Source organism: Nomascus leucogenys, chromosome 12 (genome assembly GCF_006542625.1).
Source record: "Nomascus leucogenys isolate Asia chromosome 12, Asia_NLE_v1, whole genome shotgun sequence".
NCBI classification, from domain to species: Eukaryota; Metazoa; Chordata; class Mammalia; order Primates; family Hylobatidae; genus Nomascus; species Nomascus leucogenys.
Genome location: NC_044392.1, coordinates 33,302,190 through 33,374,278, shown reverse-complemented (window position 1 = coordinate 33,374,278; position 72,089 = coordinate 33,302,190). Strand labels below are relative to the sequence as shown.

Below are 72,089 nucleotides of genomic sequence, written 5' to 3'. Positions count from 1 at the left end.
TCAGATAGTCCAGAACAGTCTCCATATTTTAAGGTGAGTTAAAAGTTTCCATCTGCAACCTTAATCCCCTTTTGCCATGTAGCCTAATGTCACAGGTCCTGGAAATTAGGGAGTGGACATCTTTGGTAGGCGAGGCTTTATTCTGCTTATAACAGTCCTTGGTCACCATTATCCTGACCTGGATCACTGCAAAGCCTGAGCTCTGCAGGCATCATACAGCCAGCAAAGAGCAGAGCCAGAATGTGAATGCAAGAGTCAGGCTGCCTTTCTCAGACTCAGTCTCCTGTAAAAGGAGGACACTAATAGCACCTACCTCATGGGTTGTTATTATTGTGAGGATTAAATATATACCTGTCACACCAGGAGCACTGTGTTGGCAATTGTTATTATTGTTACTATTACTAGCTAGTCTCCTGGCCTCTACTCTCAACCCTCTCCACTCTATCCATACTGAAGCTAGAGTGATCTTTCTTAAACACAAGCTAATCATGTTCTTCCTTTTCATGTTATGAAAATCATTTATGCTATGGTCTTTGCTCTCCAACCTCTCTATATTGAGTCATATTAGGCTATTTGAAATCCATTGAATGGGGCAGATATTTCACGTCTCTGTGCCTTTGCACACAGCACTCCTTTTCCTGGACTTCCTTTCTCCCCTTGACTCTCTGTCCAACTTCATTCATACTTCAGAGCCAATTATCTGAAATCCTGGGCAGAGCTGATTACCATCTGAACTCTTCTGCACCAGCTATGTGTCTGTGCTCCACACCACTCACACCCGAGTGAGCCACACTGGCCGCGTAGCTTCTGCCTGGAGTCTGGCACATACTAGATACTCAAGAAAAGGGTGTTGAGAGCACCGTGCTGGGAATTTATTCTTTGCAATTTATTGGAGTGTTTTCCTCATGCATTTTTTTCGAGTGTCTCCCTTCCTATGCTGCCAGAAGCATCCATTTGCCTCAAGGAGGAATAGCGTTTCTGTAACAGGAATGCAAAATGAAAACTATCTAGCTTTTGGTGCCCAGAGTAGGAATTATTTTAAAACATCTTTTAGTTTTTTTTTTTTAATTTAATAGTTTTGTGAAACCAGGACTTGCCAATTAGAAAGGGCTTTTCCAAACTTCTTTGGTCTTTTTAGTGTATTAAAAGCCAGCTTAGTTGAACTAGGTCTTAGAGATTCTTCTGTAGCATAGAGGAGACACCGTTTTCTGCAGTTAACCTGGGCATGAAGTTTTGTTGCCCTGAGAAGAAAAAAGGCAAGTGGCAGAAGTGCATTGCAGAGAGGAAAAGAAATGAAAATCTCCCCGTTGGGTCCTGATGAATTTTGGGAAGGAGAGAAGACATGGGGTGGTGAGAATCTTGCATCATGCTTCTACCTGGTAGATGTGGGAAAGCCAGAGCAGAGGACATTTACATCTTCCTAGTTTCCTTTCGGGACTCTGGGAGGAAACTGCCTTGGAAGATATTCCTTGTGTCATATGGAACAGTCATGTTAGAGCAAAGCAAATAGCGAGCTATGGTTAAGCAGAGGGGGTATTTCAGCTCAGCTTCTAGAGGTCTTCCTCTGCTCTCAGATGGAATGAGAAGAATCCAGAAATTTCTTCCTGCCGTACTGCGTGATGTGCCCTACTCAGTGATCACTGATGAACAATCATCCATGAATTCCTGAAGCTGAATAACAGGAAACTGTACTTGTTTTTCAAACCACTTGGCTACTGTCAGAAGCTGCTGGTCACAAAATGCATGTCCAAAAAACCGCAGTCCTACTGGCAACCCTTGGTTTGAGAGTGCAGCAGGGATACTCACTGCTGGCAATCCTGCCATATTTACAGCTTGTGTAAAAATATCATTCTGGGAACTTAGTCTTCTGTCGTCTACTTTGATGAACTCCAAGTATGGTACTGCCTCACTTAAGATGGTGGGAGTTAGGAAGACATCTACTCCAGAGTTAAAAGCATTTGCAAAGTCATTAGCAATGAGGCGTCACACTTTTCTGTGCTTTGATGAAATAATTTTCCCAGTTTTCTTTTAATAAGAAAAAGTTTCCTGAGAGAATTCTTCCTCTCACCACATCATTGAACGCTTCTTGTCTGGTTGATGCATACATGGCTTCAACCATGGGTGGACACATTGAGTGGACACATCATTGTCACATCTGTGACTATATTGTAGCCCATCAAGTCTTGCCATATTTAATGCCACTCCTGATGTGCACAATACATGATAGCAGACAATTAAATAACTGGTGTGAGGAATGGATACTTCAATTACTTTGGCCCCTTCAGACTCAAAGAGGTCAGCAGCTTTGGACCAAAAAGACTGTACTTCACTTAATAATTCTGGCACAAGATATTCCTTTGGAATTTCTATACATAGTTTGCTCACATCTGCCAAACCAAATGAATGGTTTAATAGGGTCCTGTACTGTGGTACAATCATTGGTGTCATGTTCAGCCAGTACACTCAACACAATTGCTGCATCATCCACACATCTGGTTAAGATTCCTGGCACATCAATCAAATTCACCAGGGCAATGAGACCATGATGGGAAACTAAACCATAGCTTGGTTTGAAACCAACAAGCCTGCAGTGGGCAGCAGAATTTCTGGTCGATCCTCCTGTAGCTGATCCTAAAGCTGACATAGCAGCTGCACTCCCACCTGAGCTTCCTCCAGTTATCAGCCAGTCTGAATCTTCATTCTTGCTGTGGGGATTCTGCTTCCTCTTTTCTCTATATTATTTTGAATAACTCAGGGGTTTTTAACTGGTCCAAACACACTGTCTGTGCTTCCAGATCCCATAGCAAACTCATCTAAATTTGTTTTTCCCATTAGTAGAGCTCCCTGATCCAACAACTTCTGAACTACTCTAGCATTATAAGGTGGTACATAACCTTTCATATTTGATGCACATGTTGTCTCAATGCCAGATGTGCTAAAGTTGTCTTTTACTGCAATAGGAATTCCATCTAAATCCCCAAGTGACTGTTCATGCTTATATCTCTTTTCTGATTCTTCAGCTTGTTTTAAGGCCACCTCTCCTGATACAGTAATGTAGGCATGTAGAAACTTGGTCTTCTTGATAAGAGAGAGACATTTTTGACAGAGCTCTGTTGGTGTAATCTGGCCTTGTTTCATTCAGTGCTGCAGAAACTTCTCAGAGGGTCCGGCCCAGCATGGTCCTTGTGCGCAGCCAGCCACCACAGGGGCCAGGCAAGGAGGAGAAAGAGGTCACCAGTTGCTAGTGATATTACATGAGCGCAGCCATCTTTAATCGTCACTGTGGGATTCTAAAAATTTTAAAAGCCACCTAAAGAGTGTTCCCAGTTTGCAGCAGGGTTATAATTCAAAATGTCACTTGCAAGTTGGTTATTTGGAATTCACAAGGGATATCTCTACATAGAAATAGTGTACTTACTAGTGACCAGGTTCCTAGCCCAAGTATAACTCAAAATGCAGCTGAAATAGAGCATATTTGAAATAAATAGTTGAAGATCATAATGGTACAGTGCCAAAGTTTTTAAAAAAATAACAAAAAAGAAATTAAACTAAACCATGTTTATTTTGAATAGATTTTGAGGGAAAACACATTTAATTAAAAAGGGATAAGAGATATACGAAGATCCTAAAGAGAATGTCTCAGCGACTTTCAGGGTTTCACTGGCTCTTTGTAAATCTGATTTTCACTTGAATGTCTACAGATTCCCCTTTTCTTGTTATTGCTGTTTCTCAGGCATCGATCTTGTATATTGACTATGAAAATAGATTTCACATTTTTGGGTGGGAGGGGAGACTGGGGAGAATTCCTGTTATGTTCCAGGCCTGGAATCACTTGAGATACATCAAGGGACAAAACAAAGTTTCTGTTTCTGAGGAATTTTCTTTCTTCTGGAGATATTTGGAAACAAACTAATGAAAGACAGATATATCATAAAATATCAAGTAGTGATAAGTGCTTTGAAGAAAAAAATTGGTGTAAAAGATGAGATTTTAGATACACTAACCAAGGCAAATCTCTTTGAAGGAGCTGCTGACAGAGTTACTCAAAGAAGTAGGGAGTAATCAATGTGGCTCTGCAGGAGGAAGGATATTCTAAGCAGAGAGAAGTGAAGCTTAAAGCCCCATGCATGGGCAGGTTCCAGGAACAGCAGAAGATCAGTGTGAGTTGGGTGGTGTGGCAAGAAGACAGCATAAAATGTGGGGTCAGGGAGGTCGGACGGCCATGAAAGTACTCTGTGTCATACTCTAAGCGTGATTTTTTTTCTATGTGTGAAGTTGTAAGTTTTTCCACGAGAATCATGAAAGACTTGTGTACAAGAGAAAGAGGTAATGGTAAAAGATGGATGAAAGAGGGAGAAAGCAATTTTTGTCATATTTCTGAGTAAATAGAAAATTTGAGATGTATTTACTCAGGGATAAATAGAAGGGGTAGAGCAGGGAACTAGTGAAGGTGGCTGGGGTCAGATAATTTCCAGAGCTGACGGCTAGATGGTGCATTTAGCCCAGGACAGCTTGGTTACTGTCCAGAGCAAGCCTGGGGTGGGGAGGAACAGAGCAAAACCACAAATTTACTTAGACTAAGAAAGTCTATGCTTCAGTGTAAAAACTTGTCACTTGCTGAAATCATGGGAAATAATTATCCTAAGATAGAAGATAGTGAAAATTATGAGCAATTTACACAGCCTGTATTGTTTTGATAACACTAATGTTCCTCCCTGCTTCTACATCTTTTTATAGGAATGAAGAGGGAGCTAAGACTTCTAGGTGCTTTAGATAATACCACCCCACCCCAGAACAACCACATGATTTACAGGAGAAGTGGAAGGGGGACTGAAACTCTGTGTGCTCCTGCCAAGACTCCAGCCCTTTCTTCCTCAACATACACTGCCTCTCCACGACCACCAGACCACAAGGCCTGACATCATCTGGTTCTTGATCCCATTTTGCATGAGTTACCACAAGAATTCTGGGACTCTCAGGTCCTTCTCAGCCTTAGACTCTAACTCCCATAAGGGTCTCTGCAGGGTATGGCAATGGAGCTTCCCCATCCGCCTGCTCTGCTTTCTGATTCTCCATGGCACTTACAGCTCCTGCCATTTATATAGCTTATGTATGCTAGTGGGAGCTCTATGCAGGCAGAGGTTTGTGTCTGTTTTGTTTACTTCTGTATTCCCAGGGCATAGAACGGTGACAAACAGCATTTAATAAATATTTGTTGAAAGGTTAAATATTATTTACTTGGAAGAGCAAGGCCTGATCTAAGCAGGGACATGCATGCATGAGAAATGGAATACAGGATTTTCAAGAGCTTCTGCAGGCAAGGAGACTAAGTATTTCCTGCCACCTGCCAACGTTCTCTGTTTCCTTTGATCCCAAAGACCCTGTGGAGTTCTTATTGAAAGGATGGTTTAAATGACAACTTTCACATGATCTCTTAGAGCTGTGCAATAGTTGGCATTTACCTGCAGGCTCTCCACCAAGGGAGGCTTGTTAGCCTAGAATGGGGTTACCACAGGGGATTGTACAATCTAATTTTCTGAGTGTCTTGGGATGTTGCTCCTCTCCCCACTCAGACAAGGAAGTCATTATAACATGAGCCTTTGTATCATCTCTTTCACATCCTAATAATCAGTACAGGGAGTCCCCCTGCCCCTCAGGTGACATTCAAAGTGCTCAGTTTGCATAACTTGCATAATATCCATATGGCTGCTGCCCTCCCCACTACTCAGAGGCTACTTGAGAGGCTGCAGGGAAACACCCAGCTGTGGGAGTATGGCCTGCCCATGAACCCTTTAACATGTTCCTTCCCCTTAAGTTTAGCTGCTTTATAGACTGTGAGCACCTTGAGAGCAGGTCTGGGTCTTGACCATCTTTGTAGCCCCACGAACCAAGTTCAATCCCCCAAGCTCCCACTGACAACCCCAGGTAGTTTTGTTGGTATACAGCAAATGGTAAACTTGGCTGATATTGGCATGGTGATGACTTTCAGTTTTAATAGGGAGTGTCACATTTTGGCAGCAGGCATTGCAGTACCTAGGCCCCTGCCTGTGAGGACGTTCCTTCTGCCTCTTGACTTGCTCCATTTGCTTTGTGTTGTGTCTAATGCATTGTACTTAAGTCAGAACAGCTGGGTGGATCTCTATAGAATATTTTTTATTTAATGGTTTTTGAGAACTGGCAGGGAGAGTGCTGCTTGAAAGCACACAGGCCATGTCTATTTTCTTTCAACATCTACAACTTACAGAAAGAAGCTAGATCACAGGCACATGGAAACTAAACTCTTCCTTTTCTAATGTAAACAGGCCTTTTCATCTGCTTTCTCTCTTTATGAACAGAGAGATCTGTAAGTGACATGGGTGAGTGATGGCAACAGTTGGCTCCCTAGGTGGTCTGATGGTGACAGTGACTCTGCTGGCACCTCGTGATAATTTGGATACTCTTTTCCAGTTTGTGAACATCCTCTTTTCTCCCTCCTGCAACTTGACCATTTCACTGCAATTAGCACTTCTAGAAAGGGATAAACCAAGTAAGGGAGGTGGACAGCAAACGAGTCAATTGTGCTGCAAGTTGGACATTCCAAAAAGCATGTGCAACAAGAGGGAGAGGCTGAAATTAATGGCCAGGATAATGATTTGAGATTATTTATGGCACAGTGCTTCCCATTAAATTAGACTGAAGAATTCTTTTTTTTTCATTAACTCAGAGGGCCTTGTATGTATATCTGTCAGAACAACAGTTCATTGAAGTGGGAGAGGGATGTTGTTTCTATCACTGCAGGAATGATGACAACCTCGTACATATCCCCTTTCTTTTTATGTAATATCCTCCAAATTGGGGTACAAGCATTCCTTCTGTATGATAATTTACTGGAGCACAGGAGTAAAATATTAGAGTTTCTATTTATTTGTATCTAAAATAAGAAAGAAATTAAGCTCTAAAAATATATACTATATGGGTTGACAGTGACTTACATATAAAATTTATAAGTAAATATATTTTGGGGGCACATGCTCAAAAATTTTTGCTCATGGGATGGGTGATCAAAAAACTTTGGACACAATGATATAAATAACCATGAGGAGAAAAACCCGTTGGAATATTAGAAGTTTCTCTGAATCAGGTAGTATCCAAAAGAGGAAAGATACATTCATGTAAGTAATTATTATAACAACAAAATTTAAAATTGTAACTCAGGGATTCTCATCCCAGAAATATTACTGCATATTACCTTAAAGCTCATGTCAAGACAAGACGTCAAGACAGAAATTTAAACATGTCATGAAAAGGGCAAATAAAATTGACTCAAGTTGTGATTTGAATATGGAGAATGACAAGAGTTTCCGAGACACACTGTGGGGAAGGTGTAGCAAAATGGTCCCTAAGGGAGAAGTCTTAGTCTCATGTGCAGGCACCAGAGGTGTCTTGTGCAGGGAGCACTTGGTAAGTGAAGCATTGCTGTGCCATCCCTGCAATAGCGTGAGTGATAGCCAGTCAGGATGGCCGTGCAAGAGCTGAGCCCCCTTTTCTCCTGCCCTTTCTCTTGTCAATCTTTTCTTCTTCTTACTCTATTGAAAGGCACATTTGCTGTTACTTGTTGGGGTATCTGCTGAAAGGAGATATGCACCTGAGAGACTGGACCAAATATATCATGAGATTCTTAACAGACTGAGAGTTCAGTGGGAATATTAAACAGCAGGCAAGACACAAAGGCTGATTTTTCTATTACTGCCTTACTCCAAGACCATTCCATTCAGTTGAACTCTGCAAGTCAATGAATGCACAGTTTATCTCTCTGGCTGGAAAAGGGCTGCAGTTTCATCTTTTGGGCAATGCTAAAAAAAGTCTCACTCACTATTTTAATCTTAAGTTCTCCTAAGTAAGTGAAATAAGTCTTTGTTACAGATATTGAAGCTGGATGACTCCTCCCCACGGCCTGGTGTGGACTCCCTCTCTAGAAGGCATAACTATTGCTGGGTTAGCTGACTCAGAGGTTCATATACTCTCTGGCTATGGGTCATTCTCTCTTCTGCCCTTTGAAGGGTCCTTAAGTAGGGAAGAATCAGAGTGGGAAACTGCTGGGTAGTGCTCCATCAAGGCAGCTACAGGAATGTTTGAGCCAAAGGAAGGTGGCTGAAGACATGGAGGGCAGGGGGCCAGTGTACAGGGAAGACCTAGTGGGGTCAGGACTGGTGTCAAGGCCAAGGCCAGTTATTGCACCCAGTCATGTATTCCTCACTGATGTCTTTATACAAAATGACACTGCAGGGGAAGCCAGCCAGCATTAGGATACAGGGACTTATGCCCCCTTTTGTGTGTTCTACTAGTTTGCTAGACCTTCATCTTTATTTTTGATATTTTTCTCCTCAAATCACTGGAGAGACTTTGAAATATGCAAGAAGTATCTCTTTTTTCAAATTCCATCTCTTGCCATCAGCATGAGGACCACTTTTTGCATACGGACAGTCTGTAAGACATGTGGCATGTGTTAGTGACTTTCTTGTCCTTGCAAAGTCACAGGAATGTCACTGCCCGGATAGGCTTAGGAATCACAGCTCTGGCTTAATACCTGCCCTTTCTTTCCATCTATCTGGAGATGTTTGATGACTTTTCAGCGTAGAATGCAAACAAATTAAGATGTATCTAAGATGCCTTTGTTTAGCAACTGGCTGGCTATTTTATCATGGCTTTAAATTTAGCTTCTTACTAATGACTATGTGCATTTGGGAGGAAAGGCTGGCTTTGCAGATGAGAAAGCAGCTGTGTGTGTTTTGTTTAATGCCTTTATCATACTGCCCTCTACAACCAAACTTCTTTTTCATTAGCTACAGAAATGTTTGAAATTAAGCCTATATTCAGGGCACGACTGAGCACTTCAGAGGATTCAAAGAAGTAGGAGCCACAATTTCTTTTTCAGAAATTTCTTTTCCTTCCTTCCTTCCTTCCTTCCTTCCTTCCTTCCTTCCTTCCCTTCTTTCCTTCTTTTCTCTTTCTTTCTTTCTTTCTTTCTTTCTTTCTTTCTTTCTTTCTTTCTTTCTTTCTTTCTTTCTCTTTCTTTCCTTTCTTTCCTTCCTTCTTTCTTTCTTTCTTTCCTCTCTCCCTCCCTCCTTTTCTTTCTTTCTTTCTTTCTTTCTTTCTTTCTTTCTTTCTTTCTTTCTGTCTTTCTTTCTTCTTTCTTTCCTTCCTTTCTTTCTTTCCTTCTTTCTTTCTTTCTCTCTTCTCTTTATTTCTTCTAAAAAAAAAAAGATACATGTGCAGAATGTGCAGGCTTGTTACTTAGGTGTACATGTGCCATGGTGGTTTGCTGCACCTATTGACCCATCCTCTAAGTTCCCTCCCCTCATCCCCACCCTGAACAGGCCCTGGTGTGTGTTGTTTCCCTCTCTGTGTCCATATGTTCTCAATGTTCAACTCCCATTTATGAGTAAAAGCATGTGGTGTTTGGTTTTCTGTTCCTGTGTTAGTTTTCTGAGGATGATGGCTTCCAGCTTCATCCATGTTCCTGCAAAGGACAAGATCTCATTCCTTTTTAGGGCTGCATAGTATTCCATGGTCTATATGTACCACATTTTCTTTATCCAGTCTATCATTGATGGGCATTTTGGGTTGGTTCTGTGTCTTTACTATTGTAAATAGTGCTGCAATAAGCACACATGTGCATGTGTCTTTATAGTAGAATAATTTCTATTCATTTGAGTAGATACTCAGTAATAGGATTGCTGGGTCAAATGGTATTTCTGGTTCTAGATCCTTAAGGAATCACCATTCTGTCTTCCACAATGGTTGAACTAATTTACACTCCCACAAACAGTGTAAAAGTATTCCTATTTCTCCGAAGCCTCACCAGCATCTATTGTTTCCTGACTTTATTAATCACCATTCTGACTGGCGTAAGATGGTATCTCATTGTGGTTTTGACTCGCATTTCTTTAATAATCAGTGATGTTGAGCTTTTTTCATATGTTTGTTGGCCATGTAAATGTCTTCTTTTGATAGGTGTCTGTTCATATCCTTTGACCACTTTTTGATGAGGTTTTTTTTTCTTGTAAATATGTTTAGGTTCCTTGTAGATTCTGGATATTAGACCTTTGTCAGATGGGTAGATTGCAAAAATTTTCTCCCATTCTGTAGGTTGCCTATTCACTCTGATGATAGTTTTGTTTACTGTGCAGAAGCTCTTTAGTTTAATGAGATCCCATTTGTCAATTTTGCCTTTTGTTGCAATTGCTTTTGGTGTTTTTGTCATGAAGCCTTGCCCATGCCTTTGTCCTGAATGGTATTGCCTAGGTTTTCTTCTAGGGTTTTTATGATTTTGGGTTTTACATTTAAGTCTTTAATCCATCTTGAGTTAATTTTTGTATAAGGTGTAAGTAAGGGGTCCAGTTTCAGTTTTCTGCATACGGCTAGCCAGTTTTCCTGGAACCATTTTGCTGAATAGGAGATCCTTTCCCCATTGCTTGTTTTTGTCAGGTCTGTCAAAGATCAGATGGTTGTAGATGTGTGGTGTTATTTCTCGAATCTCTTTTCTGCTCCATTGGTCTACATGTCTGTTTTGGTACCAGTACCATGTTGTTTTGGTTACTGTAGCCTTGCAGTATAGTTTGAAGTCAGGTAACATAATGCCTCCAGCTTTGTTCTTTTTGCTTAGGATCGTCTTGGCTATACGGGGTCTCCTTTGATTCCATATGAAATTTAAAATAGTTTTTTTCTAAGTCTGTGAAGAATGTCAATGAGAGTTTGATGGGAATAGCATTGAATCTATACATTACTTTGGGCAGTATGGCCATTTTCACGATAATGATTCTTCCTATCCATGAGGATGGAATGTTTTTCCATTTGTTTGTGTCCTCTCTTATTTCCTTGAGCAATGGTTTGTAGTTCTCCTTGAAGAGGTCCTTCACTTCCCTTGTTAGCTGTATTCCTAGGTATTTTATTCTGTTTGTAACAATTGTGAGTGGGAGTTCATCTATGATTTGGCTCTCTGCTTGCATATTGTTGGTGTAAAGGAATGCTTGTGATTTTCGCACATTGATTTTGTATCCTGTGACTTTGCTGAAGTTGCTTATCAGTTCGAGAAGTTTTTGGGCCGAGATGATGGGGTTTTCTAAATATAAAATCATGTTGTCTGCAAACAGAGACAACTTGACTTCCTTTCTTCTTATTTGAATATCATTTATTTCTTTCTGTTGCTTGATTGCCCTGGCCAGAACCTCCAATACTATGTTGAACAGGAGTGGTTAGAGAGGGAATCCTTGTCTTGTACCAGTTTTCAAAGGGAATGCTTCCAGCTTTTGCCCATTCAATATGATATTGGCTGTGGGTTTGTCATAAATAGCTCTTATTATTTAGAGATATGTTCCATTACTACCTAGCTTATTGAGAGTTTTTAACATGAATGGATGTTGAATTTTATCAAAGGCCTTTTCTGCATCTATTGAGATAATTTTGTGGTTTCTGTCTTTGGTTCTGTTTATGTGATGGATTACATTTATTGATTTGCATATGTTGAACCAGCCTTGCATCCCAGGGATGAAACCAATTTGACAATGTTGGATAAGTTTTTTGATGTGCTGCTGGATTCTGTTTGCCAGTATTTTAATGAGGATTTCACCTCAAGGTTCATCAGGGATATTGGCCTGAAGATTTCTTTTTTTTGTTGTGCCTTTTCCTGGTTTTGGTATCAGGATAATGCTGGCTTCATAAAATAAGTTAGGGAGGTGTCCCTCCTTTTCAATTTTTTGGAATAGTTTCAAAAGGAACGGTACCAGCTCTTCTTTGTATTTCTGGTAGAATTCAGCTGTGAATCCATCTGGTCCTGGGCTTATTTTGGTTGGTAGGCTGTTAATTACTGCCTCAATTTCAGAGCTTGTTATTAGTCTATTCAGGGATTCAACTTCTTCTTGGTTTAGTTTTGGTAGGATGTATGTGTCCAGGAATTTATCCATTTCTTCTAGATTTTCTAGTTTATTTGCATAGAGATGTTTATAATATTCTCTGATGGTAGTTCGTATTTCTTTGAGGTCAGTGGTGATATCCCCTGTATCATTTTTTATTATGTCTATTTGACTCTTCTCTCTCTTCTTATTAGTCTAGCTAGAGGTCTATTTTGTTAATTTAAAAAAAAAAAAACACAGCTCCTGGATTTGTTGATTGTTTTTGGAGGGTTTTTCATGTCTCTATCTCCTTCAATTCTTCTCTGATCTTAGCTATTTATTGTTTTCTGCTAGCTTTTGGATTAGTTTGCTCTTGCCTCTCTAGCTCTTTTAATTGTGACGTTAGGGTGTCAATTTGAGATCTTTCTAGCTTTCTGATGTGGGCATTCAGTGCCATGAATTTCCCTCTAAGTACTGCTTTGCTGTGTCCCAGAGACTCTGGTATGTTGTCTCTTTGTTCTCATTGGTTTCTAAGAACTTATTGATTTCTGCCTCAATTTCATTATTTACCCAGGAGTCATACAGGAGCAGGTTGTTCAATTTCCATGAAATTCTGTGGTTTTGAGTGAGTTTCTTAATCCTGAATTCTCATTCTATTGCACTGTGGTCTGAGAGACTGTTTGTTATGATTTCCATTCTTTTACATTTGTTTAGGAGTGTTTTACTTCCAATTATGTGGTCGATTTTAGAATAAGTACCATGTAGCACTGAGAAAAATTTATATTCTGCTGATTTGTGGTAGAGAGTTCTGTAGATTTCTACTAGGTCCACTTGATCCAGAGCTAAGTTCAAGTCCTGAATATCCTTTTTAATTTTCTGTCTCATGGATCTGTCTAATACTGACAGTAGGGTGTTAAAGTCTCCCACTATTATTGTGTGGGAGTTTAAGCCTCTTTGTAGGTCTCTAAGAAATTGTTTTATGAAACTGGGTGCTCCTGGATTGGGTGCATATATATTCAGAATAGTTAGCTTTTCTTGTTGAATTGTTCACTTTACTATTGTGTAATGTCCTTCTTTGTCTTTTTTGATCTTTGTTGGTTTAAAGTCTGTTTTGATGGAGACTAAGATTACAACCCTTGCTTTTTTTTTGCTTTCCATTTGCTTGGTAAATTTTCCTCCATGCCTTTATTTTGAGCCTGTATGTGCCTTTGCATGTAAGATGGGTCTCCTGAATACAGCACACTGATGGGGCTTGACTCCTTATCCAATTTTCAGTCTATGTCTTTCAATTGAGGCATTCAGCCCATTTACATTTAAGGTTAATATTGTTATGTGTAAATTTGATCCTGTCATCATGATGCTATTTGGTTATTTTGCACATTAGTTGATTCAGTTTCTTTGTAGTGTCATTGGTCTTTACATTTTTGTGTGTTTTTGCAGTGGCTGGTACTGGTTTTTCCTCTCCATATTTAGTGCTTTTTTCAGGAGCTCTTGCAGGGCAGGCCTGGTGGTAATGAAATTCTTCAGCACTTGCTTGTCTGGAAAGTATTTTATTTCTCCTTCACTTATATGAAGCTTAGTTTGGCTGGATATAAAATTCTGGGTTGAAAATACTTTTTTTTTTAAGAATGTTGAATATTGGCCCCCAATCTCTTCTGACTTGTAGGGTTTCTGCTGAGAGGTCCACTGTTAGTCTGATGTGCTTCCCTTTGCAGGTGACCTGAACTTTCTCTCTGGCTGCCTTTAACAGGTTTTCCTTCATTTCTACCTTGGAGAATCTGATAATTACATTTCTTGGGGTTGATCTTCTCGTGGAGTATCTTAACAGTGTTATCTGTATTTCCTGAATTTGCATGTTGGCCTGTCTTGCTAGGTTGGGGAAGTTCTCCTGGAAAATATCCTGAAGTGTGTTTTCCAGCCTGTTTCCATTCACCTCATCTCCTTCTGGTACTCTAATTAATCATAGGTTTGGTCTTTTTATGAAGTCCCATATTTCTTGGAGGCTTTGTTCACATTTCATTCTTCATTCTTTTCATTCTTTTTTTTCTCCATTGTCTGCATGTCTTATTTCAGTAAGGTGGTCTTCAAACTCTTATATCCTTTCTTCTGCTTGATTGATTTGGCTGTTGATACTTGTGTATGGTTCACTCATGCTGTGTTTTCCAGCTCCATCAGGTCGTTTATGTTCCTCTCTAAACTGGTTATTCTAGTTAGCAATTTATCTAACCTTTTATCAAGGTTCTTAGCTTCTTTGCATTGGGTTAGAACATGGTAGGAGCCACAGTTTCTATCCTCAGTGTGCTTACAGTTGGGGAAATAAGACATTTTGGAGCAGGAGAAAGAGTGAGGGCTTTGAAGTTTGACAAACTTGAGTCTGTATTTTATAATCTGTAAGGTAGAAATAATAATCTGTACCTTGCAAAGTGATTTTGTGATAAAGAAATACTAGATGTAAATGTTTGAATACTATTAGACATTATCATTATTAAAAACAGATGATCTTGCAAGCATATCTGTGAAATGCTGACCAACAGCACAAAGAAAGATTACAATCAGAGGGAGGTGGAAGGTGGTTGGGAAAGGCTCCATAGAAGAAGATTTTTGTGTTGTAACTGATATTGTTAAGAGGAAGGACACTATGTGTGTCTTCATTCATTGTTTATCTCACACATTGCTGCTGTTGCTAATGGACAGGTTGGATCCTGCTGTCCTTGAGAAATGGACTATTTCCAGTACTCCATACATGTCCCCATGGGAGTTCAAGAGGAGGTTCACCTATGTAAGAGCAGGAGCAGAGCCACTCAGGCCTGTTGTAGGCATCACAGTTGGTAGAGAATAGAAAAGAGTCAGAGAAAGGGGGAAAGTGTGCAGAGAACTTCAGGTCTCTGAGACAACTGCCCAAGGGCAGGGGAGGAGGAAGAGGGGCCCAGGGGAGAGGGAGTGCAGTAGAGAGATGGCCTCTGCCACCTTCTCACCGGACCACCTTTGCTGTGTTTTTGGGCCAAGGGTCTTGCCTTCACCTTCCTTTTCCATCCTTCTATCCAGGAGGATTGGGAGAAAATCCTTGTTAAGAAAAGGTCTCTTGGCCGGGTGTGGTGGCTCACGCCTGTAAACCCAGCACTTTGGGAACCCAATGTGGGCGGATCATGAGGAGATCGAGACCACCTTGGCCAACATGGTGAACCCTGTCTCTAAAATACAAAAAATTAGCTGGGCATGGTGGTGTGTGTCTGTAGGCCCAGCTACTCGGGAGGCTGAGGCAGGGAAATCGCTTGAACCTGGGGGGTGGAGGTTTCAGTGAGCCAAGATTGTGCCACTGAAATCCACCCTGATGACAGAGTGACACTCTGTCTCAAAAAACAAAAGAAAGAAAGAAAGAAAAGAAAAGAAAAGAAAAGAAAAGAAAAGAAAAGAAAAGAAAAGGTCTGCTGAGGAACACTTTAGATAGCCCATATGCAGGAGGTAGTCCAGCATTCCTCATGCGTTGCCATTCTTTTTTCTTATATTTTCATCCACACATCCTTTCCTTTACCTCTTTCTACTCAGTTTTGTTCCTCTTCTCTCTCAGGGTCAAGGATAAGAGAGGAGAAAGAAGAGAAAGAGTGAAACCGAGGGAAGGCAGCATAAGTGTGGTTATATCTAGTTTCCCTCTTGGGTGCTGGGCTGCTGGGAAAACTGGCACTTCCAGTGAATTCCTTCAGGGTTATGGAGACTGAATATCTTATTTAAGTGAGGTTGCCTTTTTAAAAAGCCACTTGGATCCATTTTTATTGTGGTCTATAGTGCTTATTTCTTTGGTGTACAAATCTGATGGGAGAAGATCCATCAGAAGACAGGGGAGGGGATAGAGGAGGAAAGAATGAGAGATGGGGTGCTCTTCGTAGTGTGTCAGCCAAGCCCTGGCTGCCTGAGGTACTGATTTGCACCCCTCCACTCCCTCCTCTGCCATCCAGCCCAGGGACTCCCATGCATGCCATGTGCTTCTCAAGTCTGCCTCTGCTTTCTTTCCAGGAGCCTTATTTCAATGCCACAACTTAGAGTTATTTCCTTCTCCTGTATTACTTTATTCCATCTTGACTTTCTCCCACTGTAGCAATGATCCCACTGTAGTATATTAATTATCTTTTGGTTGCCTTTCCTGCTCAGTAGACCATAGTCTTGTTGGGTGGAGGGACTGTGCCTTTTTCGTGTTGCATGCATGTACTGGACACTCTAGTGATATTTGCTAAATGTTAAATGAGTGAGCAAATCCTGCCATATATAACCTGGCACTCATTTGCCTTCTTCCCCATCTCCTGAAACCTGGTTCATTTCCCATTTCACTAGCACAATCTTCTCTTGTGTCCAGTGTGAGAGTTGGTATAGAGTTCAGCTAGCACCTGCAGAGCCTTCCTGAGACTCCATTCTCAGAACAATCACACAATTTCGTCATAATGAGCCAATGTCTTTTCTTCTTTTAATAGTTTAAACTTTAATTTTACATTCAGGGGTCCCATGTGCAGATTCGTTGTATGGGTATTGTATTAGTCCGTTCTCATGCTGCTAATAAAGACATAACTGAGACTGGGTAATTTATAATTGAAAGAGGCTTAATTGACTCACAGTTCAGCATGGTTGAGGAGACCTCAGGAAACTTACAATCATGGCAGAAGGGGAAGCAAACACGTTCTTCTTCACATGGCGGCAGCAAGGAGAAGTGCTGAGAAAAAGGGGGAAAAGCCCCTTATAAGACCATCAGATCTCATGAGAATTCACTCACTATCATGAGAACAGCATGGAGGTAACTGCCCCCATGATTCAATTACCTCCCACCAGGTCCCTCCCATGACATGTGGAGATTATGGGAAATATAATTCAAGATGATATTTGGGTGGGTATATATATATCATATCAGGTATAGTGTGTGATGCTGAGGTTTGAGGTATGATTAATCCTGTCACTCAGACAAGTGAGCCAGAACCCAGTGGTTAGTTTTTCAAACCTTATTCCCCTTTCCTCTCCTCTCTAGTAGTCTCCAGTGTCTATTGTGGCCATCTTTATGTCCAATGTTTAGCTCTCACATGTAAGTGGGGACGTGTAGTATTTGGTTTTCTTTTCCTGAGTTAATTTGCTTAAGATAATGGCTTCCAGCCACATCCAAGTTGCTACAAAAGACATGGTGCATTTAGTGCTGCAATGAACATACAAGTACATGTGTCCTTTTGTCCTATTTATTTTCTTTTGGGTGTATACCCAGTAATGGAATTGCTGGGTTGAATGGTTAAGTTCTTTGAGAAATCTCCAAACTGCTTTCTACAATGGCTGAACTAATTTACATTCCCACCAACAGTATATAAGCATCACCTTCTCTCCACAGCCTTGACAGCATCTATGGTTTTTTGACTTTTCATGTAATGACCCATAGGCTCAAAGTAAAGGGTCAGAAAAAGACCTATCATGCAAATGAAAAACAAAAAAGAGCAGGGGTTGCTATTCTTATGTCAGATAAAACAGGCTTTAAACTAATAACAGTAAAAAAGGACAAAAAAGGGCATTACATAATGATAAATGTTCCAATTCAACAAGAAGACTTAGCTATCCTAAATATATATGCATCCAACATCGGAGCACCCAAACTCATAAAACAACTACTTCTAGACCTGCGAAAAGACTTAGACAGCTACACAATAATAGTGGGGCCTTCAACACCCCAATGACAGTGTTAGAAAGATCACTGGGCAGAAAACTAACAAAGAAATTCTGGACTTAAACTTGACACTTGACCAACTGGACCTAATAGATGCCTATAGAATACTTCATCCATCACCCACAGAAAATTCATTCTTCTCATCTTTACACAGACACAGAACATACTCCAAGATCAACCACATGCTTGGCCATAAAACACGTCTCAATAAATTAAAAAAAAATCAAAGTTATACTGACCATAATCTCAGACCACAGTGGAATAAAAACAAAAATCAATACCAAAAAGATCTCTTGAACTGTACAATTCATGAAAATTAAATAACTTGCTCCTAAATGACTTTTGGGTAAACAACAAAATTAATGCAGAAATCAAAAAATTCTTTGCAATAAATGAAAACAGAGGCACAACATACCAAAATCTCTGGGATGCAGCAAAAGCAGTGTTAAGAAGAAAGTTTACAGTGCTAAATGCATACTTCAAAAAGTTAGAAAGATCTCAAATTAAACATCTAACATCACACCGAGAGGAACTAGGAAAACAAGGCCAATGCCTTTACCTTGTAGCCCCAAAGAAGTCTGACCTCAAGAATTGGAATGTAGGATTTTTGAGGGAAATGGTGAGCCTGAAAGCAGTTAGGAAGTAACCTAATTCTCTAGCCACTCACAGAGGGTGCAAAATCTCAGACCAGAAAACAAGGCAGGGCAGAAAGGCACACACTATATATCAACAGGCCATGGATGGTCGCCACCATTCAGACTCTCCAATATTCCTTGTTAACAAGATAAAATCAGATGATCCTCATTTTCACTTGAGCCCAGGGTTATAATTTCTTGGAAAGTGCAAAGGGAGGCAAACTATAATGGGAAGGAAGAGCAAGTCAACATGAATTTGAGGAAGGGGAATTGCTTTTCATTCTGGTTTTTGAACAGCTGGTGGTCAGAGCTGACAGAGAGCCCAGGATATGTCAGCAGTCCCGGAAAAGAGATGTTCTTGTTGTAAATCTCGTGTTGATTCTTGCCCCTCCCTCTCCACCTCCCACACTTACACACGCTCATGCTTCTTAGTAAGTACACTGGAGCTACCTCCCCCATGCCCCACAGCACTTTGTACCTCTTCTAGCACAGGGATCACATTCTGACTTAGAGTGATTGTGGGTGTCTCTGTCTCTTTCTCTCAACACAAACATATTGGAGTTTCTCACTCGTCGACATTTCTGCACCAGTGCCTGCAGACAGCTTTCTCCACTGTGAGGACTCTAAATATTTCATTTACTGGAATTAAATTTACCCTTTTGGCTAAGGTGCCATATGGACAGGGGAATTACTAAGTCCAAGAGTAGTTTTGGCTTCCTGATGGGAAAGAGTTTTTGTATAACAGGAATCCTACCTAGGCCTCCTACTGCTCATTCCCAAGACAATTTCTTAGGCCCATCTTTGTCTTCCCAAATTGCCCTTATTTTTTGCCACTGCCAAGGCCCTATGGTCTCAGCTGGCTTCTCTCTCCTTTTAGGCCATTCTCTCTTGCTTTGTCCCTTGGTACGCTTTAAACTCAACAGTTCCCTAAGACTGGTTCCAGAGCAAGGTCCTGCTTCCCTGCTATGTCTCATAGAGAAGTGAAACCTCTCTTGCTGCTTTTCATAGCAGAGAGAGACTGGGTCAAAAACAAAACAGAGAATCATACAAAGCTGGTCTTTAATTCCTGATTCCCTTATAAGACAGACTAGAAACTCTGGTGAAGTCTGTGATTTGCTCTTATCCATGAGGTTGAGACTCTCTCAACTCCCTTCTTAAATACAGGTTGGAGGATAAAACTGAGGTCCTGCAGTTTGCATAATAGCTGACATCTATTGAGAATCTATTGACTACTAGGAACTATATAAGTTGTTTACATACTATTTTGTTTACTTTTTCAATTAACCACATGAGATAAATACTATTGTAGTTGCATTTTGTCAATACAGTAATTGAGCCTTAGAGAGATTAAATTACAGTTCAAAATCCCCTAGCCATGAAATGGTGGACTAGGGTTTATATCTTATTCAAAAAACAATAGTATTAACTAATGGTTACTCAAAAAGGATGTCTTTTAAATGCCAGTGAGAAGTTTGCATCTTTGAGAATGTTAGGATGGATAAACATCCATGTCACTGCTTCTCAATAAAAAGAACAATTATAGTATATTTTCTTATTGCTAGTCTAACCGGAAATAGTCTGGTTTATTACTTATAAACTAGTTCTTGGAACTAAGACAATAAACCTTGACTTGGTGCAGGAAATGGTGTGGTTTTACATGCTCAGGAAACAATGACCAGAGTAAAATATTTGACAAATTTTATGCTCTGATTGAGAATTGGAGGCCTGGGGGAATACCTGAATGACTTGCATGCTGCTAAATATTTTTCCACAATATGTTTTTTAATGGTTGCACGGTATTCCATTGTATGGTTGCAATACAATTTAGTCGCATGAAATCTGGGCAATAGGAGAGTTACCAAGAGCAGGAGAAATTTTAGAAAAGTGAAACTGAGTATTAGGTGTTCAGTAGCCAGCTTTTCCAGCTTTAGGAATTTTCTTGGGACTAGCTCTGTTGAGGGGGTAAGCTATACATGCTGTACACTTTTCCAGGCAGGAAGGGGAAAGACCCGTGCTTCTTGGTCTAGCTTCCTCCCAGAAACCTTTGCAAAGATCATCCAACTCCATCTTGTAGTCTTGAAGAAGGCCACAGATTCAGATTCCAGTTCTCTTAAACCAGCTACAGAAAACATAACTTTGGTAACTCATTAGGGTCAGGCTTATTTGTAACTTAGATTGGCTGAAGCCTTTATTAAGTGAAAAAAGATGGAAGCATAACAACATTCTTAAATGAATGCCATTCATGGAAAGAATGTCTGGAATGGAATCCTCTCTCTTGGCTAAATTTGAAAGAATAGCATGTTCTGAAAAGAAGCATGAAGGAGATTATCTGATCTTACCTACTGGCTAAGGATCAAAATGTTAAGAGAAGCACACGAGGTCGTCTTTCTGAAGCAGGAATGGTCTACGAATCAGACATACTGAATTAAGTCATGAACCAGTCATGTCCTAGAATTGTGTCCATGAACCTTGCCAAGGCATTTCCTATTCCATTTCAGGTCCAAGGTTCTCATAGTGCAGAGCTACTTTAGAAACATTTAATCACAGATCTTCTTTCAGACTGGACAGTGATCATGGCATCTTTCAGGCAGAAAGAGGAGGATTAACTTGGCTGAGAGAGGAGATAAGGAAATATCTAACCAGTCTTCTCACCACCAAAAAACAAAACAAAGCAAAACAATTCAAAACAAAACAAAACAAAAAACTATTAGCACCTGGCATAGCACCTGTCATATAGTAATAGAAGCTTAATACATATTTTGTGAATAAATATAAGAATTAGAGGTTGAAGTAGAACTGTGGACTGTCCATTACCATGCTTGGTACTTCAGCAGAATGTGTGCCAAAGAATACGGTCCCAGCTCCTCTCTGGGCTTAGGTCTGGTCTCTCCTCAGCTTCTCAGCTTTATAGGTCAGGAATTTCCCAAGCTATCATTTTACTTTGATCCTCTCAGGAACAGAAGTGAGAAAGAAGAGATGAGGTATAGCTAGAAATTTATGAGAAGGGATGGGAAGGAGAAAATAGTGCTGACTTGACTCTGTACTGACAGGGACACCTGCCCATCAGCAATGTTTTGAGCTGCAAGTAGAAGCTGGGGGGTCAGGGAGAGGCTATGTTGGTGGCTATAGAGTAACAGATGACCTGGTTGACCTTGATTATTGACCAACCTATTACAATGAAATGGTTGAGGGGTTACAAGAACAGACACAAATAATTTTATATATAATAACTAAATTAATACTTTATATGTTTTTTTTTCTGGGAAGATGGAAAGCTGTTTGTTAGAGAAAAGAATTCTAATAGTGACACATGTGTAATAAAAATCAGATTCATGACCATGACCTTCAGTTCCTGCTTTATGTTGGATTAGCCTTGGGCAAGTCAAATAAACTAGAGAAAAGAGTATTTCCATTTCCCTCTGTAAAATCAAGTTGGCCCAAATGTATATTCCTCCTTTTATATAATTAGTGTGAGCGTTCAAGCTGGGTGGAGGCAGGGAGTCTCTTTTGTAGTAAGTTGTCACCAGAAAGTCTCATTTTGTTGAGAAGAGAAACCCCTGCAATTGGTGGGACTTGGAACAAACTTTCTGGGACACTAAATGGCAGGAGACCCAGTGTTTTAAGAAGTCATTTCTGTCCTGGTTTGTTATTAAACTGTGGAGCTTCCTCTTCAAGATAGTAATATGTCATATAATACAAATTTATTCAAAAGGAGACTTAGGAGTTTACAGAATCCCAAGACAGACAAGCATCAAAAGTGCCTGCGGATCCTGCAGGAAGCCAATCCCCAGATGTTACTTTTGGCGAGGAAGGGTGAGGAGGAAGTGGTGACCTTGCTGTGACTTAATCTGCAGTGACAACCGTGGCGAGCATAAGTCACTCTGGGACTCATCTGAACCTTATCTTGGCATCTTGCTTGTGGAGAGGCAGTGCTGTATAATGGTTCAGAGCAGGCTTTGGAACAGACTGCCTGGACAAGCTACTTAATTGCTCTGTTCCTTAGTTTCCTCATCTGCAAAGTAGGGGGAAATAGCAGCACCTACCTCACTGGGTTGTTGTGAAGTTTAAATAAATTAATACATGTGAAGTACTTAGAACATTGCCTGGCATATTTGCTAGATGGTCAATAAATGTTGCATATTATTTTATATGGGCTATTTCTTCAGGTCAGTATTCTGAGTCTCTAATCTGAGAAACTTGGTGGCACAAATATTTCCTAGTTAGGCAAGCACTTTGTAATGTTTTTAATTTGTAATAGAAAACAAGGATAACATAGCAAATGAATACCCACAAGCAAACACTGCACTTCATTTTAACCAGACAATCCAATATCTTTCCCTAGCACACTTTTCTTCTGAGAGGGAAATCAAAGCGACTAGAGCTTTCTTTTTTTCTCTTAATGCTGCATGCCTTCCACTGTAGGTACCAACGGTCATTTAATAAAAGCTCTGCAGCAGAAGAGAAAACAGGCAGAACAAACAGCCCTAATAATTTACTTATTTTTGATTCACACATCCTAATAATAATGGTCAACATGGTTTAGAGTAATATTGAGTTCTTATTACTTGCCACTTGTGCTATAGTTAAAATGTCTTTTCTAACATTGTTACCCCCTTATTTCCCATTTCCTCCACGATAAGAATTGTTATCTATATTTTTACCCATTTCAGCAAACATTTGTGGAATATCTTTCATGTGCCAGGTAATGTGCTAGACTTAAATAGAATAATGTCCCTTCCTTCAAAAAGGAAGCGAAGGGGACAAATGAGAAAAGGCAATGATCAGTAAAAGCACTAAATGTGAATATTTGGGAAATAAATTATTTAAATCACCATTTATTCCCCCTTCGAATAAATGATGATTTCCTTTAGCAGTGCATGTTGATAAAATTTTCATGTGTTTTAGCCACCCCCCAAAAAAAATCCCAAGTGCATTCAAGGTGAAATGACTCAAGAACCAAGCCTCATTTCAAGGCTCTAAGCAGCTTTCATATAGAACTGAGTCAGTTACCAATATAAGACTGGCTTGGGAAGCTTAAAACAACAGGGACATGATGAAAATAAAATTTAAGCTTTGCGTGGCTGACTTAAAGCTTTTCAATTAATTTCACAACATAATTGACTTCAGACTCTGTATTTTGTCCTGCTTTGGAGTAAATTATGCATATCATTTCACCACTGAGTGATCTCTGATGAATGAGTTTTCCTTCCCACCATAAGGAGGATGGCTCTGGCTTTCTTTTTCTTTGGGAGTATTGTTTTTCCCTTTTCTTCTGGTCTCATGGAGTTTCAGGGTCTAACCACTAAGGCAGAGCAAAACTAGAACTAGTTGGAAATCCCACTGGTGAGTCAGAGCCCAGTGAATTAGTAACAGTGCTTGAGGCATTCCTCCTCCAGGGATCTTTTATGACAGCTTTAATTCATGCTCCATTTTCAGAGAGAACTGGCAGGTACAACTCTCAAGCCCTAAATTTTCCCCAGAACTTGGACCCTACATATATATATATGTGTGTGTGTATGTATGTGTGTGTGTGTGTGTATGTGTGTATATATAGATATATATGTGTATATATGTATATATATATATATATATATACACTACTGTCTGCTGGAGAGTCCACTCTAGATAACCAACAAACCCTCAAACTTAGTTCACTATGTTTACTCCCCAAATCTGCTTCCCTTCTCATGTAATGCCAGAAAAGATACTAACATTCATCCCCTTGCCAAGCCTGGGAACTTCAGAATCATCGTTTTCTCACTCATCACCACCATCCAATAGGTCACCAAGTTAGGTTGCATCTCTGAAGATCCCTTGAATCTGTCCCAGCCTCTTCATACAAAGTAACTGCCAATATCAAAGCCTGGTAGGAGGGGAACATTGCCAGAAACTAGGGTTGGGGAGGAAGGATCATCTCTTATTCTTGGAGCTGGCATTTCCATCCTCATTGTTTATTTGGATTAATGTAGCAGCTATAATCTTGTCTTCCTCCAATACATCCTCCAAATTGCTGCCTAAGTAATGTTTCTTTTCTATTTTTTTTTTGAGACAGAGTCTCGCTCTGTCCCCCAGGCTGGATATTTAATTGACAAATAAAGACTGTATATATTCAGGGTGTACGATGTGATGATTTGATATAGGTATACATTATGTAATGATTACCACAATCAAATTAGTTAACACATCCATCACCACTCATGCTGTTCCTTAGATCTTCAGAACTTGCTCATTTTGTAACTAAAACTTTGTACTCTTTGACAACACTGCCCCATTTTTGTCCTCCTGCCACGGACCCCCAACCCCTGGTAACCACTGTTCTACTCTCTGCTTCTGTAAGTTCAGCCCCTTTAGATTTCAAACATAAGTGAGATGACATAGTATTTGTCTTTCTTTGTTAGGCTTATTCCACTTAGCATAACGTCCTTCAGGTTCATCCATGTTGTTGCAAATGTCAGGATTTCCTTATTTTTTATGACTGAGTAATATTTCATAAGTAATACTTCTAAAATGCATCTCTCTTACAAGAATTTTTAGGCATCTTTTGAAAAAAAAAGTAATGAAAGTGGTATGTTTTGGCTATGTCTCTCCACCCAAATCTAATGTTGAATTGTAATTTCCAATGTTGAGAGAGGGACCTGGTGGTAGGTTATTGGATCATAAGGGTGGATTTCCCCTTTGTTCTTGTGACAGTGAGTGAGTTCTCATGAGATATGATGATTTAAAAGTGTGTAGCACTTCCCCCTTCACTCTCTTACTCCTGCCCCACCATGGTAAGATGTGCTTGCTTCCCTTTCACCTTGTGCCATAATTGTAAGTTTCCTGAGACCTCCCAGCCATGCTTCCTGTATAGCCTGAAAAACTGCAAGTCAATTAAACCTTTGTTCTTCATCGATTACGCAGTGTCAGGTAGTTCTTTATGACAGTTCGAGGATGAACTAATACAGAAAATTGGTACTGGGAGTGGGGCATTGCTATAAAGATACCTGAAAATGTGGAAGTGACTTTGGAACTGAGTAATGGGCAGAGGTTGGAACAGTTTGGAGGGCTCAGAAGAAGAAAGGAAGATGAGGGAAAGTTTGGAACTTCCTAGAGACTTGTTGAATGATTTTGATCAAAATGCTCATAGTGATATGGACAATGAAGTCCAGGCTGAGGAGGACTCTTCTCAGGTGGAGATGAGGAACTTACTGGGAACTGGAGTAAAGGTCATTCTTGCTATGCTTTAGCAAAGAGACTGGTGGCATTGTGCCCCTGCTCTAGATATCTGTGGAACTTTGAACTTAAGAGAGATGATTTAGGGCATCTGGCAGAAGAAATGTCTAAGCAGCAAAGCACTCAAGAGGTGATCTGGCTATTTCTAAAAGCATGTGCTCATATGCAAGAACAAAGAGATGATCTGAAATTGGAACTTACATTTAAAAGAGAAGCAGAGCATAAAAGTTTGGGAAATTTGCAGCTTGACCATGCAATAGAAAAGAGAATTTTCTATTCTCTTTTTATTTAATAAAAATTTATTCAATTTTTAATGTTGGGGGGGTGACCTGGTAGGAGGTGATTGGATCATGGAGGCAGATTTCCCCCTTTCAGTTCTTGTGATAGTGACTGAGTTCTCATGAGATCTGATGGTTTAAAAGCATGTGGCCCTTACCCCCACAGGCCCCTGCTCCATCATAGTAAGATGTGCTTACTTCCCTTTCCCCTTCTGCCATGATTGTAAGTTTCCTGAGGCTTCCCAGCCATACTTCCTTCACAGCCTGTGGAACTGTGAGTCAATTAAACCTCTTTTCTCATAGATTAGCCAGTCTCAGGTAGTTCTTTATAGCAGTGCGAGAACAGACTAATACAGAAGGGTATGGGAGCACTTAGCCATAGCAGATAATAAAGCATGAAAACAAAAGCAAACAAATGGAGCAACAAAGAAAGTCTAGAAATAAACCCAGAAATACATGGACATTATTCATAAAGGGATGGCATTTCAAATTGGTGGGGAGAAATATGGGTAAGTAAATCCATAGCCGATGGATGCAATGGCTTATGCCTGTAATCCCAGCACTTTGGGAGACCAAGGCAGGTGGATCACTTGAGGTTGAGAGTTTGAGATCAGCCTGGCCAACATGGTGTAACTCCAACTCTATTAAAAATAGAAAAATTAACTTGGCGTGGCGACAGGCGCCTGTAATCTCAGCTACTTGGGAGGTACTTGGGAGGCTCAAGCACCAGAATTGCTTGAACCCAGAAAGCAAAAGTCGCAGCGAGCCAAGATTCTGTCACTGCACTTCAGCGTGGGCAACAGAGCGAGACTGTCTAAAAACGAAAAATAAAAAGAAAGAAAGAAAGAAAAAAAAGTAAATCCATTGTCCTTCTTGTCTCCTAGCTTTGACTGCAGAAAGGAGGTTCTTGTTTGTCTATTTATCCACCTTGGTCACATTTGAAGTGGTGTATGAGAACATGTGCTCCCGGGGGCCTGCACGGTTTTCCTGTTCTGTTTTATGCTGCTTCTGATTTGGTTTCAAGGTCCACATAACTTCTCCTTATAGTCCATTAGTCAGCTACATCTACCTGCAAGGGAGGTTGGAAATGTAGTTGCTAGATAAGTGACCATGTGCCCAGAAAGAAGGAAAAGTGGATTCGGGGGGGTTGGGGGGCGTTAGCAGTCTTTCTCCTTCATTCATTCCATAAATATTTCAACACCTAATGTGTGCCAAGGACATTCTAAGCATTATGGATACAATGAACAAAACAGATAAAAGATCCATGCTCTTATATTCACCCTTAGAGCAGCAATGGGGGAACACCAAAAACAATAAAAAATATCAGACAGCGATAAATGAAGTGGCCAAAATAAAGCAGACAAGCAGTGTGGGGAGTTCAGGGAAACGGGGTGGTGTGTTGCAATCTTAAATAGGGTGGTAAGGGAAGGTGCCCTGGGAAGGTAATATTTGAGGGAAGACCTGAAGGAGGTGAGGGAGTAAACGGGCAGATGCATGTGAGAGAAGAGGGATCCAGGCAGTGCTAAGAGGATGTGCAAACATCCCAGGCAGGATCATGCTTGCAGTGAGAGGAAGCTTGTAGTTGAAGAAGAACAAGGAGGTTATTATGGAGGGAGCAGAAGGAGCCAGGGCGTGAGTAGTAGGAAAGGAAGTCAGAGAGATAGCGGAAGGGATAGGGATGGGCTGGCAGATTGTGTGGAACCTTGAAGACTACTGTCAGAAATTTGGCTTTGACTCTGAGTGGGGCCACTGGAGAGTTTTGAGGCAAAGACTGTCATACTCTGACTTACATTTTTGAAAGGCTATTATTTTGCAACTAGATTATGAGGGGCAAGGATAGATAGGAGACGATTATAAGGTAGGAGGCAGGGACTTGACTCCAGACCAGATTGAAGACTGGCTGAAACAAGGAGGAGGCACCGAAAGTACCTCTCCATAAAACACACCCACCAGTGCCACGACAGTTTATCATTGCCATGGCAACACTCTAGAAGTTACCACCCCTTGCCATGGCAACACCTAGAAGTTACCACCCATTTTCTAGCTAATTCTGGATAACTCACCTATTAATTAGCATATCATAAAAAGGGGGTATAAATACAAATGCAGACCTTCCCCTGAGCTGCTACTCTTACACACTTTTTATGGGGTATCCCTGCTCTGCAGGAGCTGTCTCGAAGCTGTAACACTGCCTGGCTGCCCAAGTAAAGCTGTTTTCTTCTACCTCTGGCTTGCTCTTGAATTCCTTCCTAGATGAGCAAAGAACCTGCCCTGCATCAATTGCAGTAGCCCAGGAGAGAGACAGTGTTGGCAAGAACCAGGGTGGTGGTGAGGTTATGGGAAATGATTAGAGTCTCTACATCCAAATATGTTTCTAGTCAATTTGTGAAGAAGTCCTCCCCACCATGTACAGGTATTCTAAATAAATTAATGAATATATGAATGAATAAGCAAACACATTTACATTTATATCTGAATACGTAGTTCCTCTGTTTGAAGCACTCTGTTGTCCATTGGGCTTGACATAGTGAGACCTCCAAGATGTATACTTACTTACATTTGCAACCTCATTTTCTCTCATCTCCTCCTAGATTGAGTGCAAAACTGTCTCCTCTCTTCTTCTGTCAGCCTTTTCCCCTCTCCCCACAAGCCTATCTATGTCAATCTCTTCTGCCACCTTCACAGGCAGAGATCATCTTCTTATAGTTTGCCCTGAATAATTCTCAGTTCCTGGCCAAGAGGAAGTATTTAGTAAAGTTTGCTAGACTGAACTAATTTCCTAACTCTTGGCATCCCCATCTATTTCCTCACTCCCTTATGTCATTTTTGTACTCTTTATTTTCTTTTTAGTTTTTTTTCCCTCTCTCAAAAATGAAGACAACACAAATGAGCTTATTTAGGACAGACACTAAAATTATCAACTGTTGAGAAGGTAAAACATTTATTTTTCTCAGTGTCTCTCTTTTTTTCTTCTTTTCATCAGAGAGACTTGAGTTAAAATTCTTACTTCCTAAGTTTATGACATTTGATAGGTTTCTTCACTTTGAGGTTTCTCTCATTTTATCTGTAAAATGGGGACAATAGTGCTCACCTTTCAGATATGGCTGCAGGTTGGGTAAGTAATATATACAAAGCATGCTGCTTTTATTTGAGTCTAATAAAAAGCTTTATAGAATTATAAGGTATTATATTCTCCCATCTTTACAGATAAGGCTCAAATTCACATGTCTTAAGTGAGAGAACCAGATAAGAGTTCAGGTCTTTGTTTCCTAATCTTTTCCTATTTCACTGGCTCTTTCATTTGACTCCAGGGCTAGCAAAAACCAGTGTCCAAGCCGGGTGTGGTGGCAATGCTTGTAGTGTCAGCTCTTTGAAAGGCTGAGGCACTGTTGTGGGGTGGGGGGGGGGGGAGGGATAGCATTAGGAGATACACCTAATGCTAAATGACGAGTTAATGGGTGCAGCACACCAACATGGCACATGTATACATATGTAACAAACCTGCACATTGTGCACATGTACCTTAAAACTTAAAGTATAATAATAATAATAAAAAAAAAGAAAGGCTGAGGCACTTGAGCCTAGGAGTTGGAGGCTGGCCTGGGCAACTTAATGACACTCTGTCTTTAAAAACAACAAAGAAAACACACCAACAACAGGCAAGCAGAGAGTCAAATCATGAATGAATTCCCATTCACAATTGCTACAAAAAGAATAAAATACCTAGGAATACATCTAACAAGGGAAATGAAGAACCTCTTCAAGGAGAACTACAAACCACTGCTCCATGAAATCAGAGAGGACATAAATAAATGGAAAAACATTCCATTCCATGCTCATTGATAGGAAGAATCAATATTGTGAAAATGGCCATACTGCCCAAAGTAATGTATAGATTCAATGTTAAACTTCCCATTAAACTACTGTTGACATTCTTCACAGAATTAGAACATATAACAAACTATTTTGAAATTCATATGGAACCAAAAAAAGCCTGAATAGCCAAGAACATCCTATGCAAAAAGAACAAAGCTCGAGGCATCACACTACCCAACTTCAAACTATACTACCAGGCTACAGTAATCAAAAAGCATGGTACTTGTACAAGAACAGGCACACAGACCAATGGAACAGAATAGAGAACTCAGAAATAACACCACATACCTACAACCATCTGATCTTTGACAAACCTGACAAAAACAAGCGATGGGGAAAGGATTCCTTATTTAATAAATGGTGCTGGGAGAACTGGCTAGCCATATGCAGAAAATTGAAACTAGACCCGTTTCTTACACAACACACAAAAATTAACTCAAGATGGATTAAAAACTTAAATATAAACCCCCAAACTATAAAAACCCTACAAGAAAATCCAGGCAATACCATTCAGGACGTAGGCATGAGCAAAGATTTCATGACGAAGACGTCAAAAGCAATTGCAACAAAAGCAAAAATTGACAAATGGGATCTAATTAAACCAAAGACCTTCTGCACAGCAAAACAAACTATCAACAGAGTGAACAGACAACCTTACAGAATGGGAGAAAATTTTTGCAATCTATCCATCTGACAAAGGTCAATATACAGAGTCTATAAGGAACTTAAGCAAATTTATGAGAGAAAAACAAACAATCCTATTAAAAAGTGGACAAAAGACATGAGCAGACACTTATCAAAAGAAGACATACATGCATCCAAGAAATATATGAGAAAAAGCTCAACATCACTGATCATTAGAGAAATGCAAATCAAAACCTCAATAAGATACCATCCCATGCCAGTCAGAATGGCTGTTAATAAAAAGTCAAAAAACAACAGATGCTGGTGAGGTTGGAGGAACACGTTTACACTGTTAGTGGGAGTGTAAATTAGGTCAACCACTGTGGAAGGCAGTGTGGTGATTCTTCAAAGACCTAGAGGCAGAAATACCATTTGACCCAGCAATCCCATTACAGGGGTATATACCCAAAGGAATATAAATCATTCTGTTATAAAGATACATGCACATATATGTTCATCGCAGCACTATTCACAATAGCAAAGACAGGGAATCAACCCAAATGCCCATCAATGATACATTAAATAAAGAAAATGTGGTACATATACACTATGGAATACTATGCAGTCATAAAAAGGCATGAGATCATGTCCTTTGCAGGGACATGGATGGAGTTGGAAGCCATTATCCTCGGCAAACTAATGCAGGAACTGAAATCCAAACACTGCATGTTCTCACTTATAAGTGGGAGCTGAATAATGAGAACATATGGACACATGGGTGGGAACTACACACTCTGGGGCCTGTCGGGGAGAGTGGGGGGAGGGAGAGCATCGGGAAGAATAGCTAATGGATTCTGGGCTTAATACCTAGGTGATGGGACATGGCACTTGTTTACCCATGTAACAAACCTGCACATCCTGCGCATGTACCCCTGAACTTAAAGTTGAAGAAGAAACAAACAAACCGCTAGCTGCAGAATTCTCAGTATGGACTGGGCACTTCTGAGTGGGTAGTTTGGAATTTTCCTAAGTTGAATCCTAAAATGACCTTTGATCGATCAACATAATTAATGAGCTTCTTGCTGTGTGCCCAGCACTGCCAGTAGTTGCTTTAAGGGCCATAGATGTAAAATCACATTTCATGCTCTCATTGAGAAGGCAGTCTAGCTGCGCTGACAATGCTGACTTCTGTGGAACAATAGTGGATATGAAAAGCCAGAATATAACAAGATGTGGAGAAAGTGGTGTACAAACTCTAAGACCTGCTGGACCAAAGAGCTGAATGAATGAGGAAAGGTGAGGCTGGGCTTTTTAAAGGCAAGATGTGAGAATTGTGTCCTAATGTGAGAATTGTGTGCATAGGATCTGGCTGGGGAAGGAGGAAATGGGACATTTGGGGAGAGGAGATGGGGAGGAGCCTGTGGGGCAGCAGCAGTGCTGCCAAACTTCTGTTTTTCATGTACTCCATGTAAGTGTAGTTATCACAGTTTAAAAATATCTGAAGGACAGTGTCAGCAGCAATGGATTTCCACTAGATAGTCGGGTGACAGGATTAGAGCATGCAGGCTTATGCAAAGCCTGTTCCAATAGGCGACCTTGTCTGGGACTCCACATCAACAGGGCTCATCCTGTCTTCTGTCCTGCTGTGCTCTGCTGTGGGGCCTGTTGCAGGCTGAGAATTGAAGGGGAAGAATCAAGTGCCAGGAGAGGGAGCTGGGGGAAGCCAGAGGCTGGCTCACCTGCAGAAGGGTAGGACATCTCCTAGCTGGAAGCTTGTCAAGCTTGGAGCCAAAGCTTCGGGTTGGCCACCTCTTGCTGAGAGGGAAAGGAGGAAGTGAGAAGGGGGTGCTTGTGCTCTCCCTGGGGCCTGGGATTGCTAATCTCTTTTAGGGAAGCAATGAGTTGGGCTTCAGTGATAGTCTGACTCCGAACTAAGGAGTTCTAAGGAAGCCGAAAGAGAAAAAGATGATCCCTGATTGAGGAGGAAAGACTCATTCTGCTCACACTCAAACAGCAACATGAAATACAAACAATTTTCTTTAAACCGCCCCTTAAGGAAATAACCAAAAGGTTTAATGTGACAGTTTTTGAGATAGTGAGAAAACTACAAACAAATTAAATGCTCAAGAATAGGGTCTTGATTAAATGAGTTATGGGGAGTTCCTATCAGGAGGTACAAAGCAAATATCAAAAGCGAGGCTGTAGAGCAGAAGTCAGCTAACTGTGGCTCATGGGCCAATTTGGTGAGCTGCCTGATTTTTTTATGGCCTTTGAGCTAGGAATGATTTGACGTTTTAAATGGTTATCTAAGAGCTTACATAATACCCTCAATTTTGCTTTGTAGCCTGCAAAACTTAAAACACTATATAGCCCTTTAAGAAAAATTTTGCTCACTAGTGCTATAAAAGGAAATTTAATGAGATGCAAATTTTTTATTATTAATTAGGTGAGAATATAGTGTTAATTTGTGTCTAGTTATCTGTTGCTGTGTAACTACCCTGGAATTTGGCATTTTAAGACACCTACCATTTTGTTTGCTCATTATTGTGTGGGTCATGAATTTGGACAAAGCAGTGTAAGGATGTCTGGAGCCCTGGCCAGGATGGTTTGAAGGATGAGGAGCTGGCTGGGATGGTTCTATGGGGAACACATGTGTAGGGATTTAATTCTCTCCATCTGTGACTGTATTCTTCTCCATGTGGTCTCTCCATGTGGCTAGCTTGGGCTTCCCTACTGCATGGCAGGCTGAGGGTAGATGGATTTCTTACATGGCAACTGGTTTCCCCAGTGCAAAAGCAGAAGCTGCCAGCCTCTTAGAGGCCAGACATAGCTTCATTCTGTTGCATTTCACTGAGTGTCCTAAAGAATTTCAAAGGTCACAAGGTCAGCCCAGATTCAAGAGAGGTGGAGAAATAAGCCTCCTCCTTCTTATGGGAGGAGCAACATATGTGCACGGAGGGCTGTGGGTGGAGCAATGTGGAGCTGTCTTTAGAGACCACTACTGTGAATAGTAAATATACATAGAGATGTACCTACATTCAACAATATTAAGGGGATACAAAAATGTAAAGGAATGGCCCTACCTATTCTATAAATTTGTGGTAGACATCTGTCATATTTATGCTTACCCGTCATCTTTGAATAACATTTTTAGATTTGAGTAAGTGAACCAATGTCCCACCTCCTTGCAGCTAGGATGCAAACATATGAATATAATATTTTCAACAAAACAGAACAAAAAAAGTGTTAAGAAATCTTGAGCTTCGGAGCCAGACCATCTTAATTCAAATCTCAACTTTGCCACTGATTATTTATGTGATCTCACACTTGTTACAAAATTTTATGTGCCTCAGTTCCCTCAGCTATAAAAAGGGATACTCATAGTACCTACCTTTTAGGGTTGTTTTGAGGCTTAAAGGAGTTAATGTTTCAAAGAGCTTAAGATAAGGCTAGGCTCTGCCAGTCAGACATAAACATGAAACTTTAATTCAAATATGAGACAGCAACTGACTCTGGATCTGTAAAGACATCCAACTTTTACCCTAGTCACAAGATCAAAATGGAATTGGTACTGGTGGGAGGAGTGGCTACAGAATAGTCAAGTTCCAGGGATTTATATGTTGTTTCCCCATTGAATTAGTTCTGTGTGATTTTGGGCATTATTCCTGAAAGCTTCAGTTCTAATCTGTTTTTCCAGCTAGTTCAATAATTCTGAGGGCAAATGTATCTTTTAAAAACCTCCCCACCACCATTTTACCTCTAAACTATATAGAGTGGATACAGTGGATTCTGTTGTTCCCAGTTAAGAAGTGTGGCTGATATAACTGTGGTATGGTTTCAGAGATGTAAAGAAAGGCCTTTTGGACTACTTTTTATGTCTGGAATTGTAGCATCTGCGAATTTTCTCTAATGCTCTTATGTTGATATGCAAACCGTGGAAGGAAGGTGTCATATACAGAGTTTTTAATTATTTTTGTGTAAAGTGCTTTATTTGGAGCTGGGTGGGGGGCACACTAATTTGGATTCCTGTCTAAGCAGCTTGAGTCTGGAATGAGAAGTGAGATCTGTTCTGATTAATTTTTCTCCTTCCTTGTTCTCCAGAGTTGAGCAACATGACATTGTTTTGTCATCTCACATTTCCAAGGTTGCCTGATAATAACCAGAACTTGTTTTTGCCTTAAAATGTTTCACATTCTTTCCCCTGGGTGACATGTAAGATTTATGTAATTTCCATATTTGTCTGATTCACTTAGGCTAAATCATTCAGTAGATCGAAGAAATACCTTTGATGCCATGATTTGGAGCATAGCCACATCCAACTGAAAAATGTTCAGTGGTCATTGGTGGGTACTGTCAAAAGATGCCAAGAACCCCGAGGAAGAAAATGTAAACATTTCTGTACTAGAAGTGAAGCAAGAGCGGCAGCTAGGTTCACTGGAATATGTGTGTAATAGTTGTCATGAGAGGAGGGGTTGAAACTGAAAGAGGATTGTAAAAAATTTAAATGGAAGAGAAAATTTCTTCTGGGTGTGGGGGGAGGGATTGCATAAATTGAATGCACACCTTTAACCTATAGAGGGACACCCTGCCAATACCCATAATGCTGCAAGAATCATGATATCAATGTTATTTCTTAAGATTCCATGAGGCAAACTACTATCATCTGTATGTTACTCCATGGACACTCAGAATGGGTTATGGTGCCAGTCATTATGACCACTTTCAGGCAGATGAGTCCATCAGGCCTTCTTAGAGTGTTTGCTGTCTGCAAGATGGTGTTACCCCTGTGGATGGGGACAGAGAGACACATGGGCTAGGTAGACACGGTGAGGCACTCAGGCAACCCAGCATATCAGAGAATGGTGTTGGCCAAAGTATGGATGGGGGCAATGGAAATGGGTTGAGGGAGGGCGAAACGAAACACCACAGGGGATGAGAAGGGCCACTAAAAATAACATAAGAGCTTGTTGGAAACAGATTTCACACATGTATTTTACATTTTACTAAGACAACAGCCCTGCTTAAATGTTACAGAGGTCTGTGGCTTTTCTGTTTTTTTGTTTGTTTGTTTGTTTGAATAGAGTATTTCTATGAAACTCTGCTTAAAAATGAGAAGGGTTGGTACCTAGAAATCAGAAGATTACACCTGGGTTCTTTAATTCATTTTTTATGATCGGTGTGTCTTCAAGCCTGTTGGTTTACTTGGTTACGTCAAAAAGGTCACATCTGTAAAATGAGAAAGTAACATTCATGTTACTGTTGGTGGATATTTGATTATGAATTATAGATGAGATGATATTAGATAATTATTAATTTTTTAGGTATAATTAGGATAAATGACATGTTGCTTGCAATTTACTAAGATACTTCAGTTTTTAAAAAAGACATAGATGAATAGTGATTTGTTCATGTTGTAAGTTTCAGGAGATGAATAACACATTCTATCTACTTTTCTATAGGTTGGAAATTTTTCTTAATTAAAAGTTAGAAAAGAGTACTCATCTTACTTATCTCACAGGATTGTTGTAAGTACCAAACAAGAAAATGGATGGAAAATGTTGTATAAACGGAAAAGCACTAAACAAATATGAGTAGAATTTTTTTAATTGTTCTTAAGAATAATACAAAAGATTACTGAGGCTTGAGTAGGCGGTTTTCCCCTCCCGGTGTTAAGGAAGCTGCTAGGAAGTTTGGACTGGGTGGAACTCACCGCATTGCAGCAAAGCTGTGGCCAGACTGCTTCTCTAGATTCCTCCTCACTGGGCAGGGCATCTCTGAAAGAAAGGCAGCAGCCCCAGTCAGGGCCTTATAGATAAAACTCCCATCTCCCTGGGACAGTGTACCTGGGTTGGTGGGGTGGGTGTCAGTGGGGTGGGGTGGGGGCGGCTGTGGGCACAGCTTCAGCAGACTTGAAAGTTCCTGTCTGCTGGCTCTGAAGAGAGCAGTGGATCTCCCAGCACAGCACTCAAGCTCTGCTAAGGGACAGACTGCCTCCTAAAGTGGATCTCTGATCCCTGTGCCTCCTGACTGGGAGATACCTCATACAGGAGAGCTCTGGCTGGCATCAGGCAGGTGCCCCTTTGGGATGAAGCTTCCAGAGGAAGGAGCAGGCAGCAATCTTTGCTGCTCTGCAGCCTCTGCCAGTGATACCCAGGCAAACAGGGTCTGGAGTGGACCTCCAGCAAACTCCAGCAGACCTGAAGAAGAAGGGCCTGACTGTTAGAAGAAAAACTAAGAAACAAAAGCAATAACACCATGATCAACAAAAATGATGCCCACACAAAAACCCTATCTTTTCTTCACAGAATTAGAAAAAACTACTTTAAATTTCATATGGAACCAAAAAGAGAGCCCTTATAGCCAAGACAATCCTTAGCAAAAAAAAAACAAACAAAAAAGAAAGCTGGAGTCATCACACTACCTGACTTCAAACTATACTACAAGGCAACAGTAACCAAAACAGCATGATACTGGTACCAAAACAGAGATATAGACCAATGGAACAGAACAGAGGCCTCAGAAATAAAACCACACATCTACAACCATCTGATCTTCGACAAACCTGGCAAAAACAATCAATGGGGAAAGGATTCCCTATTTAATAAATGGTACTGGGAAAACTGGCTAGCCACATGCAGAAAGCAGAACTTGGACCCCTTCCTTACACCTTATACAAAAATTAACTCACGATAGATTAAAGACTTAAATGTAAAACACCATAAAAACCCTAGAAGAAAACCTATGCAATACCATTCAGGACATAGGCATGGGCAAAGACTTCATGACTAAAATGCCAAAAACAATTACAGCAAAAGCCAAAATTGACAAATGGGATCTAATTCAACCATAGAGCTTCTGCACAGAAAAACAAACTGTCATTAGAGTGAACAGGCAACCTGCAGAATGGGAGAAAATTTTTTCAATTTTTCCATCTGACAAAGGGCTAATATCCAGGATCTACAAGGAACTTAAACAAATTTACAAGAAAAAAACAACCCTATCCAAAAGTGGGCAAAGATATGAACAGACACTTCTCAAAAGAAGACATTTATGTGGCCAAAAAACATATGAAGAAAAGCTCATCATCACTGGTCATTAGAGAAATGCAAATCAAAACCACAGTGAGATACCATCTCAAACCAGTTAGAATGGGGGTCATTAAAAAGTCAGGAAACAACAGATGCTGGAGAGGATGTAGAGAAATAAAAACACTTTTGCACTGTTGGTGGGAGTGTAAATTAGCTTAACCATGTGGAAGACAGTGTGGCGATTCCTCAAGGGTCTAGAACCAGAAATTCCATTTGACCCAGCAATCCCATTACTGGGTTTATACCCAAAAGATTATAAATTATTCTATTATAAAGACACATGCACATGTATGTGTACTGCAGCACTACTTACAATAGTAAAGACCCGGAACTAACCCAAATGCCCATCAATGATAGACAGGATAAGGAAAATGTGGCACATATACACCATGGAATACCATGCAGCCATAAAAAAGAATGAGTTCATGTCCTTTGCAGGGACATGGATGAAGCTGGAAACCATCATTATCAGCAAAGTAACACAGGAACAGAAAACCAAACACCACATATTCTCACTCATAAGTGGGAGTTGAACAATGAGAACACATGAACACAGGGTGGGGAACATCACACACCAGGGCCTGTTGGGGAGTGGGGGGCTAGGGGAGGGAGAGCATTAGGAGAAATGCCTAATGCATGCAGGGCTTAAAACCTAGATGATGGGTTGATGGATGCAGCAAACCACCATGGCATGTATATACCTATGTAACAAACCTGCAAATTCTGCACACGTATTCCAGAACTGAAAGTGTAGTAAAAAAAGAAAAAAAAAGAATAATACTAAGATTATCCCCACTTTGCTCTTATCTAGGTGGATACTCTCAGTTTCTCTTCTTCTACTTTTAATGCCTGGGTAATAAGAACAAAGAGGACCTATTCCAGAGAGTTCAAAGGGAGGTTTTCTCCTAATGCTTTCTTACATTGTGCAAAATGGAGGCAACAAAGTCTACAAAGAATATTGGGGAAAACAGAGGGCTGGATTTCAGTCCTCTCTGTATATAGGGAATGGTCTCTAGATGCTCATGGTTTCAACAAATTTTAGTATACCACAGTACCCATTTCTACTGTTTAGCTCCCTGACTTCCAGAGAGAGCTACATACTTGATTTCTAATAATGTTTTCAGTATAAGAGAGAAGAAAATAATGCAGGGTTAATTGCTGAGGTATTGTGGGATCACCTTTCAGTCATGTATCTGGCATTTGCCCTAGAACCTTAAATCCTTGTGGAGAGAGAGTTTTTGGAGAAACTGTACTAGCACAATGTCTATAGAAACATTTGTTCTCTTCTTGCATCTTCCTAAACTCTAAGAGTTACTCCTAAGAGTGGAATATAGCTACATTTTCTCCCTCATATTTTAATGAAAATATATTAATGATTAACCTGCTATACTTGGCTATTTTATTCACTTTTTATGTACAGTAGATTCAGGTTTTCCTAAGGGGTTGGAAGCACTCTGCTTGGTAAGAAAAGATACTTTATATTCAGCTGTTTGCATATTAATGCTGCTGTACCAGCTCTTGCAGGGCTAATGCATTGGTGACACCAAATATTAAATTGCTTGTTCTCTTGTAGTTTGAATACAATGATGAATTGGAGAGCACAGATTTCCAGGCTGGCTGGAAGCCAGACCTCTCTTTCCTTCCAAACCACTAACACAGTGGAACCTTGGGTAACCTTGAAAAAGTCACTTTCCTTCTGCTACTTTCTCTACCTTTGTGAAATTAGGGCAATGATGTGTTCAACCCATTTCTTTCCTTAGGGGATATGAGTAAGGAAGAGGATGTTCATCAAGTACCTTGGCTACTTTAGAGGAGATTTCTATTGAAGGCAGTAATAGGAAATCTTATAAATCATGAGACCTCTTGGGGGTGTGTTGCCTGGATACAAAATATTCATATTATTATTTTCTCTTTTGCAAATTATATCCATTGCACAATTGGGTTTAAATTGGATGGGCATTTTTTTCATCCTCAGAAGTTATGTTGTTGTTTTGTTTTAAGAACCAAAAAGAATCCTCACTAAGTGATATAACGATAAGATTGACAAAATATATGAAATTCTTCTAGTGGCTTGGAGAGAAATATTTTACTAGAAAAAAAAGCCCAGAGAAGCTATTCAGTTGATCATTCCTGGTAGAAAATCATTGTAAATAATTAAACATCAGGCACCCTTCTCAATGATTTCCACAGCCCTCTTATTAGGATAGAAACCGAAAATCATTATGAGAAAACCTCCAGACCCTTGTCACCAAAATTGAGTTCATTTCACAGCAAAAACTGACGTCTTAACGTGAAAGAAAGCACAACCCTTGGTAACCTAGAATACCTCTTTTTTTTTCTTTTTCTTTTTTTTTTTGGAGATGGAGTGTCGCTCTGTCGCCCAGGCTGGAGTGCAGTGGTGCGATCTCAGCTCCCTGTAAGTTCCGCCTCCCGCGTTCACGCCATTCTCCTGCCTCAGTCTCCTCAGTAGCTGGGACTACAGGTCCCTGCCACCACGCCCAGCTAATTTACTTTTATTTATTTTTTATTTATTTATTTATTTTTTTGTATTTTTAGTAGAGATGAGGTTTCATCATGTTAGCCAGGATGGTCTTGATCTCCTGACCTCGTGATCCGCCCGCCTCGGCCTCCCAAAGTGCTGAGATTACAGGCGTGAGCCACCACACCCAGCCCCTAGAATACTTCTATGTTTGGTTTCTGAGAAGAAGAGGCAAAAGAACAAATTGATATCATGTATTTATTTTGAGGAGACATTTCTAGGGCAAGTTCTTTAACTGTGGAAGACTAATTCTTATTATTAGTCCTCCTCAATAGTCTTCAAAAGTCCTCTTGTAATTCTGTAGGATGAAGCTATTTGGCATGATAGTCCTGAACCACTGTGAAGTCACAGAATCAAGAAGATTAGGGCTGCAAGGAATCTTAGAGGTTACTAGACAAACTGCTCTCCTTCACAGAAGAGGAAACCAGGGCCCACAGGAGGCCCTCATTGAAATATATTTGATAGGCTGAGTGCAGTGGCTCACACCTGTAATCCAAAGACTTTGGAGGCTGAGGCAGGAGGATCACTTGAGGCCAAGAGTTAGAGACTAGCCTGGGAAACATAGTGAGACCTAATATCTATAAAAAATTATCAAACTGGCTGGGTGTGGTAGCACACACCTGTAGTACTAGCCACTTGGGAGGCTGAGGTGGGAAGATCATTCGAGCCAGGAGTTTGAGGCTGCAGTGGGCTAGAAGTGTGCCTCTGAACTTCAGCCTGGGGCCTGGGTGACAGAGCAAGACCCTGTCTCTAATATAATATATATTAGATATATATATCTAATGTATATATTAGATATATATATCTAATGTATATATTAGATATATATATAATATATTATATATAATATATAATATATATAATATATAATATATATACATATCTAATATATGTATATATATCTCTAATATATGTATATTATATATGTATATATATTATATCTGTATATATCATATATATTATATATAATATAGTATATATATAATGTATATATATAATACATGTATTATATATACATATATAATATATATAATATATTATATATAATATATATGATATATAATATATAATATATACATATATAATATACATATATTAGAGATATATATACATATATATTATATATGTATACACATATATAATATATATGTTGTCATGTACAAAGTGTTTATTCATTAGTTCAACAAATATTCATAACACACCTGCTATGTGTCAAGCAAACATTTATTGATTACCTCCTGACAGGTACTTGAAAATACAGTGGCGATGGATAAAAATTCTCAAACAGAATAGGGTTTAATAGGAGAGACCTCCTGCAAGCATATAATTACAGTGCAATAAAACATGTATGAAGGCAATGGGACATAGAGAAATCCACTATTTCAAGAAATACCATAGAATAGCATTTCTTACAGTTTACCCTAGAAAATATAATAATCCATAATATGAGGGGTATTGAGGAAATAATATTCTTGGCTATATAAGGTCAGGAAATGTTGAACACTTTTTTTGTTGGAGACACACAATGCGCATTAATGTATTAGAGAAGCATGTTAAGTTCTGCAATTTAAACATGCTTCTCAAATTTATCTGAGCATGGAAAATATCCCTCAACTCAACATTCTTTCCTTTCTCTCTTTCTCCTTTTCTTTCTCTTTCTTGTCCTCATCCTCTTTCTCTTCTGGCAGAACATTTGTCTGTATCTCACAGAATGCTCATGTTACATAGGAGAGAAGCTTTGAAAAGGATTTTGGCCATCTCTCAGTTCATCAGAAAGCTCCATTAGCTAAGAGATCATACTCTGAAAAGATTCAGCTAATGGAAGTTTACTGTAGTTCCAAGACATTGTTGGAATAAATGTCCCAATAGTAATAAATTAGCATCCGCTCATCACATATGTAGAATGTTGAAGCAATAATGAATATAATTTGGGAAATTTGATTATTAACCAGAAATAATTTGAAATAGAATATAACAAACAATTGCTTCTTGCTTTGCTACAATTAATCTAATATTCCTGAGATGAGAGATAATTCAGAAGGTATAAGATTTCAGAGCAAACACCTATTTGGGGAAATGCTATTAGCCACCAATAAATGCAGACTGGACCACTGAACATAAAAATTCTTCATTTTGGTGAAAATTAGAGAAATAGAGACTGTTGTAGTATTTCTTTCCTGATGAAATTTTATCAACATCAAAATTACAGATCATTCCCGGGGACAGTCAGATTTCACATCTATCTTTTTTCTTGAAATCTCATTTAGTTCAAAAGGATTGCAATGCAACACATCTTTGCATACTATTTTACTGAATTTATTTTATCTGTTACTTGTAAATTGCCTAGTATATTTGATATATATGGTGTATATCATATGTATACATGGAATATATGATTTCCTTTTTCTGTACAACCCTGCTTAAAATTCTGCATTGTAGTAGTGATCTAAATGTAATCTGGAAATTGTGTTTGGGGAGCAAGTTGAATGGTGTGCTTGTGCTATTTGTCAAGTCAGTATCTATGGTAAGACTAAAAATCAAATTGGATGGGTTTTGTTTCTTGCATTCCTCCACTCTACTGCATTTTATTTTCTAAATCTCTTGTAACCCTTGCTAACAATTGCTGATAGCCAGTAAAATTTAACAACCTATAGTAGTGACTCCAACAAAGTGCCCTGACAACAAACCCTACTGGGTGTTCAAATCTCAGCTTTACTGTACCCTCCTCCAGAAGGTTTTTCTACTTCCCCAAGACAGAGCTAAGTGCTCTGTTAAATGCTCCACAGCAGCCTTCTTTTATGGCTCTTTTCCTCTGTTCTACATACTCATCTCTTTGCTTATCACAGTCTGTATCGCTCTTTCTTCTCATCTCTTGCAGCAAAAGGTATCCATATAAATTTTACTGGTTCTGACTTTTCCTCTTTGAGACAGTTCTTACCTTGTTGTATTGAAGGTACTTGTTTGTTTGGATCTCTGGATCTCCCTCCAGGCAGGTTATCAGTTAGGTGAGGAGAGGCACCATGTCTGTCTTTTTCACTATGGAATTCCCAACAGCTAGCAGAGTAGATGGCTAATAAACGTGTTGAAAATAGTTCCGTTGATTTGACCCTTGCTAGACCTTTTCATGCACCTCACTGGGCTGGGGCTGCCTGCTGCATCTATTAAAAGAGAGTTAAGTGATTGGCCATGGAGTCACAGACAGTGTTTCTGGACTTAGACCACTATACCTGACCACTGTGTCCCCACAGAGCCAAAATCACTTCCAAAGACAACCTGAAATGCTCTCTCCCTCGCTATTAAAGCATGTGCAGGCACTTCCAAACCCAAGCTTACATCCCATGCCTTTAACATGCCTTCCTGGAATGTCCCCAGCTCACCTTGTCCCTATAGTGGGCATCTTCTCAACACTCAGGGGCTCAGGGCCTCAGAATATAGGCACATGTGTGTTAGACTAGGCAAGCTATGCTGGAGCTGAGCATTTTGTTGGTGGACTAGCTCTATTGTTCCTGATAACCAACCCAGAAGATGAATGCGGGTAGGTTCAGCAACCCTCTAGTTTCCGTGATTTTCTCATTGTGTATCTCTCAGTTACGAGTTTGCATTTATCTTAGCCTCTTTATATTTTTATTCTGTATACAATACCTTTACATCTTTTTGAGGTGATCTGTTTTCATGTATTTTTATTTATCTTTAATTTACCTTTTTAATGCTTCAAGGACATTTTATGAACTCTCGACCATTTTCTGCCTGTAGTCCTATTCTTACTGAAAGTAACTTGTGACTTAAAGAAGTGTCTTAAGCTCTCTGGAGACTGGCTTAGGTCTCAGTTCAAGAACTCTGACTATCATGACAGCATTATTTTTGCCTAGCTGATTTCCTATATTCTCAGTTCTTCATCTGTATCTTAATCACTTCTTGCATTGGGAGCTATAATAATTATAATACTATAAATGTTAGTACCAATGTAATCTACTAACAACAACTAAAATATTGATTATTACATTGTCTCAGGCACTGTGCTAAGCACTCTACATGCACTATTTCACTTAAGATACTCTCAGGTAAGTAGTATCTTCATTTCACAGACGAGGAAACTAACATTCAGAGAAGTCAAGTAATTTGCATAAAATAGTAAAGTTGGTTAAGTGGCACACCTAGGATTCATATAGATATGTTTGACATTATAGTTAATTCCTTCAACTATTGTTTTTATTTCAGTAGAAGCTGGTGCTGGAAATGTCATGGATCCAATTGAGGGGAGAATTTTCTTGGGGGCCTCCCATTATTCACTTACGAGGCTCACCTCCAGAGAGTTGTGTCTCTTCTTTCTGCAGAACAGGGAAGAGATTCTTGGTGGCTGTGAGACTCCGTGGTCCTGTAATATGCCTGTTGCTATGCCACGTTTATCAAACGATCCTCTCTGTCAATGACAACCCTCTCCTCCCAGTGGCAGATTAAGAAATGTTAGGGTCACCTCTTTTCTCTCACACTCCGCATTTAATCCATTAGGAAAGGCTGGCAGCTCCTTTCTCAAAATTTGTCCAGAATCTGACCACTTCTTATCACTTGCATTTGCTGTCAATCTGGTCCACCATCATCTTTAACCTAGATTACTGAAAGAGTCTCTTGTTTTCTTTTCTGGTCCCCTTGTAGCCTTCTAGAAACTCAGCAGTGACCTTTATAAACATATGTTAGAATACATCGATTCTCTATTGCCAAACCTTTCTGACTGAAAGCGAACGTTTTTACAATCATCTATTATACAAAGCCCTGAGTTATCTCCCCACACCTCCCCTCCCCACTCCCGCCGACCCTTGTGGTACTTCTCTGATTTTATGTTACTCTGTTCCCCACCTCACCCTGTAGTAGATTCCTCAGGCACAAGGTTATACAGCCGCCTCAAAGCTTTTTATCTGACTTTTTACTGTACCTGGAATCTTTACTGTACCTGGAAATATTTTCTCCAGATATCTGTGGCTATGCCCTGACTTTCTTCAAGTTTTTGCTGAAATATCACCTTTTCAGTGTCCACTCTATTTAATATCACGACTTCCCTCGACACCCAGTGCTCCCCACACTGCCCACATCCCTTTTCAACTTAGAACATAATGCACAATTTTCTTATAGGTTTATTTCCTATTATCTGTTTCTCCCTACTAGAATATAAGCTCTGGGAGGGTAAGAGTTTGTGTTTTCATTTACTATATATCCCTTATGCCAAGAACAGTGCCCTGATCATGGCATGTGCTCAATTAATAATTGTTGAATGAAGGAAGGAAAGACTGCTAAATTTTTACATTTTAATTGATGCTTTCTGTAGCACAGCACCAATGGGATTTGCAAAACAGGAGTTCAAGGCAGTCCATGTAATATTTTTTCAGACTTGAAGATTATGCTGTGTTTATAATTTTAACAATTTTTAAGATAGTCTTTTCTTTCAGTTTTTCCTTTTTTTTTTTTTTTTTTTGGTTTGAAGGGTCATTATATTGTCATGCTTTCCTCTGATTCCAGCTCTACACGTTATTTAGAGTTCAGCTTTCTGGACCTCTCTTACTTTTCACAAGAGTGAAAGTTTCTGGTGTGGCTGCCTGGTCATTTTTATAAAGCCTGTGATTACTCTGATGTGTATATTAATCTCTCCAGCAATGCCCAGCAGTTTGGTGGAACTTTGGCCTCAGTTGCTTGAACTTAAAAAATGTCTAGAATCTGTTTGCCTAAGCTGTAGAGGCCTTTCTTGGATTGGACCTATTAATCTGTCAATACAATTTGATTTATGCTCCTATTGCCTGTTTTTCTGCTTCTTTACATAGACAGAAAAGAATGCTCCGCAGTTTCTGTTGACTGATTTGACATTTTGCAATGAGGAGTACTTAGTGTTACTTGCAACTAGGAAATTTCATCGTGTACTCCCTCTTAGCATGTATAAAAAGTTTAACTAGCACATTCCCTACATTCCCTGACACTGATCTCCCAAAGATAAGCACTTTGCCGTTCTGCCACCTCAGAAACATTTGTGTATCCCTAGTATTTGCCTCCCATTTCCTTACACATGGCCTCCTATCCTGTATCTATTTGTTAAAAATATCTTTAGTGGTACAATTTTGAAAGTCATTGAGGCTTTAAATCAAGTGGCTTTGTAGGCTCTACTTAATTCTTATAACTATCATTTCAAATAGCTTTGGTAGAATTTAAGCATGAAATAATAATAATAATAGGTAATTCATATATTTGAGTAGCCCTTTACAGTTTATAATGCTTAGTGGAAAGGTCATGAACATTGCAGACAGCCAAACCTGAATTGTAAACTCTCTTGAACACTTACTAGCTTTGTAATGCTGAGCACCTTACCTCCCTCATCTTTATAAGGGTGGCGGGAACACCTTGCAGGCTTACGGTATTGTTGGATGGGGGGAATGGTGCTTGTACAGGGCCTAGTGGATGCCTGATGCAGAGCGCCGGATGGGTGCTCAGTTCATGAGGGCTCCTCTATTTCTCCGCTCTTATACAGACTCTCTTGTTGTGACCTGTTACCTCTACACCTGTTCTAGGTACTAGGATTCCTTATGAAAAAGAAAATCCTTACCCTCATGGAGCTTACCTTTTAGAAGTGGTGGCAGAAAATAAGAACAGAGAAAAACACACAAATATGTAATACTAGATAGTGATACGTGTGAAGAAGAGAAATAGAGTAGAGTGAGGGGGTAAGGATTAGGGAGAGGATGAGAGGTGGGAAAGGGAGGCTAGTTTAGACAGTGGACCAGAGAATGTCCCGGAGTGAGTAGGAGAAAAAGTAGATGTGAATCTGTGTATCTTGACTTTAGTCAATTGTTTTCATTTAAGAGTTTGATAAAGCTTCTCTCACATTTCCTCCAGCTTGCCAGATGTGGAAAGAAGACACACTGGCCTCAAATTTCCAGGTTCTTGTTTAGAGTTCTTAGGTGCAGAAGATACCTCAGTTGTCAGTTCTGAGTCACAGTGGCCATTTGCAAGGGCAGCAATCCTTGATTTTTACTACCAAAATAATCCTATAGTTTTTGCCTCCAGAGTCTCATTAGAGATGAGAACCTGTGTCTTATTTATATCTCTATCACCAACACTAAGATGCCATCATCTCTATGGACCACTGCAAAAGCCTCCAACCTGGTCTGTGTGTATCAATTATCACCCCCTTCAATATATCTTGAAGTTTGTCTGCAGCATCATTCTGGTGCTCAACCTTCTCGGAGAGAGTGCTCAGAGGAAGCAGCAGCAGGAATCACCAAGACCTATTTGCTGGCTTTGAGGGTCTGAGGGGCCATTGCTGGGGTAGCTTCAAGAGCCTGGCATCCCGATTCCTGAATCGCAGCCATTGGGATGAGTTCCTGAATGCAGTATTTCCATGGCCTAAAGGTCACAGTTACCCTTGAGAACCTGTTCAGTACCCTGAGAGTCATTTGTGGAACACCAGTGCATACGGTGCCCCTGCAGTCAGTCCAGTGACTATGCAAACCTTTCATTATATTCCGTCTTCTTGAATACCTAGAATGCTTGCTATTTTCTTCATGGAATACTGACTGATGCTACTTGTTCTCTTCCATTTCAGTGCCTGGATTTCCCTTTAAGGAAGGCTTGCCTCTACCTTTTTCTCCTTAAAAAAAAAAAAAACCAAACAACAATAACAACACTGTTTTTGGGCTTAAATCACATGATTTAAGACCTTAAACTCATCACAATGGAGGAGCCATATACTTGTATGCTTCTTTTCTTTTAACCCAACGGATTTCCAGATTCACTCTCCAAACACACCTTTTTTTATTATCCTCATTCATCTTTCAAATTCCCAGTTATTTCTATTATGTGCTTACCAATAAAGACTATTGTGAAATGAAGGATGAAGGGTCTTTGGAGAGATGAGGATTTGTTCTCCTTAATATTCTTCCATTCCTTTGATAACAAAATTATCCTAAAAATGAACTGTCATTATGATACCTGTGGAAGCACACTCAAGATGGCTATTTGGGAGAATATTCTTGATAAGCTATGCTAGAATGTAGGTCAGGTCAGCTATAGAAATATCTAAGACAATACTTTCAGGCACTAAATGCTACTCATAAAAAATTAAGTGGAATTTAGAGTGGTTTTAAAATTTATTACAAATGACAAATTGAAAAATAAGCCAAATGGTAATATAAATTTTATTTCTATATTTAGTGTAGGAAAGTCATAAGAATCCCTTGGCCAGTGATTGTGGAAAATTTAGTTTTGGAGCCGTAAGTGCTGAAATTTCCATGGCATTAAATTATTTTGATGAGCTCAAAAATATCCTAAATAATTAAAGGAAACATGTTTTTAACTGTTTTTAACACTACTAGAGTAGGTGGTTTCAGATATTTTTTATGCTAATGGTTTTCTCTCCTAGATCTAATTTAATGGGCTGGAATGTTCTCCATTTGACCACCTGTCTCGATGGAATGACGTCAACTAGTTTTCATACTCCTGCTTTTTATCTTCTCAGTGTAGATATGAAGAATAAGAAGAAGAGATTTTAAAATGTAGTGATTATACTAACATATTTAAGTGTATCTCCAAGTATTTTTATGTATGTCTTTGGCTAAAAATGAGAACTTGTATTTTTAATTCAGTGAAGGGGTCTACACTAATTAGAAAACCATTTTTTGATGGGGAGAAAAGAGCAGTTATTATACATTTGTGCAATTTGTTATCCTCTAAATAAATTCATAATCTTATGTAGCATTCATATATTATTAATAAATTTCAGGACTTTTCAGCAGGAGTCATAAATTTTTAAAACTTATTGCATAATTTAAAAAATTAGGAGGGGAAACAAAATTTGGAATAATGATATATTTTAAGAGAAAAATATATTCTCAAACTCTTGTTATGCTGATAACAATTTGCTAATTGCAAATCATCTCTATTTATTAAAGCAATTTCTCTAAGGACTAATAGATTACATGTTTTCAACCTCATGTATTATTTTAGGTGTATGTGAAAATAGTGAAACTGTATTTCTTTAACAATATATTTTTTCTTTTTTTTTTTTTGAGACGGAGTCTCACTCTGTCGCCCAGGCTGGAGTGCAGTGGCGCGATCTCGGCTCCCTGCAACCTCTGCCTCCTGGGTTCACGCCATTCTCCTGCCTCAGCCTCCGGAGTAGCTGGGACTACAGGTGCCCACCACCACGCCTGGCTAATTTTTGGTATTTTTAGTAGGGTCAGGGTTTCACCGTGTTAGTCAGGATGGTCTCGATCTCCTGACCTCGTGATCTGCCCGTTTCGGCCTCCCAAAGTGCTGGGATTACAGGTGTGAGCCACGGCACCCAGCCAACAACATATTTTTTCATTCAGACTTTTTACTTACCAGGCGGATCTTCTCCTGGTTTAGTGCATTTTGGAGATTAGATTATGGAGACTATTTCTGTTCATGAAAGTCACACTCTAAATCACATAAGTTTCTGTGGTTTCCAGAAGAAGTTAAACATTTACGGGAAAAAGTCAACATCCTCGATGGCTCCAGTGTACTTTGGCATTTCCGTGGACGTGGGGAAGAAAAACATGGCTCATAGCTCTCTCAGGCTTCTGCATAATTTTACACCAAATACCATATGCTCTGTCGGTGACAATTTTCTTCACTCATTGTGTCTTTTAACTCCAAATGTTCACATTTTAATAATTTGCTGGAGAAGAATGAAAAGTGACACGTCTTGCCTTTAAAAGTCTGTATTTATTATTCCTTTTGGATATATCTTTTTGAGAGCAGAGTTCATATTTAGTGCTTTGGGTAAGGCAAAATTAAGTTCAACCTTTTAGTTTATGTTCCTGAGAAAAGTAGTTTCAGAGGCATCAGAGAAACAATGAGTTCAGATTACATCATTTATTTAACATTTCCAAGTGATATATTTTCAATTAGAGTTTTACCAGCCATGTATTGAATGTAAATTCTTCTTTCTATTCAATATCTATTATAAAAGAATATGATTTCACCATGGTGTATGCCTTTGTATTCAATTAAGAAAATTGCTTAGCTTAACTTCCTAAATTTTCCAATCAGAAAAGTTTTCCAATATCGAAATTAGCCTGCATCTCTGGGAAAAGGTGAGTGCCTTATGGCTATAGACACCAGACAGGGGCTGGAGGGCCGTCTCCTAAAGACACTGACAAGGTTCCTTCTAGAGAGAAAGACTGAACTGGCAAGGGAGTATTGTCAGCAGCCATAAGGTTTTATAACCAGCTGCTGTGATTTGATACTGCCGATATAACTAAATCTGGAGAACATTTCTTTTAGTCTCTCTCTTTCAAGCAACAGTTTTTGTCAGAAATACGATTTCCTGTTAGAGCAAGGACACTCTGTTGAGAAGGGGGTTAGACACCTAGGTACTGTTCCTGTTCATCTACTAACTAGCTACACAATTGTGAGCACATTGCTTCTTTATCTGTTTCTCTAAGTCCTTCTTAATCAAAATAATTTTGAATTTCCATTTTGCTGGGGTGAAACAGTAACTCCTAATATGGTGCTTCCCTTCCTCACATCCACTGGTTGTCTCAGAGCCTGCTCCCAAGACATATGTTGTCTTCAACTAACCTTGCTTAGGTTTGCAGGCAGGTAATTAGACAAGAGCATCTTGGCATTTCACCTTCATCAGGTCTATCTGTTTCACTAGAAGAATACAGTATTGAAGATTCTGTGTTATTGAAGTTTGGCAGGCATAATATTAATTGCATTATCTGATATATAATACAATTTTTCAAACACATAAATATTTTTTGAGTACTTACAATGGGCAGTTAGCTAGATACCCAGTGCATGTGCTAGGGTTATTATATTAAAATAAAGGATTCGGTCTTATTTCAAACTGCTTACGGTCTACTTGGAGATACAAGTCCTACAGAGAGAAATACACCTAACAACAGAAGGCTTGCTTTCTTACTTCATTTGGCTACAGCTCAGTGTCACCCCCTTAGAGAGGCTACCATTGACCACTCTAAATCAAGTAATACCAAGACATACTCTCTGTTTCCTTACCCTGTTTTATTTTCTCTCCATAGAATTTATCACTAGTTGACCATTTATATTTTTATGTGTGTGTTCTCAGATTTGTTAGTTGCTTTTCTCCTTCACTCAATTTAGGTCATATAAAGGTAAAGGCTTTATTTGGTAATTGTTAGATCACTAGTGTCTGCAATAGTAGGTGGCACAATAAATACTTGTTGAATAAAGAAAGGAATGATGTATAAAGTATATGCCCAGGGAGTAATAAACAAAAAAGTGGAAAATTCTGATAAGAAACTCTCAAGAAAATAGAATTATGGTGGACACTTACTCATCTTTTAAGAATGAGTGAGAAATTCTAGACGAGCAGGGATAAGGGAACATTCTGAACTTCCTCTCTAGGCTGCTTAAGCAGGACTTGAGATGAGGCAGCAAAAGATACCTGGTTGAAGCCACTAGTTAAATAGTTACCTATAACCTCAGCAATATACATTGGATAATCTGTCCATATAGGTTTAGAGAGGATCTAAGGGCAATGACCTACAAAACAAATAGTGGTTCAGAGGGAAAGGTGGAAGGGCTCATGTCAGCTGAGAGCAAGGGGGCGGAATTGATACCCTTCAGAAGGATACTCTCCAGCCCCACAGGGGTGCAAGATTCAGCACACAGGCCGGCACACTATTTTTCCTAGGATGAGGTGGGCAACTCAGTGATTCTTTGTATTCTGGGGCCATGCCACTGTACTTTAAAATGGGTTCTAAGACTGGATCTTTCCTGTATTTTCATACAGTTATGGATAAATACTAAATTTGCATATATTTCTTGAACTTAAAAAACTTATGTCATTTTCATAGTTGATAAAACCCAGAAACCATCAAATCTAGCACCTCAGTGAAACCAGAGCAGCATTCCTTTTTTGTCTGTGAGTCTTAAGCTGGTAAACTGGGGGCTGGTGAAGAAAGTAAACTCTGGGGTCTTTCGACCTCTTAATGTCCTTCACAGGCTGAGAGAAATCAAAGACTCTCGAGGAATTTTCCAGTGCTGTAGGATTGATGAATTTAGTCAAGTGTTGTAAAGAGACTGTCAGAAGATAAAAGCCAGTAGAGGTACAACATTAAATAGGGAGTGGGTTCACTTGAGTTTTTCTTAGCAAACTGCTCAAGCTTTCTTTCTTTGTCTTCAGATGAATGTGGTGTTTGATTTCACTTGTCACATGATCCAGCTGTTTCTGGAAAATACACTTATGTTTTCCATTGAACAGTCCTGTTGCTATTTTTAGTTGATATTGTGCAGGCACTGCATCTTCTTGCAGGCATCATCTAACTCTCCAGCTGGCTGGTGTTAATGAGGCCAATATTGTGGGCTTGGTAGCTGGTTTTACGCCAATAACTTACAATGTGCATGTAGCTAGATATGCAGGGCCCTCTCCCATGGGCAGCACCCTCAAGCTTCCTCAGGGCCTTCATGCTTTTGTGTTGTTGCTCCCTGTGCTGTTGCTTCTGGAGTAAATATCTCCCAGAAGAGAAGATAGAGGCATATTCTTCAGTCCGAAGGGCAGGATATTAAATTATTATTGACTTTAATTAAAAATGGTTGCTTTAAGTGAGAGATGATGTATTTGTGGGAATGGTACTAGGCTAGAACTGCCCTCTCTCTGGTTTGACCACTATGTGTCTGTGTGAATTTAGGCTATCACATAAACTCCAGGTCCTTGTTTGTTCATCTCTAAAATGAGATTGTGCACATGTACCCTAAAACCTAAAGTATGATAATAAAATAAAATAAAATAAAAAAAAGAAAAGCAAAAAAAAAATAAAATAAAATGAGGGAGATGGTCAGCACTTCTCAATATTTTCAACAAAATTGCCTTCAATAGAAAAAAGTAAAAGCATATATATAAAATTGCCATGTTAGAGCATGCCAAGTAGTTCACAGTTCCCTTTTGCCTATAGGATAGTATAAACTCTTTCACTAAACATTCAAGGCCCTCTACAGCCTGGATCCAGTTTATCTTTCTGCCCTGCTGTGATATCACTCACTTCCATATATGTTGTCTGCTCATGTGCCTTTGTTCTTTCTTCCATCAGCGTGGAATGTCCTTTATCCTTTCCCTCCCTCTTTATATTCAATGCATCTCTTAAGGCCTGCTTCAAATGTCATTTCCCATACAAGTTTTCTTTGATTCCTTCAGAAACAATCCCCTCCTTTTTAGTTTAACCATGCCTCTCTTGTTGTACACCCTTTCTGCTTTGCTTTTGAATTCATTTTCTTACCTCTTCTGCTGCTTTGTATGTTTCTTGGGGGTCATTATGGTTTCTGTTTCAACTTGGTATTCGTCTCACTTTCCTCCACTAGTTCGATATCTAGTACAGAATCTTATATTCTAGCACAGAAGCCTGTTTCCATTAAATTTTGTTGAAATAATAAATAAATTAGTCATAAAGAGGTTAAAGCAAGACAGTATCGCTGGAGCAACAGCATCTATCTGCGTTGCTGAAAAAAAATCCTTCAAGAAATTTTACTGTTGATTTTTCATCAATACCATAGCTTTTTAATTACATAATATTTATTTAACCCTTCATTATTTACAGTCTTTTAAAAATAATGTGATTACATTTTATTTCTAAAACAGCCTTTGTAGGTATATAAACAGGAATACCTTGGAGATATTGCATGTTTGGTTCCAGACCTCCCCAATAAAGCAAATATTGCTATGAAATGAGTCACAGAAATGTTTTGGTTTCCCAGTGCATATAAAAGTTATGTTTATGCTATACGTTAGCCTATTAAGTGTGAAATAGCATTATGTCTAAAAGATAGTGTACATACCTTAATTAAAAAAGATTTTATTGCTTAAAGAAACTAATGATCATCTGACCCTTCAGCAAGTTGTAATCTTTTTGCTGGTGAAGTGTCTTGCCTCAATGTTGATGGCTGCTGACTGATCAGGGTGGTGGTGGCTGAAGGTTGTGATGCCTGTGGCAATTTCTTAAAATAAGACAACAGTGAAGAAGTTTGTCACATTGATTGACAATTCCTTTCATGAAAGATTTTTCCGTAGCATGTGGTGCTGTTTGATAGCATTTTACCAACAGTAGAACATCTTTCAAAATTGGAGGCAATTCTCTCAAACTCTGCTGCCACTTTATCAACTAAGTTTGTAGAATAGTCTAAATCTTTTGTTGTCATTTCAACAATGTTCACAGCATCTTCACCAGGGGTAGATTCCATATCAAGAAACTTTCCTTGCTCATTTTTAAGAAGAAATGCCTCATCCATCCAAGTTTTATCAAGGAATTGCAGCAATTCAGTTACATCTTCAGGTTCTGCTACTAGTTCTAGTTCTGCAGTTACTTCTTTACTGATGCCTGAAACCCCTCAAGTCGTCCATGAGGGTTGGAATCAACTTTTTCTGAACTCCCATGAATGTTGATATTTTCACCTCTTCCCATAAATTACAAATGTTCTTAATGGCATCTAGAATAGTGAATCATTTCCAGAAGGTTTTCAAATAACTTTGCCCAGCTCCATCAGAAGAATCACTATCTATGCCAGCTATAGCTTCGAAAAATGTGTATCTCAAGTAACAAGACTTGAAAGTTGAATTGATTCCTTAATTCATGGGCTGAAGAATGAATGTGCTAGCAGGCATGAAAACAACATGAATCTCTGTATATCTCTATCAGCGATAGGCTACGTGTGCTGGGTGAGTACGTGCATTGTCAATAATCAGTAATATTTTGAAAGGAATTTTTTTTTAATGTGCAATAGGGTTTGACAGTGGGCTTAAAATACTCAGTAAACTATGCTGTAAACAGATGTGCTGTCATTAGGCTGTGTTGTTTCATTTATAGAATACAGGCAGAGTAAATTTAGTATGATTTTTAAGGGCGCTGAGATTTTCAGAATGGTAAGTGAGCATTGGCTTCCACATACAGTCTCCAGCTGCATTAACCCCTATCAAGAGAGTCTGCCTGTCTTTTGAAGCTTTGAAGCCAGATATTGACTTCTCCTCTCTAGCTACAAAAGTCTTAGATGGCATCTGCTTCCAATAGAAGACTGTTTCATTTACATTGAAAATTTGTTATTTAGTGTATCCACCTTCATCAATTATTTTAGCTAGATTTTTTGGATAACTTGCTGCAGCTATTACAGCAGCACTCACTGCTTCATCTTGCACTTTTATGTTATGGAGATAGCTTTGTTCCTTAAGAATTATAAACCACCTTCTGTTAGCTTCAGATGATTCTTTCGCAGCTTCCTCACCTCTGTCAGCCTTCATAAATTTGAAGAGAGTTAGGGTCTTGCTCTGGATTAGGCTTTGGCTTAAGGAAATGTTGTGGCTGATTTAATCTTCTATCCCGACCACTGGAGCTTTCTCCGCATTAGCAATAAGTCTGTTTTGCTTTTTTATCATTCATGTGTTCACTGGTGTAGTACTTTTCATTTCCTTCAAGAACTTTTTCTTTGCATTTACAGCTTTGTTAACTGTCTGGCACAAAAGGCCTAGCTTTCAGCCTATCTCAGCGTTTGACATGCCCTCGTCACTAAGCTTAATTATTTCTAGCTTTTTATTTAAATTGAGAGATGCGCAAACATTCCTTTCACTTGAACACTTAGAAGCCATTGCAGGATTATTAATTGGTGTAATTTAAAAATTGTTGTGTCTCAGGGAATAGGGAGGCTTAAGGAGAGAGCAAGAGATGAGGGAATGGTCAGTTGGAGCAGTCAGAACACATACAACGTTTATTGAGTTTGCTCTCTCATATGGGCATGGCCCAAAACAATTATAATAGTAATATCAAAGATCACTGATCAGAGATAATAATAGCAGATAGAATAATAACGAAAAAGTTTGAAATATTGTGAGAATTACCAAAATGTGACACAGAGACATGAAGTGAGTACATCCTGTTGAAAAAATGATGCTGATAGACTTGCTCAACATTGGCTTACCACAAACCTTCAATTTGTAAAAAATGCAGTGTCTGTGAAGTGCAGTAAAGTGAAGCTCAATAAAATGAGGTATGCCTATACTCCAATATAATGATGACATTAATCACCTGAAGTTAATGCAGACTCTACAACTTAAGGATGCAGTCCCCCACAGGATTACCCTTATTTTAGATGACAGACACAAATTCAGGGGTCCCCAGGCCACCTGCTGTGATGAACTGGCTATGAATTTGGAGATTTCCATCATCTTCTCAGGTCTGATATTTGCTAGAATGACTTGCAGAACTCGTGGAAGTATTATAATTACAGTTATAATTATAAAGGATACCACTGAGGACCCGCTAAGTGAAGAGAGTAACAGGGTGAGGTCTGGTAAGATTCCAAATGTAGAGCTTCCATTAACCCCTACCATGTTGTCAGGATGCATATCTCTAGGTACAGTGATGTGTATTCCCCAAGCAGGAGGCTCCCCTGAACCTCACTGTTTCGGGTTTTTATTGAGGTTTCATTAGGTAGGTGTGATTGGTTAACTCATTGGCCACATAATTAAGTTCAAGTTCCAGTTCCCTCCCCTCTCCAGGGATCAGGGGTTTGGATTGTTAACATCTGGTTCAAACCCTTAACCTTGTAATCACACAGTTGGCCTTTCTGTCATGACCAGCCCCCATCCTAAGTTGTCTCCCTGGTGTAAACTAAGGTGTGGTCCAGGGGCCCACCATAAGTAACAAAGACACACTTGTCCCTTGGGAAATTCAAGGGGTATAGAACACATTTTTCCAGAAACCTGGGACAAAGACCGGGCATATTCTTTATTATATAACATGGGAAAGAAAATTATTACCCTCATTTTCAGATGGCACTGAGGAAGGCAAAGTGACTTGTTCAGTGTCACAAGGCTCAATAATAATGGAGCCAGAATACCAATCCTGGAGGTCTGACCCCAAGTCTCAGTCTCTATCACCGTGATAGATTCCCTACAGGAAGGCCAATTTCACATCATAATTGTCACTATATCTTTCAAACTTTTTTGAGTAGCTGGATCTGAGCTAAATGTTCCTTTGGGAACCATGATCACTGTTCCTGGTGGTTAGTAAGAGATCCTCCTCCTCTGGGCTGTGGCCCATTGATGCTGTGAGTGTGGGGTTGGCAGCCGCCTGATCAGGAGGTCCATTGTATGACAGGTACAAACAGCTCTGCAGACTTTGAAGGTGAGGCACAAGCCACAGCTATCCTCTTTGTTGAACCATGAGGATGAGTGGATCAAAGGAGTCACAAATTCTCAATTTTAGTGTCCTTTTTTTCTGTAATTTCCACTTATGATAAGAGCATTTGTTATTGGCAAGCTATCTATCTATACGTTTACCATCTGTGTATCCAATCTATTCATCTAATCTATTTATGTGTCTGTCTGTCTATCTATCTTTCATCTATTGACAAGCTTTCATCAGCCTTAAAGGCTGATTGTGGCTGTGGCCTGTTTCTTATGGTGGGTAAGTAAGGTTGAAGGTCCCAGGCATGGCTAAAATACAAAATGATGATTTTTCTAATGTTGCTTCCTTCTCCCTTCTCCTCTCTTTCCTAATACCCCTCCCCCTCCAGTCTTTCCTACTCCCTTCTTCCTTTACCAGCTTTCAGAATGCCTTTTTACTTCTTCTCCTACATGGAAACGTCATCTTGGTTGAACAACCATTCCTATGTGCCAGATATAATTCTATGAGCATTATACCTATTAACACACACCATCCTCACTACTATTACCATCATTGTAAGTGTGAGAAAGCTGAAGCAAAGAGACGTTTAATGAACTTTCCAGAGTCTCTAGCTAGTTTGTAGCAGATCTGAGAGCTTCAAACCCTGGTAACCAGATGCCCAAGTCTGTACTCTTTACCACCTCATTAAACTGCCTTGGTTAAATAAAAAGAATTTCAGGTTTGAAAGTTGGGTTAAGTTGCTGGCTTTTTTCCTTAAGACATATGTGACCTCAGTCATGTTGTAGAAACTGCCCAAGCCTCAGGTCATTAACCTTTAAACAGGGTAAACAAACCCTTCTTCAATATGATGCCACAAAGACAGAATGAGGAAATGTATGGAGTAATATACTCTCCACTCACTTCCGTTTTTCTCTTCTCCCTAGGACAGGGGCATGGAAGCACCTTGAGAAGGCATTGATATGTGCTCTTCAAGACCCATGCTCAGCTTTGGGAGTGCAGTTAGGTTGCCTTTGCAGAAATGACCTTTTGAGACGTCACCCAGCTGGAAGCTGGCTCTGGCTCCTTATCGCCCCACCATAGCTATGCCCAAGTCACTGTAGGGAAAGAGTGGCTTGGTTTTTTTTTTTTTTTTTCAAAACTAAGACTTTCAGGAAAGTGAGCTGCAGTATCTGGAAAATCCAGATATGTTAAGTCACAGTATAAAGGTCTCTTTTACTCTTTCAGGGCCATTTTTCGTTCTCTTCTGTGACACCTTCAGCCTTTGCAGAGAGATTGTGGGAAGGAGAGCTGTGACATGGGTGTTTGCCTCTAGGAAGCACAGCAGAGACCAAAGCAGGGCACAGTCATTTCCACCCTGGCTTAGACTGTACTCCTCAGCACTGTGACTGGAGGTTACAAGGCCTTTGGCTGTAAGTTTACCTCTACAGGTTTTACTACTTAAGGAACTCCTGCCAATGGACTTTTCTTAACCTCAAGGTCAAGTTCAAGTTCCATGCTGGCTCTGTAGAGTTTTCTTGTCCTTTGCAACACAAATAATGGCCAGTCTCTTTAATTAATTCCCCTTAGTTCTGCTTGATTTTCCATTTTTCACCTTACTCTCTCTAAGTATTAACAGTGACCTTCATGAGAACTGTGGTTGTTACCTTATTTCTTTCTTTGTTGAGTGCCTATATCCTTGCCTGGAACTTGGCTGATATCTAATAAATGACTGTTGAATTGAATGTGACTGCCTGCCTTCCTTTCTGCCTTTTTATGTATTACTATGGTTCCAGAACTTTCTACTATCTGTCTCACAGATTCCTCATTAGACCTTTACATTGAGATTGTTCATTTCATTGGTCCTGAGGGATTCCCTTGACCTTTCCCCGCTCTGTAAATACCAAGTTAGTCTAGTGGAGTGAAACAAAAAGTGAAGTTGGGACTAGACAGACTGGGCTTGGCATACTCATTTTTCAATTTACTTACTGCTCTGACCATGGGCAAGTGGTTCACCATCTCTGACTCTTGCAAAATGGGGCGATAATGTCCAGAGCTGCTGCTGATAGCCCAAATAGCATCTTTGTGTGAATTAGAAAAGGGAATCTCCAGTGGCCTGTGGACCCTTCGTGTGGCAAGCCGGGTGTGAGTTTGATTTTTAGCCTTTACTTGTTCCCTTGGCTGGTACATTCTGTAAAAATCATTCAAGCCAGCTCTTAAAGGACCTCTCTCCCAAGGCTGGCATGAAGGCTAAATGACATTGTGCAAGGGAAGAGCCTGGCAGAAAGCGGGGAATGAAAATGTTTTATTTTTTCGGTGCCCGAAATGAAAATAACACCATGTTACTTACAGTGTATATCCACCTTCCCTCCCACTAACTCCCACCTCTGCCAACCTAAAGTCCTCTATCTGTCCTGTACCATGGGAAAATCCTAGGCAATACTGAATTATCAGCGAAGTTAGCTACTGGAGTCTCACATCTCTTCTAAGGGTATTGTGTCCCCACCCCTACTCCAGCTTCATGAACCCATTGCCTTCACTCTCTCTCCTTCCTCTTCTCCCTGCTCCAAACAAATTTTGTTTCTGGAAAGAAGCTGATCTCCGTAGTTTGAGCCTTTTCATCTTTCTAATTGTGTACTTACAGACTTTCTCTGCTTTTGGAGATAGCTCTGGCATTACTAAATACATGTGGGTCACAAAGTAATTATTACTTCTTCTGAGACATAAGGCAGATCTGAAGATGGACCCCTACAAGAACTAGCATCTTATTGACTGAAACAGATCTCCCTAGATGCCCCAGTAGATACATGACATTTTGATAATTATGTCTTTATCAGACACTAAACTAATGCACTTTAAACCAAGCAATGTACACACCAACATTTCCTCTATATCTCTGACCCCATCCCATCCTCAAGTCTTACAAAGGACTGGTTGGTGTTTCTCCCCCTTTTTCTTTCTGATCTCTCCTGTGCACTGTAAGAGAGCAGTTAGGATTGCTCACATCTTTGTCCTTAAAGCTCCCAGTGGAAAAATATAGGAGGGAGACTGGGAGGGGAGCAGATGCTAACTTCATCCTGCTCCTTGGTGTGCCCTGAATCCCAAACAGAAGTAGCCAGGAAGCACACTGGGACAGAGGTATCAAGACTGTACAATCTCCTAAACCTCACCTGAGTCTTGAGCTGGATACTTGACAGGATTGCAGAACTCCCTTGCACAGTGACTCTGACCCAGTTTAGAGGGCTGAAATTTTAGATGTTGAACGTCCCAGGAAACCAAGCAAATCATGAAGAAAGAAAAGGCTCACAAGCCATCGTTTTGCATCTTGGTTAAGTTTTTGCTATGGTTTTTGTTAGTCTATTGTCAGTACAGCAGAGTGACTAAGTAATGGGTCATGAAGTGGATGATCTGGGTTTGAACTGTCTCTTCCACTTGTGTAGCTGTGCGAATGTGGACAAATAATATTTTGTGTCTCAAATTTCTTTTTAGCACAATGTGGGTGATAATGGTACCTATGTAATTAGATTATTAGGAAGGGTAAATGAAACAGTGCTGATAAAGTGCCCAGTACAATACCTGGCACATTGGAAAAGTGCTCATAATCGCTAGCTGGTTATTCCTACCACAGATAATAGTGACAACCAAAAGCATTCTCTTCCTTCCTGAGGAAGGTTCATTTGAAGTACATTTTTTGTTGTTGTTAAATATGTTAATTAGGATTTTGGAGAGCTTTCCCTGCTTTGCTAGTTTGCTGCAGTGTGATATTATGGAATAACCATCATTAGACTTGAATATAAAGACCCAGCAAGGTATTAGTTCTGATTCTGTCTTTATTAGACAATCATCTTGAGCTCTTCACCCAAGAGGGCTTCACCTCAGTTCCCTAATCTGCAGAACAAAAGGATTGAATGAGATTAACTCTATGATCCTTTCCAGCTGCAAAGCCCTGTGATTCTTTGTTTATACTGAATATCCCTGGCTCAGGGAAGAGGCTGAGTACGGACTCAGGTCCAGATGAAGGCTTGGTGTGTTGGCCAGTAGTTGGAAGGCCTGAGTTGTTGCCATTCTTGCCTTTGATCACTTACATTTGCTTCAGCAAACTGAGCAGGTGAAGTCAGGGCTCTATCAGCTTGGACTTCCACATTCTTGCCTGAGCAGGTGGCCTTACAGCAACAGGCTTCGCAGGCAGAGAGTTCAGTGTTGGCAACTTATTCCAGACAGAGACGCCAGAGGCCTGGATGGTTCTTATTACTGCTGCCTAGTCTCTCTTGTTTCCTAGTTCTTGGGGAGGCCAAAGTATTAAAACGTGAATTCAGACATCTAATTAGACTCCAAAGCTGTGCTCTTGGGCAATCTGCTCTGCTGCATTAGTAATACTGAATCTTTATAATAAAGACTCTGGCAATTAGTCAGTGGAGATGAATTAGTTTATGAGTAATCGTCTATGTGAAAATCAGTCTATATGCAATAACAACTTCTTATAAAACAGAAATCAGACAGCATATGAGTAGGTTGGAACAGATATACAGACCATGAGGCCTTAGAGTCATTTGTGGCTAAAAATTCCTCCACTCTTGGGGTCAAATGGCTGCTCTGTTACTATTGGTCTGCTCTGGTACTTGGCCATCCGCTCTCTCCCTCCCTCACAAAGAAGTCGTGGCCATACTTGGATATGTGGTGAAGGAACTAGCAATTGCTGGCTTTAATTTTAGGGCATAGAGGTTACTGGAGAAGAAATCTATGCAGGTGACACAGATTTGTGCCACCCTGAATTCCCTCTTCAGGTAACTCCAGGAAATCTTGTCTACGTTTCCTCCAAGAAGGAAGTATGACAACTAGGCCACCCTGGCACTGTCACAGATGGGTAGCACCAGAAGGGACAAAGTGGACTGTGAGGATGTTAGGGCTGATTTGTAACAGGTTCCCGTGTCACTAGAGCTCTTACGTGATCCCTTACAGGCACCCATAGAAGACTCAAACAGCACTGTGTACATTGGCTTTGGGGATCATGGGGCTAAAGGGTCTGAGGGGATGTAGTCTTCTTGTAATGCTGGACGGGAAAACACTTCCCACGAAGATATCATAGTTATTGTTTGCTCCTTAAATCTTAAGAGATACAAAAGAGTTTTCAGGTGGCTGCCCTAAAGAAATTGGCCAGTGGTTGCTCCCAGAGCATAGGAATAGATGGCTTCTCAGCGTGCTCATATATGCAATCCAGATGTTTGCTATGATTGTTTGCCTTTTAAGGTTCAGATTTGACTCAACTGAAAATAATTTTACTCGGAAGCTCAATGCCTTTTCTTAGATTTCTGCAGTTTCACAAAGGGGCTTATGTTTCATAATTATCGTTAATTCTGAGCCTCTGTGGCCATTGAATAGTTTAGCTTCTAGACCATTTTTTTTTGTGTGTGTATAATTGTTGTTTTGCACTGGTCAGTGTGGCTAGGAAACTCAGCCCTGGTGTTTGATTACACACACACACATACACACACACACACACACGTGTCATTTTTGTTGTGGGTCTAGCAGACTTTACCAAAGGACTGAAGGTTGGAAGAAAAGGCAAAGAAGTGTGGCATTTACTTCAAGCAATCAAGCAACTTAAAAATTTCAAATTTATTATGAAATACTTTTGTTATAAAGGACTTTTGGACAGTCTACTCTGTTACTTGGCCATCCTCTTCCTCTCCTTCCTGCTTATTTTTCGGCTTGTTTACTCGATCTACTCATATACTTGGGGTTTCACCTTCCTCCGCAGTAATTCCCTAAAGATGGCTCAATCTCTAAGGAGATTCTGATGCCAGATGGTCACATAATACCTTCCTGCACATGCTACATATGTAGCATCGAGAGGAGTCTTAGGGCAGAGCTGATTTCTGATCTATGTTTATGTCTCAGCTGTGAAACAGTGGTCAGTCAAGCTGTACATGCTTCAGTCTGTTTCATCTCCAGGCCATTTTGTTTTATTCTTTCAAGAAACTGATTACCTTGTACAGACCATGTACCTTTATCACTGGAGTAAGTTACTTCAGGAATCTCACTAAATTCTTAGTCAATGATTGCTTACTCCTCTCTGATGTGTTAACTGGTGGCCCTTCTGGAATTCTGCGTTCTATCTTTATTCCCAAGACTGGGGCTCAGTAGTCACTTCCCCTTTGCTTTCTTCTTTGCGTCACTTAGAGAGAGCCCACACTGACCCCTTACTCTGGAATCTTCCTTCCTCTGGGCTCTATGCTAGTAAAGCCATTTGAAGATGCGTGTGCCCATAGTCTCAGGTGGATAGATGTGTGTCTGAAGACTCTCAAGTCAGCCAATTGCCATTTTCCTAGGTCTTTCTTCCTCAGAGAAGTGCTCTTGAATGGTATTTTTTTCCATAGAAACTTTCTTTTAAGTCACCAGTTAGTAGAAACTTGTTGAGAATCCACTACATTTTTGTGATCATGTATTAGTGCTGTAAATCATTATATTCTGCCCAATATTGAAGTTTTCATCATGTTTTCATTCCTACTTTATATCTGATCTAATCAGGAACATATTGTGTTGGGTGAGTATAATTTAAATGCTCATTTCTGCTATGTGATACTTAGCTCCAAGCTTTTGTTTGGTCTTTGAAGGACAATCTCATTCGTTTTGCATTGCTCAGAACCCAGAATAGGCTGACTTGAATGCTTAAAATAGCCCAATGTCCCCCACAAGCAGTGTGTAGTGGAGTCAAGTCACTGCAGGGGAAAGTCCACATCTCGGGTGTTGCTGTGGTCAGAAGAAAGGTAAATACCACAACTCCTTTCAGAGCTGCTCCTGAACGTCAGAGGGCTGCACCGTCTCTGCAGAGTTTGTGAGAGAGCTGGGCTGGATGACAGGGCCTGCTGTGTGACCTTACATGGCCTGCTGAGTCCTGGTTCCCAGGTCTGCCTTCCTTCTTGCTGACGAAGAAAGAGACACATTTCCAAAATCTGTAATGAGACAGAACTGGGGTGGGAGTGCTCAGGAAATACACAACCCCTGATAGAGCCCAGAGAGAGAAACCACTGCAATGGAATGAAAGGACACTTCTTTCATGAGGCGTCTGCATAGGGTTGAGAACAGGACTGAGGCATGTTGTGGGTGGCTAAAAAGCAGATGGGGTGAAAGTCCAAACTCACTGTCAAGAAGGTGATTTGTGAAGTGTGGGGGCTGAGGCTGAGGAAATGGGAGGACAGAGATCTGGGCTGGCGGAACCGAAGGAGGAGTGTTATCTGGGGGTAAGAGATGATTTGCTGGGGAGGAAGGCTACTTTCCGTCTCTTTGCAGTGGTGCTGGGTGGTGGGAAGAGAGGAGGAAGCTGGGCTAGATGATGTGGTTTGAGCTGGGTGAGGAGCACATGATGACCTGTTATTATTTGTTGAAGATGTCTGATGCACGGCAAGATCATGGAGGAACCGTACATGTGGGATTGACTGATGTAACCAGCTGAATATACTCATCTGACCTGGAGAACCCTATAGGGGGAGAGTTAAATGTATTGACTTTTGCTCTAGACTTTAGTTCTGATGAACACAAAGTCATATGATTACTTAGATCCCAGCCTCACTGTTATTTCTTCAAGGGACTTTCCCTGATGCCTCACATTAAATTAAGTATCACAGACATATCCACACTATTAACAGCTGTAATTTTCCTTCTTAGCACTTATTGGTATAATTAATCGATTCTACATTCATCTGTTTAATGTCTTTCACCCTCTAGACCATTATGTTTCACAAATGCAGGAAGTGTTTGTGTCTCATTTATCATTGTATTTCAAAACCCAGCATGGTTTAATAATTTTTTGTTGAATGCATGAATACACAAAAAAAATGTTCACTGAGCACCAACTGTGTGCCAGCTCTGAGGTGACTGCTTTGAGGAGATGGCATGAGGAGTCTGTGACAGACCTTTTTCACTGCATGGCTTGCAGGGCTGTGGTGGAGTCACTCACACAACAACACAAGGCAAAGCACAGAACCAGCCATCAGAGGGGAGCAAAGGGGCTCACGGAGAAGATGGCAACTAGTAATGCCCTGTTTATAATCACCAGTTGCAAAGACTATGAATGAAATAATCAATCAATCCTTACAATGAGACTGTGGGGAATGCAGGGTGGACATTATTATTTCTTTTTCACAGAGGGGAAATCAAGGATCAGAGGTGGTCTGAGATTTGTCCAGAGTGGTGGTGTTAAGTTTTTCCCTAGTACACCAATTTCTCATTCTTTTTGAGACAGATCTTGAAGATTGAGAATTCTTTTTTGTTGTCTTACACTGTGAGAGAAGATTGACAATCAGAAATTGATGGAAGGAATGGAGAGAAAGCATTCAAGAAGGAGGGAACAATATTAGCAAAATCACAGATGTTGAACATTCTAGGGTCTGGGAATCACAGCATCAAGTTCATTAGGGCTAGAGGAAATTTAGATCAGTTAATCCAAGTCCTTTATTTTATAGATGCAGAAACAGACCCAGAGAGATGAAGTTACCCTGTCCACAGGCTCAGGGCTAGTTAATGTTAGAGGGATTGGCTGGGAGCAGGCCTTTGCTCATAGCTACTTCACAGCATTCCTATAGCATCCTATGAAGTGGATTCTGGAATTGTCTCTAGTAGAGGAAATTGAGCCTTAGGAGATTAGGAAATTTAAATTTGCTGTGCTACTGACCAGGAAATCTAGGATTTAATCCTGTGTCTTAAATGATCCAAAGCCCGAGCTCTTCATTATGGTCTTCTCAAGTCTTTAGAAATAGTTTTGGAAGCTGTTGCTGGGACTCAGGGAAAGCATCACAGTGAGACGCTAACAGCAGAGTTGGAACTGGTGTCTACAGAGTTGAAAGGCAGGGCAGGTCTTTTCTACTACATTAAAGACTTAGTGTAATTTTAAGGACGTGGAGAAGGCTCTCCTTCCTAATAATAACTCTGTGTCATCATTCCGCTGATATCAGGAACTCTATTAACTTAAAGGATTTTTATTTCATGAGAGAATACCTAAACATAATTCCAAGTAAATCCAATTCACTAAGTTGTGGATTTATTGGACATAATGGCAAACCCAAGGTGAGTTTTGAGCACACTGAGTTTGAGGTAAATAACGTGAAATAAACGTTAGTACTTATTAGTGATAATCATATTACTGAACATGTATCTTGTGCTGCCCCAGCACCAAGCCCAGGGCACACAGGTTACCTTGTGTGACCCTTCGACCCCCATGTGGAGGACATTCTGCTTTCACTCCATTTTACAGATGAGGAAAGGGAGGCACAGAGAGGTGAGGACATTTGCGGAGAGTTACAAAGCCAGCAAATGTTGGATCCAAGATGTGAACCCAAGTAGGCCGTCCACTCTTTTAACTACCCCATGGGTCCAGAGCTCAGGACGAGTCATGGAAAGTTTTAATATGGTTGATCATCAGAGACATTACTAAGAAATGGAAATAGCCTATTAGGTCAGCAAATTTTTGATATTACTTTGCTTCTACACCTGCCATGGGAAACTGTGGCATTGTTTGTTTTCAGGGAATTTTTCTGGTCTAGTTTAAGAAACTTAGAAAAGTGTCAGAAATCCTGCCACCGTATCTTAGACACCTGCTAAACCTCACGTCACTTATCCTCAGGTTCAACCTGTCTTCCGGCTGTTACTTCTGTTAAATGTTGCCTCCTGTCAGATTCTCCGTTGGCAGAGTCGCAGATTTCTAGGATTCAGTTCCAATCATCCATCTGAAGGCTCCTGTGCTGTTCGCTGATGTCACCTGATGGACTGGCATTTTACTAAAGTGCACACAGGCCCTTTGATGTTTCAGCATCATTTAGCAGCCATTTCCTATGTCCAAAAGGTTTCTGGGGAAACCTGAAAGGGAGGGACGGAGGGAGGGCAAGTGTCATGGAAGGTTAAATGTCAAGGAAGAAACTAAAGATCACCGACACAGGAGTTAAGGCACCGGATAATGGCTCCCAGCACCCTCCAAGGTTCTTGTGCTGCCTCGCGCTTTGAGGTGTCATAGAAAGCCCATGACGTTTTGCATGCCAGCGGTGTCCACTTAGCTGAGGTGGAGTACTGGCTTTGACAGGCTGGACTGCTGAGGTGGGTCTGGCTTCACTCAAAAATAGATGCGTTTTGTGATAGCTGTTGCAAGCAGACGGTGCTGCACTTACTTATGTTAAAAATAAAAGTGCTGCCAAATGCTAAGGGACTTCAAAGTCACAAAGAAGTGTACTTGGGGGAATCTGCCACTTCCTGTCGTGCATATGAGAGTTTAGAGAGAGACTGACTGCAGCGTGTGCAGCATGGAAGCCAATTTGATGTTCGTAATGTACAGGGAGAGGGGAGAGCATCGTGGCGTCCACTCCCTGATATGACGGAGGGCTGGATACAGATTTGTTCGCCTCAGAACCCTCACGTTTGTGCAGGGCACTTCCAGCACATCATGTAACCAAATCCTATCCATTTACAAAACAAACAAACAAAAACAAAAATCAATTTACTGCCTCCTTGCTTTCTATTTCCCTCACTGCCTGTGGTCTCCTGAAGGCCAGGGCCTGTGTCTCACTCATAATCTCCAGGGCATAGCACAGCGTGCCAGAGAATTCTCTTTTGAATAAAGAAGTCTCCGTCTAGAGCACTGTGTCCATCCCCCTCTTGCCTCATCAAGGATACCACTCCTTATTGTTTCTTCTCTTTTTGTGGCAGATAAATGATCCCGTTTCCACAAAGTTTGTCTTCAGTGGCCACTGCACATTCTACCCCAATGCCTTCCACTGCCCTACTATGCCCTGATGGGAGGGACTGCAGGGGGAGTCTTCTCCCCACCACCCCTCCGTCCCTGGCGTGATGGGCAGGTGAACCTCATTGCCAGTGACTCTGTTGGTGTTATGGGGAGCTGGGGGCACTTGTCCCAAAGGAGTCAAAAAAGTCGGAGTGGAAACAATGACTCAGCTTGTCTTGTTGTGAGTCCCTGATAAAGAAGTCTGCTTTCTATTTGGCTGGATCTTTGACTTGGCTTCCTAGAGTCATCAAGAGAATACAAACAATCAGAAGAGAACTTCCACCTGCTTCCATCCCCACTTCTCTCAGTCTACTTTTCCTCCAACGAATGAAACATCTCTGTTTCTACCCAAGCCAAACCTTCCTCCAGGGCCCTGGACCCCATGTCCTCCTGCCCATCAAGGGCATCACTCCAGCTTTGTTTCTGCTCTCTGGCATCTCTCCCGCCCCAGGATTTTCCAATCAGCATATAAATATGCAATGTTGTCCCATCTAAAATTAAATCTGTCTTGAATGTACATGTTCCTTGATCTATTAGCCCATTTCTCTGCTCCCCTTTTGAGCCATAAACTGAACTCCTCAAAAGGGTTATCAGTACCAGCTGTCTCCACTTCCTTTTCTTACCTTTTCTTTTGAACACATTACAGTCAAGTTTCTTTTTCCTTTTTTTTTTTAAGTTTCTTTTTCGTTCATCACTGAAAAACCAAAACAAAACAGAAATCCCACCTGCTTTTGTCAAGGTCACCAGGGATTAGGGTGGTGATTTGTCTTATTCTATTCAGATCAGTCCTGGCTTTACGCATGTTGTCCTGTCATGTTTTAATTATCAAGAGCTTCTTTCTTCACTCTGAAAAATGTTCTGATTTAGGCAATAGATTATTATATGGCCACTTATAGCTCAGTAAATGACAACTCCTTTTTTTCACTTCCTCAGGCCCAAGTCCCGGAACCATCTTTGCCTCCTCTCTTTCTCTCACAGTCCCATATAATTCATTAGCAAATATGACATCTTTAAATTCAAAATATATCCACAATAGCATTATTTTTTTCTATCTTCTTCAGTATTCCTGTGGTCCAGGCTACTGTCATTTTTACCTACTTTATTTGATGACCTGCTAACTGGTCTTTCTGCCTCCACCTTGCCCCTCACTCTACCTAGAGTCTATTGGTTACACAATAGCCAGGATGATTCTTGAGGCTCTCCCTGACCTGGCCTGGTCATCTACCTCTCTGCCCTCTACTACTCACCTTCTCAACTCCAGCCACACCAGCCTCTTTGTTCTTCGAGCACAACAAGAATATTCCTATTCCATCTCAGTATCTTTGCATTTGCTGTTCCCTCTTCTGAAATTCTCTTCTGGGTTTCCCTGTGTCTCACTTCATCATGTCTGTTCAAATTTCAGCTTATCACCTTTCCAGACAGCCCTCTTTATATACAGTAAGACCACTACCACTATTACCTCCTCACAAACACTCTGTTTCCCCTTATCCCTCTTAATTTTTCTCTGCTATAGTTGACACTCCATGACATATTCTTTCTGTCTCTTCTGCTATAAGATAAGCTCATGAAGACAGGGACTTTATTTTGTTCTAGGCTTTATCCCTAGCACCTAAAACAGTTTGTGGCATGTAATAGGCACATGATAAATATTTGTTAAATGAAAGAATGTACAAATAGATTTCTAGCCTTAAAAATGAGATCAATGACACATTTTTCAAAAATTTAAAAGTTGGTATCCATTGTGTACCACAAGAGATACAAACAAGATATGAAAAAAACCCAAAACTACAAAGGCTCTTTGTTTTCCAGCTATTTTGAGAATAATTTGACACACTTACTCATGTTATTTGTATATATTCATGGGGTACAAGTGCCATTTTGCTACACTGATAGATTGCATTGTAGTAAAGTGCATTAATCACTGGAGGAACTAAAAGTTCTTTTTGATATAAAAAGGTGACAACCAAAGTGTCCCCAAACAGAGAATTTTATTTAAATTATATTATACCCTTATGGAGAATATTATATAACCACAGGAATGATCAATAAATAACACTTAATGGCATTAGCAAGTGCTTATAATATGATGCTAACACAAAAATGAAAAGAGAAAACCAATTGTAGAGTCTCAAATACGTAAACATATGAATGTGTCGTTGGGAAGAAAATCCACGGAAGAAAATGCTCCAAAACATGAATAGTGGTAATTTCTAGATGGTAGAGCTATAGGAAATTTAAATAGTCTTTATTTTTTTCTACCTTTTCCAAAATTTTCATCACACATATTTTTTGTTTTACCATCAGAAAAAATAACTTATTATATATTCGAAAAGTGATGGCATTCTAAATTCACTGAGATAAGATGTTTTCTTTGAGTTTTTACAAGTGTGGTAAAGATTTTGATAGGTCCACACATTCTCTCCTGAATCTATTAAGGCTAACACTGTGCATTTGGAAGTCAGCTGGCTGAGTTGGTAACCCATGACCTAAGAAAACACAGGTTCAAAATTCTTGGTAGCAATATTATCTTTACTCATTAAAACAAGCTTGTTGGGGTTAGTAGTTGTTAACACTGGGTTGCCATTGTATAATGAATAGCGGGTTGTTGACATAATAATGTTTAATTCAGTAGATCTCTGACTAATACAGAGTACACAAGTAACTATTATTAATCTTATTTCGTGAGGCTTTATTTTAATCTTTCATTAACTTCTTTTCTTTGTGCAAAGAAGGTGACAACATTCTTCTTTTAATTATTAGAGATAATAGTTTAAGTCTCAATGTTTGTGAGAGTGCTAAAAGTATTTTTTGAAGTTTTAATTTATTGTAGAGGAAGCGTTGACCAAACATAACATAGGTCCACTATTCAAAAAATCTGAAAGTCAAAAATCAAATTAACTCTTAAGATCCATGGAGTCAAATTTAAAATTTGTGTTCCTATTCTTCTTTGCCGTATGACTCTTGTGATGGAAATATGGAGACCAAACTCATGAGAATCTCAGTTAAAGATATCATGACTACGCATGTGCTCATTTCCCTCCTCCTTTGAATAGCTGTCTAAGCTGGGACCCAAGTTTAAAAGGGTCATCCATTAAAAATTTATATTTTGGGGTGAGAAGGATTTGACAGAGTAATAGTGAGAATAGGCAGCATTGTACTGTCATTAGCCAGCTTGGGAACTAGCTTTTAAATTGTAGAGTCTCATCTTTGTCACTGATCATTAGAAAAAAATCTTAACAATAAGAGTACAATTTAAAGAATAACAAAATGAACAACTGTGTATGTAGCCACCATGGAGGTTAACAGAAATTAGAGTAAGTAAAATGCTCTCATGAGTGTCTCCCCAGGCTTACTATCCCTCACCCCTGAGATAACCACCTTTCTGAATTTTGTGTTAATCACTCTTTTGCTTTGATTTATAGTGTTATCACTTACATACATATTTCTACACAATATGTTGTTGATATTTTGCATATTTTGAGCCTTACGTAAGTGGAATTATACTGGATATATTTTGCTGATGTAAATTTCTTATAATATTAATTGAGATTTTTTTTCAAATCAATCCATGCATCTGGAGTTTATTCTTTTTGCACAATATTCCATTGTGTGGACATACAATTTATTAATCTATTCTACTTCTGATGGACATATGGGTTATATTCATTGGTTGCTATTACAAAGGCTGCTATAAATATTCTTTTAAAAAATATGTGAAGGTAGTTATCTTTGTAGAATGAGAAAATAAATCACAATAGATTATGGGGGCCTCTCCCCTATGAGGCAGTTTTCCAGGCAATTTACCAGGGGTCTTCTCTAGAAATGCTTTCTACTTGTAATCTGCCTTCTCGAGAATGTTCTACAACTCTCAGCAAAAACTCTTGGCCCATTAAATGGGCCCCTGCAAGAAAAAGCCTGAAGCTTAAGCTTCATGAGTTTTTGGTACGTCCTCCTTGGCTGGGCTCCCATCTGGGTTTAGAATTGTGGGCAGAGTCGGATGCTGGATGGGCCAGACTGTCTTTCAGTGAGTGGAATGGACCAGTCACAGGTGGGCATAAGAGCCTGATGGGAGAGAGGTAGGTCTTGCCGAGTCCCTATCATGTGCCTGGCACTGTGCATGGCATATTCTAGGTACTTCTTTCCCCTTCCTCTGTTAGCTCCACTTCATTTGTGGAAATATGTAAGACTCAGAGAGGTGAAGAATCAACCTGGATATGTCTGATTCTGTCTTTTTCTCAGTTGGTGCTGCTAAAGCCTTCCTACTGGAAAAGTTTTCATCTTGGTGGAAGGAGATTTACCTGTTCTTGAGGACACATTGGGCTCAGAAAGCAACTTGTGTATCCATCCAATGTAGGAGTAAAACAGCACACACACACTCATG

General features: G+C 39.9%; 1 long non-coding RNA gene and 1 pseudogene across 1 annotated transcript; both read right to left on the bottom strand.

Moving 5' to 3' along the window:
* Window positions 1-1,626: 1,626 nt before the first annotated feature.
* LOC100603269 lies at window positions 1,627-3,178 on the bottom strand (annotated as a pseudogene).
* Window positions 3,179-16,309: 13,131 nt separating this feature from the next.
* LOC115837645 lies at window positions 16,310-49,225 on the bottom strand. Its single transcript, XR_004032683.1, has 5 exons — window positions 49,169-49,225; window positions 47,653-47,731; window positions 36,220-36,378; window positions 35,892-35,955; window positions 16,310-16,569 (listed from the first exon to the last, which is right to left on the bottom strand). It is a non-coding gene; the product is annotated as an uncharacterized LOC115837645 (long non-coding RNA).
* Window positions 49,226-72,089: the final 22,864 nt, after the last annotated feature.